The sequence below is a fragment of the Oryctolagus cuniculus genome, chromosome 7, assembly GCF_964237555.1.
Source record: "Oryctolagus cuniculus chromosome 7, mOryCun1.1, whole genome shotgun sequence".
NCBI lineage: Eukaryota > Metazoa > Chordata > Mammalia > Lagomorpha > Leporidae > Oryctolagus > Oryctolagus cuniculus.
Window position 1 is genome coordinate 14,722,226 of NC_091438.1, and position 72,089 is coordinate 14,794,314.

At 44.3% G+C, this 72,089-nt stretch overlaps 2 long non-coding RNA genes and 3 pseudogenes across 3 annotated transcripts; 4 read left to right on the forward strand and 1 right to left on the reverse strand.

Moving 5' to 3' along the window:
• Positions 1-10,402: 10,402 nt before the first annotated feature.
• Positions 10,403-12,463, forward strand: LOC100340363 (ADP-ribosylation factor GTPase-activating protein 2 pseudogene; annotated as a pseudogene).
• Positions 12,464-16,200: 3,737 nt separating this feature from the next.
• Positions 16,201-21,310, forward strand: LOC127488713 (syntaxin-18 pseudogene; annotated as a pseudogene).
• Positions 21,311-28,383: 7,073 nt separating this feature from the next.
• LOC138850479 (uncharacterized) lies at positions 28,384-40,751 on the forward strand. Its single transcript, XR_011390284.1, has 2 exons — positions 28,384-29,584; positions 40,443-40,751. It is a non-coding gene; the product is annotated as an uncharacterized lncRNA (long non-coding RNA).
• Positions 40,752-46,945: 6,194 nt separating this feature from the next.
• LOC138850337 (forkhead box protein K1 pseudogene) lies at positions 46,946-51,166 on the reverse strand (annotated as a pseudogene).
• Positions 51,167-54,940: 3,774 nt separating this feature from the next.
• Positions 54,941-63,767, forward strand: LOC103345897 (uncharacterized). 2 transcript variants are annotated; one of them, XR_011390285.1, is made up of 4 exons: positions 54,941-55,198; positions 55,886-55,932; positions 56,175-56,293; positions 61,798-63,767. It is a non-coding gene; the product is annotated as an uncharacterized lncRNA (long non-coding RNA). The 2 variants fall into 2 exon arrangements; XR_001792602.3 differs by having other exon boundaries at positions 54,945-55,198; positions 56,198-56,293.
• The last annotated feature ends 8,322 nt before the right edge of the window (positions 63,768-72,089 follow it).

Consider the following 72,089-nt stretch of genomic DNA (forward strand, 5'->3'; position numbering starts at 1 on the left):
CAGGAGCTGTGTCTTTTACATTTGCTTTCCCCTTTCACTTAATAAACTACTTCTACTTTACACATACTTTCTTGTACCTGTTCTTATTGCTTCATGGTCAAAAGACAGGATGCCCAGTGATTAGAACTGCAGACTTCTGCAGCATTTCTTGAGGGCTCACCTGGAATTGTCATAAGGGTAATTGTGGGGAGCAACTCGGACTAGACTGTTACTGGAATTAAGACTTATTCTATGCATCTGCTCTCCCACAATATGGCGCTGAGAAGGGAGAAACAGCTTCTACACAGCTGCCTCCAGTTCAACTAATAAACTGTAGGACCTGCTCCTGATTGGAGGAGAGCAGTGTACTCAGCGTGTGGGTAGCAGAGTTGGGATTGGTGGAAGAGGACTATAAAGGAGGAGAGAGACAACATGCACCAGGAACATCTGAGGGAACATCTGTGCAGCCCCCGAGAGAGCCGGCCGGCGGTGTGCTGCTCCCCCACGGAAGTGGGGAAAGTGGCCAGGGGGAACTGCCCTTCCACGGAGGTGGAAGGGTCGGTAGCCAACCCGGGAAGAACCAGCAGCAAACCCGGGGAGGGCCGAGCAGACAAAGAACAGCGCAGGGTCCTGTGTCGTTCCTCCACGAAGAGGGGGAGTGACATAATGGTGCCGTGACTCAGATATGAAGCCTAGGCAGGGTTTAGTGTCATTCCTCCATGAAGAGGGGCAGCAACAGGTAATTGAAGTGATCCACTTTCAACTTTTTTTCCAGAGACTTTCTGAACTCCACCATAGTCCTTTATCAATCAAAAATTCCAAAACTCAGTTAAAAAGTATCTAGTGTGGCTGTCAGTATTAAAGGCTAGGAGGGGAGGCTTGTTGAGGTATATCTGATTAACCTCTCTCTCCTTTTGGTGCTGGGAAAGCTGGTCTTCCTTTTTTTGTAAATTCATCCAGTGGGTGATACTGGAGTATGGTCTTGGAGTAACTGAAATTTCCTAGGGAGGCTCCCTAGTAGGAGCCAGACTCCAACAGCCCCTTAAGGTATTGGACTAAAATCTACACTCCTCATTCTCTCTTTCTCCTTCCTACCCCTACTCATTCAACGTCAAATGTCAGGAGGGGAGAGGGGAGGCCTCTAGCTACAACAGGACAGACAGGTTTCTTCACCAAATTTAGCAACAGAGAAAACTCAATCCTTTGATCCTTTTCTAACCTGATGTTTTCATATCCTTTCTCTGCAGTTTGTGTTTTGTAGTGACTTTCTTCTTCATCTCTTGACAATAGGAGCATATGATTCTCTATTGCTTGGTAAAACTGAGTCTTAAAGGGGTTGGCATTATCTGCCAATTTTTAACTGTTTGATTACCATAACTCTGATTAGATCAGGCCGACAATTTTGTTATTCTTTCTATTCCTGCTGCAGCAAGTGTCCCAATTAGAATCCTGGATCACCGTTCTCAAATGAAATCCTGAGTTTCTGAACCAACTTCAATCTTGGAAGATGACCTCAACATATCAAAGGAAAATGAATATTCCTGCAAAGTTACCAAAGGATTTGAACTCTGGTATAAAAAAGAGTAATTAAAATGTTACACACACTCTTCCCCAGCTTCATCCCTCAATTTTGTCATCCTTTAATTCTATCATCAAGATGGGGGATACCATTGCTACTCAGATTGCTAATTTTTTTTTCATCTTATTCTTCACCTGCTTATTTCCACTAATGGTTTGATGCCATGTTTTTAATGCTGTTGACAATGGAATACACTGAAGGATGACAGAATTTCCCTGCATTTCAAGCACAATGCCCTTGACAATCCACTCTTAGAAAGCCCTGGAGTGAGATACTATACATACAGAAGCCTCTTTTGGTTTGCCAGTTTTCCCTCCTTGTAGAGATCTGTCTTAAATCTCACTCTTTTAGTTCAAAAGGGATGGGGGGGCCACAATTATACCCATCAAGGCTGAACAAACTTCTTTAACTTATTAAGTTCTATGGTCTTGTAGTAAAATAGTAGGCGTTAGACATCCTCATGTCCCAACAAAGTGGGGCATGTAGATTATTAAATGAGACATACTGACTTTGGATTAATACCTCTCATCTGTTATAAGAAAGTACATAAGTTCTAAATGGCAGTATCAGGCTCATAAGACAATTAGACAGGTTTAAGTCCAAACTAGCTGAGTCCTTCTTGTCCTATTTAGGACTCTAACATACGGACATGGATTTTTCCTTTTGTAGCTCCTCTTTGCAGTTTTGTAATACCGCTTTTGTTTGGCCCTGTATGTTCAACTTTCTTATAAAGCTTGCCTCTTCCTGTCTAGAGGTTACCAAATGCTTGCAGATGGAACAACAGATACAGACCTTTGATCTGAGAACCCTAGACAGACCTTTGGAGGAGGAACACTTATTGTCTCCAACATCACCCATCTCCAGCTTGAAGTAGCCAGAGCAGTCATCATCCCTCCTCTCTAACAGCAGTTAGGGTACCTCTTAAGAGGGGGATTGATAGACTTCTGACTAGGTAGACAGGGACTGGGGGAGTGGGGGACTCTCGCCATCATTTGGAGATGAGTCTCAGAGGACATGAGAAAAGTCAAGCAACAGACTTCTGTGAATGATGTTGATGTCATGTGCCAATCATTTTATTCAAGGTTTTCCAATGTAGTTGTTACTGATCTAGGTAATGAGAGTTTTATAGAGTTTGGGGGAAAGTTTCATTTGTGTCTCAACTGTAGAATTAACTTTCACCCAATTTAACAACCAAAACTATCATTTCATAATTTGTTTCTTAGACCAATCATGAGAACCTCCTGTCTTACTGCTTGTAAAATCTAGACAATCAGTCCTCAATGGTTCTCTCCTTCAGAAACCCCTCTCAGTGTGGCTGAGAGCTTTCTATTTTGTTTACATTTTATCTTTTCACTTAACAACTACTTCAGTTTTGCACACTCTTCCTTGTACATGATTCTAAATCTGTGGTCACGTAACACAAACTGGGCATTTAGAATCACAAACTCCTGCAACAATATTAGAAAGGTGGACCTAATGGAAGTTCCTTAAATCATAAGGGCTCTGCCTTCATGAGTGGATTAATGGCATTATAGAAAAAATTGTCAAGCAAGAATTTACTGCTTACCATCTTCCACCACCTGAGAATGTAATGACAAACTTTCACTAATGCCAGTGTCTTAAACTCGGACTTCATTGCCTTCAGAACTGTGAGAGACAAATATTTGTTTTTAATTAAATTACTCAGTCTCAGAGTTATTCTGTTGTAGAAAAGTGAAAAAGACTGAGGTACTTACTAATGCATGTATTAAAATGTCAAGGCTTTAAATAGTCATACATATGTAATAAATTTTAATGTCATCAGACAAGCAAAGGGAAAATAGAATTTAACAAAAGTAAAGTGGTCATATTTAAGATTATAATTTAAGAGATGCTTATGAAACTGAAGGGTTCAATCACTAAATGAATCCTAAACATTTATGGAAAAAATATCACCCTGATTTCTCTAGCATTGTTAGGTCTTTTTTCCTCTCTACATGTGTTTTAGATATGATTTGTCCACTCAGAAGTCATGCTAGAATGTATTCTACATTGTGAGATATTACAGAGTGGAAACCTATTCCAACTATGGTGTTTAAAATTTGTTCCTAGGGCAAGCATTGTGGCACAGCAGTTTTAGCCACTGTCTGGGATGCCAGCATCCCATATTGGTGTTGGTTCATGTCTTGAGTGAGTGTCCCGCTTCCAATCCAGCTCCCTGATAATGTACCTAGGAAAGCAGCAGAAGGCAGTTCAAGTGCTTGGGTCCCTACATCCACATTCCTGATCTGGATGAAGCCCCTGCATCCTCATGTTGGCCTGGCCCAGCCCTGACCATGGTAGCCATCTGGGTACTGAACCAATGGCTGATTTTGTAGGTGTATAGAATGCAAAAATTATGGAATCTTTGCTGAGATTTCTGTGGAATGCCTGGGAGACCAGCAAGAAACCTGGTGAAGAACTAGAATTTTTGCAAAGAACACCAGTGGATTAAATGTCTGGTAGAGCTATGGGAGTAAATCCACAATGATGATGCCATAAATGGAAAACAACCACCAACATCCCATGCCTTTCTGTGAATGCTGCTGATAAGAGTGTGCAGCCACCAGCGGCAGTCACTTGAGGCAAGTCTTGGGACAGTGCTGCCTAAAGCCTTGAGGAGTCCATATCTTGCTACAGTACACACAAAATGCCAGACTTGCTACTTTAAGATTTAATACTTTTTTTTCCTGGGTTTCCAACAGTTTTTGGACCTATTATTCCTTTCTACTTGACTATTCTTCCTTTTTGGAATAGAAATGTGTAGAGGAGATGGACTTGGAAAGTGAGAATATCAAATCCCCATGCCTTTATTTATTTATGAAAGGAGTGGCCAAGAGCCGCCATAAAAATGGCCTTAATAAAACAGTCCTGGGAAATGGGGAGTAAACTAAGTTCACAGAGAAAGCAGACAGCTACTACCCAGAGATAAGGGCGACAGAACATCCTGGTACGCACATAAGCCCCCTCCCCTGTGCTTGTTCAAGCTTAACAAAAAAAACGTGAGGCACGTGTAGGGCACGTAGCCACCCCTTTCTGCTCTTCAAGGACTCCCTCCCCTTGTCCAAGCTTAGACACGTAGGGCACGTAGCCCCCCGTTTCTCCTCCTCCTCTACGACATCCTCCCCTTGTAGTTGCCCAATAAACTTACGCCACCCTATGGTATGTTAATTTTGTGGTTTTGCCCCTTAAAAGCTGTGTGAGATAGCTGCTCGGGGCTCCTCTCTCTTTCTCGCTGCTTGCGGCAGCAGAGGGCCCATTTGCGCAAATGAAATAAAACTGCCTCCTGTTCTTTTGCATCGTCTGGTCTGGAGTCTGTGTTTCTGGGGTCGTCACAAAAGGACACCGCTTTTGGGGTCCTACAATTTATTTATTTATTTTGGTGTTCACATCTCTCTTTCTCTCTGTGGTAACTGGTATCATAATAACTAACAGGTCCACTTTCTCAGCTAGCTGTCCACAATCTGTTAGATAACATCTTGCCTTTGATCTAATTTTGTCTGTAAATGTATATAAGCAACTGCAGGGGGCATGGCACACATGATTGCCTATGGATGGGTATGGACAGGTATGTGATTGCTTGTGAGTGGGACTAATGATTGATGTGGCTATGTTTGGCTGTCTGTGGGCTGTATGTGGAAGTCTCTCTCTCTCTCTCTCTCTCTCTCTCTCTCTCTCTGTGTGTGTGTGTGTGTGTCTTACTGCAACTGTGTACGCAACACCAGATAGCTCCTATGGTCCCACCACCATAGGGGCATGTGGCTGTCCTCACTGCCACTGTAAATAAAGGGCATATAAACTCACAAATGACTCCAAGTTGCTCCATGATCTGTTGAAATCTGGATTTGCTTGTCCTGGGCCTTAAGCCCTAGGCAAACAAGATGTGTACCTTCTGCATGTTTCATTATTGGATGTAGATAATTTCTTCTTATATTACAGGATTACAGAGCAAAGGATTTTGCCTTATGACTCAGAAGAGATTTTACATTTTAACCTTTTGAATTAGTGCTGGCCTCTGGATATTTGGCCTATCAGTTAAGCCACCAGATGGGAATGCTTGGATTTGAATCCATATCAAATTGATTTGATTTGATTCCATATCAGAGTGCTTGGATTTCAGTCCTGGATCTTCTCCTATTTAAATTTCCTGCTAATGCCTGCCCTGGGAGAAGCAGGTCATGATTGAAGTAGTTGTATTTTTGCCACCCATGTGGGAGTCCTGAAGCCTGTCCCAGCTGTGGGCATTCCAGTCATTTGGAAATTGAACAGTGAGTGTAAGTGCCACTCCTCCTTCTCTCTGTCTCCTTCTCCCACTCCATCTTTTGAATATCAAATTATTTTTTAAAAAATAAAATAATTACATTAATTCTGGAATTAGGACTTTGGAATTATTATCATTTGCAAACTGAGAAAGTCATGCGTTTGGGCAGCCAGGCATGAAATGTTATGACTTGACTATGGCTTGTCCCCCGGAACTGATGTCTGAGTTGAATATTCATTGTGAGTATTAATAGGATGCAAACACCACTCAATTGTAATATTGAAAGTTGACATCTTTGGGAAACAAGGTTTAGATTAGGTCCATTGTGAAGAGTCCCCAAGATAAAACTCAAATGGATTTACAAAAATTCACAAACACAAAAACATGGATATATCTGTGCTCTCAGTCTCTTGTCATATGATGCTCTACACTGTTTTGGGACCCTGTCATCAAGCAGGCCATCACAGGATAACTCCCATAAGCCTTACACTTCCAGGACCATGAGCCACATTAATTTCAGTTTATAAAGAAAGAATTAAAGAAAGGGAAAATATAAGTATCCTACTTCAATTATTTGGCTATAATAATGTGCATCGAATATTATGAAAGGTAGCCATAGTTCCATGTAACTGACATTTTTTCTCTATTGTTTAAATAATAAACTTACAATTTAAATAAAAAGGAAACACTATTTCATTGAGATAGAGCTCAGAAATCTGCAAATTACATGCAACTGGGAAGGTAATTATGATATTTAGCCACATTTTTTCCTAGTAAAGGCGAAATGATTCAGACAATAGTGTATTTCCAAAAGTTTAAGTGTCAAAATATCTGTATTGTGTAAGCATGCATGAGTGTGTGTGTGTGTGTGTGTGTGTGTGTGTGTGTGGTGTATAAATTTATCTGGGAGAACTCAATGAGATGGGAATGGAAATGACTTTTTCTTGCAAAGCAATCAGTGTTTGATTGATTATGCCTGTGCATACACACATCGGGTGTTAAAGTGATAGTATCTTTAATTGCAAATTCAACACTTAATTAATGCTGATCTGAAGTTTGGTAACCTTTTAAAAGAGAAAAGTATTTCACATCAATCCTGTATTGTTACTCACCTGATTTCCCATTTTCATTCATTTGAATACAACTTGCAATTGGACTATATGTCATTAGTCCTTAACAGCTAGGGGTAAACTGCTAAATTGCTTTCATAAAGAAAAAAAAAAAAGAACTAGAGGTAAACTGTCTGGACTCTCCAGATTCACAGTATTCATTAGAAGCAGAATATTATTTTGGTTGAAAGAAATTTGAGTATGGCAGTCTATAATAGCTTTGAGTTCATGGTTAGCTACAATCTGCTAAAGACCTTAGCAACACATCTAGATAAGATAAACTTCACATTTACATTAGTGACAGGCACATAGTATGAATTCATTAACAATTGTGCATATACATCTATAATACTGATGTTTTATGCAACATACAAGTTTATGCAGTAGTGTCAGAATAACAGAGCTAAATTATACAGGTAAACACTTAACTACAATGATTAGTATACAATTTCAGGCATTTAGGTTATTTTTAAGTAAATGTTATGCAAATATGTTTCAGTCAAGAATTAACAGCAAAGCAAACACGCTAAAATTTCAAACTGCTAACATAAATGCTAATCTGACACACAACTTTTTTGTTATTTTTGCTTTGCTTGTCATAAACTCTGATGTATGCTAGGTAGATGTCACTAATATCCTTGTATATTACAAAGAAAAAGGATCAATACATTTTAGTTAACATTTTTAAATAATTATATTTAAATATATTTAAATAAGTCACATATTGAAATTATTTTTTTCTAAAATTTTACTTGTATAACTCTGAGTCATAGTGGACATGCAGTAAATAGCATCATATAAAATATGGAATCTGATTTTTCACATTTTTACACCTTAGACATCCATTAATTCATCAAGATAATATTAAACACACCAAAATTCGCATCTTTTCTTCTTTTTTATAAGCTTTATTTATATACTTGAGAGTCAGAGTGACACAGAGAGAGAAGGAGAGGCAGAGAGAGTGAGAGGTCTTCCATCCACTGGGTCACTCCCCAATTGGCCACAAAGGCCAGAGATATACAGATCTGAAGCCAGGAGCCAGGAACCTCCTCCAGGTCTCCCACATGGGTGCAGGGACTCAAGGACCTGGGCCATCTTCCACTGCTTTCCCAGGCCATAGCAGAGAGCTGGATTGGAAGTGGAGCAGCCAGGACTCGAATTGGTGCCTATATGGGATGCTGGCACTGCAGGCTGTGACTTTACCCACTACGCCACAGTGTTGGCCCCGTCTTTTCTTCTCAGTCCAACTTTTCTGCTTTTCCTCATACTACCTCAAACTTTACATTCCTAAAAAAAATCTAGTTTATTGTCACTATTAATTTTTATTATATGGAATTTCAGATAAATAGTACCATACAGGATGTCACCACTTTCTGTTTCTCAATTTCCCCCTTACTTACTTATTTTATACTCTTTGTAATTATTTTGAGATAGAATCATGTTTTCTCATACATCAATAGTATTTTACTTTTCGGGGATGGCACGGTGACATAGTAGGTTAAGGGATGGCTTTCAGGGCTGGCATTTCATATGGGTACCAGTTTAAGTCCCAGGCACTCCACTTCTGATCCAGCTGTCTGCTGATGGCCTGGGAAAGCAACAGAAAATGGCCCAAGTGCTTGAGCTTCTGCACCCACATGGGAGACCTGGAAGAAGTGCTTGGCTCCTGGCTTCTGCCTGGCACAGCCCTAGCTATTGCAAACCTTTGGGGAGTAAAGCAGCAGATGCAAGATCTCTCTCTGTCTCTCCTCTCTCTGTAACTCTACCTTTCAAATGCATAAATAAATCTTTCAAATAATAGTGAAATACTTTTTTATTACTTCAATTGAATTGATTTTACAGAATTTATTTATCTATTCACCTATTGATGGATATTTTATCTACTTCAGTTTTAGAAACAAATATGACATAAACAGTTGTGTAAAATCTTTTTTATGGCCAAATGTTTCCTTTTCTTCAGATAAATAGCTACTAGTGAAGGAATTCAGACTGCATTATGCTGGAGCGAGTTACACTGCCATTTGTGATCTGGCATCATAAGCAGGCCCTAGTGCCACCTGTGAGGCCAGCATCCTATATGAGTGCCAGTTTGAGTATCGACTGCTGCACTTCTGACCCAGCTCCTTGCTAAGATGCCTGGGAAATGGTGAAAAATGGCACAAGAGTTTGGGCCCCTGCCACCCTCAGAGAAGATCTGGATGGAGGTCTGGACTTCTGGCTTTGGAATGGGCTTATGAAGGTATACAAGCACTACATGCTAATCAAACTTTTATATTTAAAAATATAATAAGATACTCAGTGGAAAACCAAAATGTCATTTGTATCAAACATTTTAATGGATTCATCTCAGTTATGTAGAAAATATTGATTAGGTTCATTTTCTAAGAAATAGTTAAACTTGGGGCAGTTTCTGTGGCAAAGTAGATTAAGCCACTTTCTGCAGCACCAGCATCCCATATGGGCATCAGCTCGAATCTTGACTGCTCAACTTCCCCTTCAACTCCCTGCTAATGCACCTGGGAAAGCAGCAGTAGATAGTCCAAGTGCTTGGACCCCTGCACCCATGTGGGAGACCTGGAAGAAGCTTCTGGCTCCTGGCTGCTGGCTTTGGGCTGGCCCAACCCAGCTGTTGTGGCCATTATGTGAGTGGACGAGTGGATGGAATCTCTCTCTCTCTCTCTCTCTCTGCAACTCTGCCTTTCAAATAAATAAAAATAATATCTTAAAAAAATTAGTCAAAATAAAATGTATCTAATACTTTTACAAAGGATAGCTTAAAAGATTGATAAAGTATTCTATATAGTTACTGATTTTCCACCTGTTTCTTCTATTCGTTATTGAAGGTTATTGAAATGTCTTTTATAATTAAAGATTTTTAATTTATATATACTATACTTTTGCTTCATATATTTTAAGCTTTTATTAGATACATGTTCAATCACTAGAACTCTTTGTTAATAGGCCTATTTATTCATGTGTATTGTCTAAGTTTATCTTTGTTAATATTCTTGCCCTGAATTTTTTGTTATCTTATATTGATCTATCATTGCTCATAATTTTTAGTAAAAACTGTTGTAATGGTATGTTTTTTACTGCATTTATCCTTTGTATCTTTATATTTAATGTGAATGTATTGATTGGCAGGTTACAGTTGTGTGTTACTTTCTTTTTTAATACAATCTCAGTTTGTTTATTTCACATAGACATTTAGGTCATTTATATTTGGAATGTTTATTGAATAATTTACATTAAGTTTTTTAATTTGTTCTTTTTTCTTTCTATTTATCTGTTCTTATACATTTCACTTTACCTCTTTTTCACCTTGTTTAAATTAGCTAAGCATGCTCTAGGATTCTGATTTATTTTATTTATTGGCTTATTAGACAATCTTTTGCTTTGTGTTGTAGTTGCTTTAGGAAATATAATATATAAAGATAATTTACAGGAGAGAAAATGGCAGCGGAACCGAGCAAGACCAAAATCCAGACTCTTTAAGAGGCTTCGAGCAATTCCCACCAACAAGGCCTGTTTCCACTGCGGCGCCAGGAATCCGAGAAGGGCCAGCATCACGTTTGGTGTTTCTTGTGCATTGACTGCTGCGGGGTCCAGCGCTCCCTGGGCGTCCATCTCAGCTTCATCAGGCCCACAGAGCTGGATTCCAACTGGAGCTGGTTCCAGCTGAGGTGTATGCAGACGGCCTTTTTCCACCAGCACAGCTGCACAGCCAGTGATGCCAACAGCAAGTGCAACAGCCGAGCAGCCCAGATGTACCGGGAGAAGATCCGGCAGCTGGGGAGTGTGGCCCTGGCCTGGCGTGGCACTGACCTCTGGATAGACAACGTGAGCAGTGCTCCTAGCCACTCCCCAGAGAAGAAGGACTCGGATTTCTTCACGGAGCACACTCAGCCCCTGCCTGGGATGTGCCAGCCGCTGAGCCTGCAGGGATCCAGCAGCCAGCCCCGTCCGCAGAGAGCAGTGGCCTGGCCCAGCCGGAGCACGGTCCCAACACCGACCTGCTTGGCACCTCGCCCAAGGCACCTCTGGAACTGAAAAGCTCCATCATTGGCAAGAAGAAGCCAGCAGCAGCTAAGAAAGGCCTGGGTGCCCAGAAGGTGAGCGGCCCCAGCTTCAGCGAGATCGAGCGGCAGGCCCAGGTGGCAGAGCAGCTCCGTGAGCAGCAGGCAGCGCGTGCTAAGAAGCAGGCCGAGGAGTCCATGGTCGCCTCCAGGCGTCTGGCCTACCAGGAGTTCCAGCTTGATCGGAAGGAGGAGGAGAAGCAGCTCCAGAATCTGGAGGGGAAGACGCGAGAGCAGGCGGAGCGGCTGGGCGTGGGCTTGGTGAGCCGGAGCTCCGTGTCCCGCTCGGTGCTGTCCGAGATGCAGGTGATCGAGCAGGAGATCCCAGTGACCGCCAAGTCCTCCCGCTCGCAACTGGACCTGTTTGACAACATTTGGACGTTCACCTCTGGACCCCCAACGTACAAGGACACCCCCTTTTCCTTGGGGGAAATTTTGGTTCCCGCTGGGATACGGATACCACCTGGGGCATGGACAGGGTAGAGGAGAAGGAGGCAGAAGTGACCATCTCGAGCATCCGGCCCATTTCAGAAAGAGCCACAAGCCAGAAGGATGTGGAGAGCCGGAGCTCAGGCCTCGAGTCCAGCGAAGCACGCAAGAAGTTTGCAGGTGCAAAAGCCATCTCATCCGACATGTTCTTTGGGCGGGAGGTGGACGTTGAGTATGAAGCCAGGTCTTGGCTGCAGCAGCTCATGGGCAGCAGTGCCATCAGCTCTTCAGACCTCTTTGGGGATGTGCATGGAGCCCATGGAGCAGGAAGCGTGTCTCTGGGCAATGTGCTACCCTCAGCGGACATCGCCCAGTTTAAGCAGGGTGTCACGTCTGTGGCAGACAAGTTGGCTGTGTTGGCCAATGGCGTGATGAATTCTTTGCAGGATCGCTATAGTTCCTACTGATAGCCCCGTGGCTCAGGCATCACTGGGGAGAGCAGCAAGAAACCCATGGTTCTCAGGGCATGGGTGCCTCCTGTGGAAGCTGGGTGGCTTGGTTACCTAAGTGTGTGCTGTGCAGGGGGGTGGCCCTAGAGGACCCTGGGGGGGGACTCCTGTGGATTGAGCCCCTCCCCTGTGTGCCCTCAGCCTCTCCTCTGTGCAGTGTCCTTCCACTCCTGCCCCCAGAGCTGCTGCTCACTTGTCCTGCACACTGGAGGGATTTCTCTTGGGGTGGGAGGCCCAGCCCTTCCCCATGCAAGGAAAGGGAAAAGTGTACACCTTCTGCTGGCTCCAGGATCCTTCTAGGTGGTCTGAGGGCTCGGGCCTCTGCCCTCTGGCACCAGGGAGACACCCAGCAAGAGGGGAGCTGCCGAAAGCCCCCCAGGGAGGGGTTCTGGGCTTGCTGCTGCCTCTGCTGCTGCTGCCAGTGCCTCTTCTGGGTATCAGGAGAAGGCAGAGGAGAGGAAGGACCTTGGTCTGGGCCTTACTAAGGGCTAGAACCTTCACCTGGTACCTAAAGGCTTCATTTGGGATCAGGCCTTAGTGATCCCATGTCCCCTTCCTCCTCCTCCCCTGTGACTGTAATTGCTTGGAGAACTTTCTGGGCCTCTCTGAAGCCTGGCACACCATCTACTGTGGGCCATCGGCCCTCCGTTTTCTGAGATGTTTGGCCCTTCCCCTGGCCCGTGGCCACAGTGGGTCCCATCTGGCCTGTGTCCTGACTCTGGTTGCTGTGAGCCTCACACCGGCCAAGAAAGCAGAAGACATGAGGGAGAGAAGCAGGCTCAGAGGGACCTGGCCTGGCATGCCCCTGAGAGCTCGAGGGGCTGCGTGGGGGCCTCTCTCTGGCAGCCGGGCCATGCACTGTGTCATCTTTGGTGCCATCCTCCCCTGCCATGCTGGCACTCTGGGCCCCTCCGCCACCTCCGGGTTGCAGGTTGGGCTCCAAGCAACACAGACCACTCCCTCCGCACTCGCCCAGAGTGACGGGACTCTTTCTGGACTGTTTGTATTGAAACAAAGTGGTGTCAAAATAAAGCCCCCACGGGGCTGGGGCCCTGCCCAAAAAAAAAAAAAAAAGAAAAAGAGAGAGAGAGATAATTTACAATGTTTTAACATGATGCTATATTAAACTTCATGTACTACAATATTATATTTTTGTTTCTCTTTTCCTGGCTTTCATAATAGTGGTTAGTTTTTAAAATTCTATATATTTTTATCTTCTATGCAATATTTCTATTTTTGCTTAAACAACTTATATTTAAAATAGATTTAATTCCCTAAAAATGTCCATCTATATTCAGTATTTTTAGTGGTTTTTGTACATTTTTTGGATGCCCAGATTTCTATGTGGTATTATTTTCCTTCTAATTAAAGAGTTTCATTTACCATTGAATTCCTAGGGGCCAACACTGTGGCATGGAGGGCTAAGCCTCCATCTGCAGCGTCAGCATCCCATATGGGCATTGGTTCTGGTCCCAGCTGCTCCTCCTCTGAACCAGCTCTCTGCTATGGCCTGGGAAAGCAGATGATGACCCCCAGTGCTTGGGCCCCTCCACCTGCATGGGAGCCTGGATGAAGCTCTCCTGGCTTAAGATCACTCAGCTCCAGCCATTTTGGCCATTTGTGCAGTGAAACAGTGAATGGGAGACCTATTTCTCTGTCTCTCCCTCTCTGTGTCTGTAATTCCACCTCTCAAATAAGTAACATCTTAAAAAAGGAAAAGGTTGAGTTCCTAATTCATTAACCTGGCACATTTCTGGCAGTTGTGGTCATTTGAGGAGTGAACCAGTGGATGGGGGAGCTCATTTTCTTTCCTATTAAAATAAATATTTTTTAAAAAACCTAAAAGCAATAAATTATTTAATTGAATGGTTTAGAGTCAAGAGCAAATTGATTCTAGCTGAAAAATCTTTAATAATTTTATTTTATTTTATTTGAAAGGGGGAGCGGTGGGGGATGGAGATCTCCTATCTACTAGTTCAGTTTCCAAAGGCCTGCAATTAGCATCTGGGAAATCAATTCACATCTCTCAAAGGGATGGCAGGGCTCCAACTGCTCGAGGCAGTATTTGCTGCCTTCCTGGGTGCACATTAGCAGGGAGCTGGAATCAGCAGCAGAACTGGGTTTCAAACACAGACACTGATATAGAATGTGGGCATCCCAACTGGCTGCACAGCTGCTCCACCAAAGCCTGCCCAGTTTCCATTGTAGCAAAAGCACATTGGTATTTAACAATGTCAACTATTTTTTTAAAAAATTCTCAGTTTAATGATGCAAAAATAGTTTTAGAACTGGAAAGAACTGCACATTAGTGGGGCTGGCGCTGTGAAGTAGAGGGTGAAGCTGCTACCTGTAGTGCCAGCATCCCACATGGGCACCGGTTCAAGTCCCGGCTGCTCCACTTCCAATCCAGCTCTCTGCTATGGCCTGAGAAAGCAGCAGAAGATGGCTCAAGTGCTTGAGACCCTGCATCCACAGGGAGATCTGGAAGAAGCTCCTGGCTCCTGGCTTCAGAATGGCGCAGCTCTGGCCATTGCAATTATCTCGGGAATGAACCGGTGGATGGAAGACCTCTCTCTCTGCCTCTTCTTCTCTTTCTGTGTAATTCTGACTTTCAAATAAATAAATAAATCTTTAAAAAAAAGAATTGTTAAGTAATCATACATTATTTACTCTTTAAAAAAGATCAGAAGGATGACTAGATAAAACACTACCCCAAATATCCATTTCTTTTAAAAAGACAGAAACTTAAATCATACAAATATTTTTGTAAGACCAATCGTATAGTATGCATACAATACAATAAACATGATTTTTAGGAGTACTGAAAAGATTCTAAAGCAGTCATAACTTTGTTTTTTTTTTAAAGATTAATTTATTTATTTGAAAGTCAGAATTACACAGAGAGAGGAGAGTCAGAGAGAGAGAGAGAGAGAGAGAGGTCTTCCATCCAATGGTTCACTCCCCAAGTGGCCGCAACAGCCAGAGCTGCACCGATCCAAAGCCAGGAGCCATGAGCTTCTTCCTGGTCTCCCATGCGGGTGCAGGGGCCCAAGGACTTGGGCCATCTTCTACTGCTTTCCCAGGCCATAGCAGAGAGTTGGGCCGGAAGAGGAGCAGCTGGGACTAGAACTGGTGCCCATATGGGATGCCAGTGCTTCAGGGCAGGGTGTTAACCCACTGTGCCACAGTGCCAGCCCCTAAAATAGTCATAACTTTGGATATTAACATTCTATGGAGAAAATAATTGCAGAAAAATGAGAACATCAGGGCTTTTTTTTTTTTTTTACTCTTGAGGCATTCTTAAAACCATCATGCTAAGAAATTGAGTAGAAGGTGATTGTCAAACAACATTTTTATTCAGAAGTTTCACTAAATAAAAAAAAAAAACCTACAAAATTTGCTGTCAAAATCCACTGAAAAAATAGCACAGAAAAACATGAGCTCTTCAGAATTAAGAATTGTTGCAGGGTTATAATTAGAAATAGGAGGAAAAGTACCTAGCACACAATGTTCTCGATCATGTCTAGGGGATCTTCCTGGAACTTAGCTTCCTGAGAGGAAGCACATTTTACTGTTTCTCATAGTGGAATGAGTCTGATAATTTTTTGTGCTTTATTATCACTATAAAACTATAGATAGTTATGGCAGAGCTGTCCTTTTGTGCCTTATAAGACTTTCATCTGAACTATTCATACTGTAATTACCTCAATTGAATCATATGCATTGTCAGAATTCTACAGGTCAAGTTTGATTACTAGTCAAGATGTCTTTTATAATGTTCAGGTATGTTTTAGCTTTGGAACACAAAATGTTATTGTGTGTGCAGAGGTACAGAAGTAGAATCCAGGGCATAAATAGAACATTTGTGCATCAAATATTCTTTGAAGAAGGAATGACTGCAATTGCAAAAATTTTTTTGAAAGCAAGAAACAATGGCTTAATGGGATGTAAGAAGCCACTGCCAAGTAGGGGAGATATGCTATTTTATTATCCTGCAATAGCCAGAAGGATTTTGGAACACTGGAAATGGGAAAGAATTAAGCAGAGGAAATTGTCAGATTTCTAATAATATAAGAGGAACAAAGAAAGAGGGGGGGAAGCATAGGGGAGAAGGAGAGAGAGAGAGACAGAACCCAAAACAATTTGCATATTGCTTAGGTTATAAGTTTCTTTGAATCTCCCAGGTACTTTTTATGGAAATAGCTTAAATTCTAGGAATTGGGGCTGACATTGTGACATGGCAGGTAAAGCCACCACTTGCAGTGCCCGGATCCTATATTGGCACCAGTTTGAGTCCCAGCTGTTCCTTTCCAATCCAGCTCTGTGCTATGGCCTGGGAAAGCAATAGAAAATGGCCCAAGTCCTTGGGCCCCTGCACTCACATGGGAGACCCAGAAGAAGCTCCTAGCTCCTGGCTTTGGATCAGCACAGCTCTGGCCATTGTGGCCATTTGGGGAATAAACCAGCAGATGGAAGACCTCTCTCTCTCTCCCTCTCTCTCTCTCTCCCACTCCCTCTTCCTCTCCCTCTCGCTTCTGCCTCTCTGCTGCAACTCTGCCTTTAAATAAATAAATAAATCTAAAAAAAACCCTCTAAGAACAACTAACTACCTTGAGGGAAATAAATCACAATAAGAATCCAGTGAAATAAGATATACTGATGTAACATCAACATCAAAACTTGAAAAATGGATTGCATTGGCTTGGAAGAAAGTTCTGGACATAATAATTAAGCATTTGTCTATAACAGTGCTGTATAACCAATATTCTATTGTGTGCTGGTATAAGAAACTGCCTACGATGAAAGAAAAATATTTTCAAATGTTTAGGCTATGAAGGAGTTTTTGAGATTCTTCATTTACTTTTCATACTGTCCAACATCGATATAAAATAAAAATCCAAGAAATCCAAAAAATCCAAAACAGCTATTGCAAAAAATGTAAAAATTCAGTTCATACACAAAAGTTTAGAAAATAGAAATACTCATCTGGCTTGATAATCATTTACATCTGAAAATTCACAGAATTTATAGGAATCTGGATTCCTATGACCTTACTGCATTTTAAGGATTATGTAGTCATTTAGGAAAATTAGAGAGCTGAAGCTTCCTAAAGACTATCCTGTGGCCACTGTGGAAAGATAAACATTGTATTGCTCTGGGAGAGTGAGAAATAAGAGAATATCAGGATTAGGGTGTGACTAAGGAATACACAACAAATCTGCCATTAAAGTTTGCAGAAAAAAAAATCTAGGTAATAACAGTGACTTCAGATAAATTTATTTCATCAGTTCATAAGATAATGTTAGACATGGTACAGGCTACAACAATAATGTTTTTAGATATTGATGACAGTTGAAATAACCATGTGAAAATAATCAAATATACAATTCATATTTTTATTTCCAGATAGCACTAATGGCATGCTTGATCACTGAATTAGCCACATAATTTTAGAGCAAACTAAATTTCCCATTAAAAATTAAAAGCATAGAGAATGATGTTTTCAAAATATGATATTAAATTAAGATTTTTGAGAAAGTCAAAGAAATGAATATTATTCCTTTACAATGAGAAAGCTATCTTCTGTATAAATGAATAACTGTGCTGTCACAGAAAGCTCCAATTTAGAAATAAAAGCTAATAACTAATAGGAATAACTAATATCTAATAGCTCTAGGAACAGACACTCTGCAGCTTGAGACACACACAGCCCCAATCTGAGAGTGGTTATGTCTCAGCCACTCTGCTTCCTGTTGAGCTCCTTGCTAACACATCTGCAAGGCAGTAGCATGACAGCACCAGTGCTTGGGACCCTGACACTTATATGGGAGACTTGGATGGATCCTGGCTTCAGCCTTGCCCAGCCCTGGGTGTTATGGCCATTTGGGGTGTTAATCAGCAGATGAATGACCAGCCTCTTGTCTCCCCTCCCCTCCCCTCCTATCCTCTTCCCTCTCTTCCCCTCCCCTCCCCTCCTCTCTTTTTCCCTCCTCTCCCCACCCCTCTCCTCTCCTCTCTTTTTTTCCTCTCTCTTTCAAGTAAGAAAATCTTTAAAAAATAATAACTTTAGATTAAATTGCAGATTTTCTTTTTTTAAAGACTTTTTTTATTTGAAAGGCAGAGTTACAGAGAAGCAGAGGCATAGAAAGAGAGAGAGATGTTGTCCATCTGCTGGTTCTCTCCCTGGATGGCCACAATGGCAGGAGCTGCATGGCTCCAAAGCCAGGGGTCAGGAGCTTCTTCTGGGTCTCCCACATGGGTGCAGAGGCCCAAGAACTGGGGCCTACTTCTACTGATTTCCCAGGCCATAGCAGAGAACTGGATCTGAAGTGGAGCAGCCAGGATTTGAACCAGCACCCATATGGGATGCCGACACTGCAGGTGACAGCTTTACTTGCTATGCCACAGTGCTGGCCCAAAATTTTTTTAATTTATTTTTTATTTAGTAAATATAAATTTCCAAAGTACAGTTAATGGATTACAATGGATTCCGCCCCCATAATTTCCCTCCCACTCACACCCCTCCCATCTCCCGCTGCCTCTCCCATTCCATTCACATCAAGATTTATTTTCAATTATCTTTATATACAGAAGATCGATTCAGTACATATTAAGTAAAGATTTCATCAGTTTGCATCCACACAGAAACACAAAGTGTAAAATACTGTTTCAGTACTAGTTATAGCATTACTTCACATTGGACAACACACTAAGGACAGATCCCGCATGAGAAGTAAGTACACAGTGACTCCTGTTGTTGACTTAACAATTTGACACTCTTGTTTATGGCGTCAGTAATCTCCCTAGGCTCTAGTCATGAGTTCTGGCCCGAAATTACAAATTTCCAAAGAAACACTATTTGTCAACTGCTAATGTAGCCATTAGTTATTAGAAATACCAGTGATTGGCTGGCACCACGGCTCAATAGGCTAATCCTCTGCCTGCAGCGCCAGCACACCAGGTTCTAGTCCTGGTCGGGGTGCAGGATTCTGTCCCAGTCGCTCCTCTTCCTGTCCAGCTCTCTGCTGTGGCCCGGGAGTGCAGTGGAGGATGGCCCAGGTCCTTGGGCCCTGCACCCATATGGGAGACCAGGAGAAGCACCTGACTCCTGGCTTCGGATTAGCGCTGTGCGCCGGCTGCAATGCCTGGCCGCAGCAGCCATTGGGGGGTGAACCAACGGAAAAAAGGAAGACCTTTCTCTCTATCTCTGTCTCTCTCTCACTGTCCACTCTGCCTGTCAAAAAATAAATAAATACAAAATAAAAAAAGAAATACCAGTGATCAACAGATAATGGCAATTATCTTAAGAGTAATTGAATATCTGTTTAATGATAAGGTATGGTTTTGCAACTAGAAGAAAAATAATACATAAAAAGGAAGCAAATTTTCACAATTTTAATCTGCTGGCCAGTCTCAACACCACTCATATCAGGAGACAGGTGACTAAGTTCTATGCAACATTTTATGCAAACTTAACCATTAAATACCATGTATAATGCAATTTTTGCTGGGAAAGTTTAATTTGAGTCTAATAGTTCTTTACTTTTGAGTTCTCCATTTAAAATAATTAGAGGGAATTGAAATGATTGAATCATCACCAAAATAGGGAATAGGGATATATGTCTACTCATCAATAAATCAGAATATTATTAACAAAAGGACTGTTGAAAATTAAAAAGTCAGGGTACATAACAACCACCTACAACTGGTTCTGAATAGATCCTGTTGTGGAAAATAAGCTGTCATGATGATTTTGAGGAAAAATATTAAACTGGAATAGTTGATGAGCAATTTTAAATTTGTGATATGTCATCTTTACAATGTAAGATAATTTTATCTGAAATATGCAAGAATTAAAAATTGAATTATTTATATTTTTTGAAATGTTAATATTAACTGTACTTATTTAGAGATGCAAATCAATTTTATGTATACCATAAATAGATAGCTCAGATTTGAAGGAGCTTTACAGATTTGTGTGTGTGTGTGTGCATGTGTATACGTAGATACATGAAGCTTCTTCAAATCTCAGCACACACACACACACACACACACACACACACACGTGGTAACCTAATACTAAAATAGTTGAGCTAGGGGCTCACTTTTCTCTCTGATCATCGGTATAAAGATTTCTTCTTTAGCACAGCAGAGAATTGTTTTTCCTGCTTAAGTGTTATTCAAAGTATTTTGTTGGAGGTAAATGCTGTTCAAGCATCCTTAGTGTCCATGAATAGTATTTATATAAAAATCAGTAGCTGACCCTTCAGATTCACAGGTTAGACAGTGACAGAGAGAGACAAAAAGGTTTTCCTTCCATTGGTTCACTCCTTAAATGGCTGCTACAGCCGGAGCTGCGCCAATCTGAAGCCAGGAGCCAGGCTTCCTCCTAGTCTCCCATGCAGGTGCAAGGCCATCTTCCACTGCCTGCCCAGGCCACAGCAAACTGAGAGATTTTCTTCTGGAGCATAGGAAAGATTATATTAATGCTTACAGCCACGTTCTGTCTGACTGTGGCAGGATGACAGACACAGAGGAGACCAGATAGACCAGGACGCACAGATCTTCATGAGGACCTGCTCGGAAGCAATTCAGCAGCTCAGGACAGATGCGCACAGGGAGGTCCACTCCCAGCAGCTGAAGGAGCACAGCACTGCCGTTCTGGATTTCATCGAGGCTTACTTAAAAAGAGTGTGTGAACTTTACTCAGAACAGAGCCATCCGAGTTAAACGAGTGGTGGATAGGAAGAGATTATCTAAGCTGGAACCAGAACCAAATGCAAAAACAAGAGAATCCATCTCTTCTGAGAAAGCGTCACAGAATCCTTCAAAAGACTCTGAAGAGAAACCTGCCTCTGAAGAGTTCCCAGAAAAGACTGTCTGAAGAGCAGCCTGACTGGAGTGCCCGGGGAGACGGCAAAGGAGAAGACGAGTTATCCCCAGAAGAAATGCAAATGTTTGAACAAGAAAATCAGCGGCTCGTTGGGGAGATGAACAGCTTGTTTGACAAAGTGAGGCAAATCGAAGGGAAAGTAGTTGAAATTTCCAGACTCCAAGAGATATTCACGGAAAAGGTGTTGCAACAGGAAGCGGAGGTTGACAACATTCACCAGTTGGTGGTTGGAGCGACTGAAAACATCAAGGAGGGCATCGAAGACCTTAGAGAGGCCATCAAGAACAACGCCGGCTTCTGCGTGTGGATCCTCTTCTTCCTCGTGATGTGCTCCTTCTCCCTGCTCTTCCTCGACTGGTAGGACAGCGAGCCGGCCTCGGGCAGCGGCGCCGGCAGTCTGCACGGGCAGCCTGGCAAGCGTGCGCCTCTGCATGTCTCTGGCACTGGGGCGTGACTGTCACCAGGGTGTCAAAGAGCTGCTTCAGGGGAGAGGGGCCTGAGCAACACCTGCGGATTCCCATGCGAAGCGACACCCAGACCTGAGTCCTTAGCTGAGCACCTGGGAAAGAACATGCCGAGCACACGGAAGTGGTCTGTGCAGCAGTCACTGGGCAGGGTGGGCTCGGGGAGGGGCGTTAACCACCTGACCGCGAGGCTGCCGGCCAGGCGGCAGCTCCTCACTCAGCAGAGTCTGACCCTGCCTGTCCCCGGAGCTCCAGGGAAGAACGCGTCTAATGACGGCTCTCACAAATGCTCGTTCCCTTGTCTTTGCACGGCTTCCTGTCTGCCCGAGTCAGCGGATGCGCGGTCCGAGAAAATTCCCACCTGCCGTGTTCATCCAATAAATCTGATGACGGCCCTCTGTTGTGTTGTCGGTGAGTTAACAGCCCGGGCCCTCGGCCAGAGGCTGCCTGGCCCGACTCAGCCCAGAACCACTCACGGCAGGTGCAGGCTAGGGTACCTGTGGCCTGCTTTCCCATCACTGGGTCTATGGAAGGGGCCACGGTAGCTCGGGCCTACTGTCCCAACCCCCGGAAATGTCAGCAGGGCAGCAGCCGGTTACAGCCAGAAACAAGGCCCGAGTCGGCTGTGTGTGCGGGGTGTGTATACAGGGTCAGCGGCAGCAGCACCGGCGGCCTAGCATCCCTGCACAGAGTGGGCGTGGCGAGTGTGCTGCCTCTGCTCCTGAGCTCCCTGTGCCTGCGCCCAGGGCAGCACTCGCCCACCTGCTGAGGGCATGGGTGTCAATCATCCTTGATGTCGCTAAGCATATTCCGGGGAGCAGCAGTGGGGCTGACCGTGGCCACCGTGCCAGTCTCATTATTTGTGATTTATTTCTGACCTCAGCTGTGTGATTTTTGGCGCGCCAGCCAGAGACAGCACAAACAACATGGAGAAAATGGCTGCGAATATCTTTTTTTCTATTTAATTGTCTTACACATTTAGTTTATCTAAATGGTGGTTTTTGTAAACATTTTAATGTCGAGATTCAAATTGAAACGTGATTTTCTTACAAAAATAATCCTCTGGAAGAGGAGCAACCGGGACAAAACTGGCACCCCAACCCCTAACTGGCACTAGAACCTGCGGTGCTGGGGGTGTAGGCATTAGCCTAGTGAGCTGCGGTGCCAGCAGCAATGTGCCTTCTTCAAGGCTTTTGGCATAACTGACAATCTGCACAAGAGCGGCCAGCACTCTGTCCTCTGGTGAGCCATATTTCTGTTTCTGTGTTGCTCTTCCTGTTTGTGTGATCCTCAGAGCAGAGAAATTCTACCCAGGCAGGCTCTGCGGGAAGCAGGAAGAGGGGTGCTTCTTTGTAACAGTTCTTTGTGGAACTGCTACAAACACGGTATCATGCATGTCTCCCTTGGTTTCATCCTCACTACAGCTCTGTGAGCTAGATTGTCCTCATTTCGTGTAGAAGGAAACCAAGGCTCAGAGAGCTCAGCCAAGGTGCCTGAGGTCGCACAGCCAATAAACAGGATGCCAGAATACAAGGAGTCCCCACCTGTGCCCTTCCCACTCTGCCAGTCAGGGGCTGTGAGCCTAGGTAGGTGCAGACCAGCAGCTCCTCTCAGTGTCAGATGCAGAGAAGTCACCAATTGCATCGCTGCTCTAGCGCCTCCTTCACTGATGGGTCTCAAAGCCCCAGTTGCTTTATATTAATCAGTGCAATTCCGAAAATATGACAACTCCAAAATGTAATTAACAGTTCATCTTTTTTTTTAATCAGCAAAGTGAATGATCCTTATTTTCTTTTTCTTTTTTCATTTTCGTTATTTATTTGACAAGCAGAGTTAGACAGTGAGAGAGAGAGAGAGACGGAGAGAAAGGTCTTCCTTCCATTGGTTCACTCCCCAAATGACCTCTTAAGGGCAGCGCACTGCGCTGATCCGAAGCCAGGAGCCAGGTGCTTCCTCCTGGTCTCCCATGCAGGTGCAAGGCTCAAGCACTTGGGCCATCCTCCACTGCCTTCCCAGGCCACAGCAGGGAGCTGGACTGGAAGAGAAGCAACTGGGACAGAACCAGCACCCCAACTGGGACTAGACCCTGGAGTACCGGCACTGCATGTAGAGCATTAGCCTAGTGAGCCGCGGCACCAGCCTAGCCCAACTTTTAATCAATAAGATTATGTCACTTGCCCAGAAAAAAAAAATATAAACAGAAGTGTTACTCTAGGATAATGTCACAATGCTCTCTAATAAATCTTTCATTCAAGGTTCTTTGCACAGGGTGAAGTCACACAACTGAGTGTTTTCAAAAGTGTAAGCTACTTGAGTTTATGCCTATTTGCTAATGTGTGCTTGTGTGTTAAAGTCTCTCACTTGACAACAGGTTTGGGTAGAGGGGAAAAGGAAAGAACTTTAATCCTCAATTGTTTCAAATTTTACTTACATCTAATGAAAGGAAGTAATGTATATGATTACCAAAACTGGTTTAACTGTTTACAGTATGCTTAGGCCACAAACATCCTTTATTCCCTTTGTTATTATCTCTTTCACATTAAAAAGCTCAATTTTTTCCAACTTTCTGTGTTAGGCAAACTTGCTCCACTATTATCTTAGTTATGATAACAACAGTTATAATTTTAGTTAAAGAAAATTTCTGTAAATGATCCAATGACAGCTTATCGTTTTATTTATCTTGAAAATACTTGCTTCCCTAAATATTTCAGACCATATATAATATAGGAGTACACAACATAGTGAAAATGTTATTTCCATGTTACCCATGAAATATATTTCAATTTACTGCTTAGAAGCTATCAGTACCCATGAAAACCATGCAACACAAGGTAGGAACATAGTATTAAATTTAATGGAAATCATGGAATGTGGGCTTTCTAATTACCAGTAGTTATCATTTTGATTGGTATGTATTAGCTAGAAAACCTACAGGAGAAAAAACAACACAAAGGATATTAATGAAATAAATTTTTATATATACTAGCCCATTTCCCTTAAAGGAAAAAAGATTCAAACAGAAACAAGAGTCAGTTACATTTAAATCAGTATTCTTAGAAAATTTGATCCCATCTGTTAGTATAAACATGGACATGTAAGTAAATCAATTTCAAATCAGTTCATCCTTTTTGCTTTAGATAACTACAGCACTTGTAAGTGAATGTCATGAGGACATTTAAAATGTCTTGCCAATGAGGTAAAGTCAGCTCAGTTAGTGGAAGGCTAATCCTGATAGTAATTCCATCATCACCAGGAAAACGAATCCTACTTCTGGGAATCACATCTCACTCTCAGCCAATGGTGAGGGGATAATAAGGTTGTGTATCATTTTTTCAGATTGAGAAAAATTTTCTTAATATTTAATCATCTGAATGAATGCCCAGGTTTCTTCACCTTCAGTTATAAGCATGAATCATTTTCAAGCAGAACTTTAAGGAGAAAGAGAACAAGTGAAATTTTGCCTTGGAAAGAAGTGATGTGCAAAGGGTCAAAGTACTCCATCAGTGTTGTCCTTAGTAGAGCCATTTGAACGAATGAGGACTAAAAACTTTAAAATAGAAGTAGAATTGTGTTATTCCATCCATTAGCCTATGTGCTTTGTGAATTCTAATTACTAATAGTTCATTTATTCAGATGCAGAGACAGTTATGTCTCCTAGACTTATTTCTGATCTGTGTCGTTCAATCATAGGGATACTTGTATTTGAGTACAATAAATGACCTTGTTTTTACTTATATATTTTTGGAAACCATAAAATTAATAATCTTTCTTCATTAATAAAACTCATGAATCCCAGTATTTGATCAAAAGACATGTCTAATGATAGGACTCGTTGCCATTCCAAAATTGATTTAGTTGAATAATTACCATGGGAAAGGGTTAAAGATCCAAGTAATTTTACCTTAATGTTGGTTTTCAATTCATATCTTCTATTAATATTTTATAATCCATTCCACCCTCTTGGACGTAAGTGTGTAATTGCTATTCTGAAAATTTTTGATGAGGAAGATGGAATTAGACTGGTTACAGCTTATCTATATGATCACTTGATTCATTGATGACACTGCAAAGACCTCAACTTCATTTGTAATGCTTTGTCTGTCTCGTTCACTGTAAGTTCCAAATAATGTCTTAAGCAATGCATTTCTCTTTGAGAATCACCTTTACATTACACCTAAAGAATTCTAGTGAAAACTGTCAATATTGAGCATTACTAAGGCCACATATTCAATAATCATGTTTCATCTAAACAAATATCATGCAAATTTCTAATCCAATCAAAATTTATAGCTGCAATATATATTCATCTCTCAAAACAGTCTACCAAATATTCTTACTTAAATGATACAACAACACTATGATAAACAACGATTTGAAAATGGGAAAGCTAAGATTTACAAAAGCTGTGACTACACGTTATAGACCTGCAACCTTAACTGGGCTTTTGATTTGGAACTTATGCTTACAAAAGTGATGTTGATGCGTGTATGATAATTCAATGAATGTAACACCTGTGAGAAAATGATGTGAATGCTATTGAAATAATAATAATGATTGTAATTAGGAGAATTTAAACTTTTATCAGGAAGGTGATATTTGCAAGAATACTACTTTTTAGGTATATTTTGATTGTGAAAGACACATTTACATTTTGTCATGACATTACAGACTTGCTTCCTCTCCGATACTGAAGGAATTACTTGAACTCTAATAGCCTGATTTGCAACATGGACACATTGATGTTCAGTGCTGCATAAGGAGGTTGTTATCAGAATTCGCATAGGGTATCTCATGTAATCCTCACCACCTTACAATGAGGTGATTTTTCAGATGGTTGAAGAACTAAATCTGGGGAGATTTAGTTAATAAATCTCTTCATTCTTACATAGGAATGAATTCTGATTCATATCCAGATTTCTCTGGCACAAAAGTTCATGCTTTTTTCACTATGCCATGTAGTTTACCTAATAGCATTATTTAATAAGACACAATATCACTGATGATGTATTTGTAGAATCTTTGAATGGAATTGGAATGCTGATCATTTTTAGGCAGCTATAGAAATACAGAAATTACTCTGCCAGAAAGCAATGTGTAACCAATTCAAGTGATACCAATGAGTTTTTAGAAATTGTACGCAAAGCCTTTTAACAAAATGGTTGATTTTTCCCAATACACACATCTGGCTATTCATAGCCTTTTTAAATGGAGAAATATAATTTTCAGAAATATGGGTTTACAAAACATGGTGGTCATGAACTCTTTTCTATATTTCCAAATTGGACAGCCAGACACAAAGTTCCTCTGGGTGGTTGGCCCAGTGAATCATGTCACAAAGATAGTACTGGTTGAAAGAACTGAGTGCCAAACTCAACTCTAAATGTTCTATTTCAATCCAGCGGATTCTATTGTGGCTGCTTTTGGAAAAATGGCAGGCTGGCTTACTGCCGTATTTCTCATTCACCCCTGTATTGGAGGGAAAGAACCAAAAATTTAGAGAGATATATGGATTTTTTAAAAATTCCTTTCAGCTATATAATTTAATATCATTTTAATTGAGCACCACTGATAGCTAATAAATAATTCAAAAAGGGGTCTTCCTAACTTATGTTTAGACAGGATGAAAACTGATTCACATTTGGAATAATTGCTTTATGACTAGTTGAATTAATCATGTGTGCAGAATATAATAGGTGGTAATTGATTCCTTAAATTTAAGAAGTTTGCAACATAACTAAATGCAATGGTATTGAATTGCTTTCAAAGTATTCTATAGCATGACCAGACACACTGAGAATTAGGAGTAATAAAAAGATTACTTGCTTACAGTCTTCAGGTCTAAGTAGGTATGCAGTCTAAACTGAAGGAATTTCAAGTAGTCCACAGCATAATCAAACAGAAGAGAAACTTAATGAGAAAACACAAATACCTGTGTTGTAAGCACAGGCATAATAATAAAACAACTTCACGCCCCTTGGTGAGATCAAGGACCACGACAGCCCCATCAAGGCCATCTGCACCAACGCCAAGCACATGTTCACGGCTTCCAGTGACCTGACAGTGAAGTTCTGGAGTGTGTGGAGGGTGCCCGGAGGCGCATCCTAGGAACAAGGCCTGAGGGATGCCCGACCCTCGGCCCAGCCGCCCCGCCACCATGGAGGGGAAGCTGTGGCTGGGGGTGGAGGCTGCGGCCCCCTCCCGCCCTGCTTGCTCTGGGCCTTCCCACCGAGTGCTGCCCCTCAGAGAGAGGTTGGGGAGACTGAGCCGCGAAAGCAAGGGGCGTCATCCCTCTTCCTCCCCCTTCCGCCGTGGTCTTTGCTGAGCCTCTGGGTTTTTCCCTGGGGCTCAGAGGGGAACTGAAGCAGCCCAGCCCAGCCCAGCCCCATGGCGCCCCCCAGCGAGCGGGCCTTCCCCTGTGACCCAGCCCGGCCTCCGGGCCACTGCACCTGCCTCTGAGCTAGAGTCCTCAGGTAGCCCCGGGAGCCAGGTGCAGGCAGCTGGCCCTGTGCCCTGGGGACGCCAGCAGTGGCTTGGGCCAGGGTGGAGCTGCTTGGGGAGATGGTCAGAAATACTCCCGCTGTTTAATTTATTATGTTTTTTGTTTTTGTTTTTTTGCTGTTGCCTCCTGGAAATGGACTTGAAGTTTCTTCCCACGTGTTCTCTCCAGGAATCCCCAGGGCCACAGCCTCCATGTACTGCGCACAGGAGGGTAGTGCCCCCTCCCACTCTGCAGCTGGGGCCTGTCCCTGCCCCTGCGCCCGGGGACCCTCCAGGCTGTCCAACAGTACAGTGCCTTCTCCTGTCCTGGGGCCTGGCACCGGTGCGGGGCAGCCTCACACCAGCCACACCCGCCGCGCCACACGTGTCTTCTACCCCAGGAGCTCGTGCCCGCCACCCCCAGAAAGGTAGGGCCTGCGAGGTCACACAGAGAGCAGCAGCTCAGTGGACGGCCCCCCGGCAAGTTTGGCGGGGGGTGAGGGTCCCCGGGCTTCCCCACCCGCCCCGGGGGGCTTACGCTATCTCAGGGCTCCCCGTGCTTCTTCCACCCTGGTTTTGTCAGCAGCGCTTTCTAGCGTTAAAACCGGCCTGGGCGTGGGCCCCACCACTGAGGAGCTCAGTGAGCAGCTTCCTCCTTCCCCTGGGACTGTGGCCTCCCAGCTCCAGAGTCCCGGCGCCCCCTGGTGGGGCAACTGTGGATTTGCAGGAACGCTCCACATGGGCGGGCCCAGGCCCCTCCCCGCCCACACCAGCCCTGGGCTCCTTCCCCAGGGCACGGTGACTTTGAGACTGCCTAGCTGGGGCTAGGGTGGCTGCCGTGGCCCAAGGAAAGCTGGGGGGCTGTCCTCCTTCCACGGCTGCTCGCGTGTGGCCCTCAGGGACATGCTGCTTGATTCTGGCTGTGCTGACCTGCGAGGAGCGCCTGAACCCTGCCCCTGGACACCTGGACAGTCTCCCGGCGAGGCCTTCCTTTCCCCTGGGTGCCGGGCCCCTCAGCACTCAGAAGTGGCCTCAAGTCTCTTCCTGCCCACGTGCACCCCTCCCCAGCCACCTGCCACAGAAACTTGCCACCTGTAGGGAGGATGCATCACACGGCCATTTACCTACAGGCTGCCGGAGCTGGAAGACCCGCACCCGGGCTGACCGTGCCTGGGGCGCTCTTGCAGTCCCTGGAGAGGTGCTGGGCGCCATGTCCGTGTCCTGCTGTTTCTGCTGGGTCAGTTACCTCACGCGGGGCCGGCTCTGCTATCGTGGAGAGCGTCACTGACTTATGTCCCCGGAAGTCCTGGGCCGCTCTGAGCTGTGCTCCGCGGGCGCTGTCCCTGCTGTTCTCTCAGGGAGCCTGAGGCCCAGGGCCGGGGCAGGCCCCAGCTCTGCTCAGCGCTCAAGACCCCACGTGTCGGAAGCACAGTATGGTTGCCATGGAGCACAACGGTGGGCCTGGGCCGCAGTTAGACCGCAGGGGCCCAGCTGGTCCTGATCCTGAGACCGATCCTGTTACTTCCTGTCCCTCCGTGCTAGTCTGAAGACTCGAGACGAAGCCGCGTGTGTGTGCCGGGGGCCCTGTCCAGACCCCGGATCTTCACACACCTGGGCACAGCCAGGGTCCCCACCCTATTGAGCCTGCAGAGCTTGGACCCCAGAGTGCCCACGTCTGGGGCCGAGACCCAGTCCACACCTTTGAAGCTGACTGCAAGCTCCCGGGCAGAAGGTGGCTCCCATCCCCGTGGCAGTTGGGACCAGGCCCCGGTTTCGGTGTGAACCAGGTCAGTGTTTGCTTTCCTGTGAGTGACTGACCCCTCCGAGGCTCCACCTGGTTGCTTCCGGAGCCTGCTGTGGACGGGGGAATAGGCCAGGCGGAGGCTGGTGCACCTGTGGCCCGGCTGCAGCTCGGGAAACACCCAGTCCTCGGTGATGGCCCTGCTGCCCACGCTGGGGCTGTGTGGTGGGCGCAGGTCACTTAAGAGCACAAGCCGCTGTGGGGAGGGAGGACGCTGAGTCGCTGGGACCCCTCGTGCTGCCTGGTGTGGGGGCTGTGGTCGGCACCCAGCCCCCCACTGATCCTGCTGGGCTCCCCAATGTCATCTGGGGCCGTGTGGGCCCAGACCCTGCCCTAGCCGGTGTCCGCCCTGCAGGAGTGATGAGCGCCTTCCCTTGCTGGGCCAAAGCCTCCTCAGGCCTTCCAGGGCCTGCCCCCCCACCCCCCCCGCTGGCTCCCAGACCCTCTGCTGCCCTCTTAAGTGCAAGGACAAAATCTGCAGGGAGGTTCTGGGTCATCATCTGGCCCCTGCCCATCCCCAGCCCCCTCCTTGCCTGGCTCTGTCCTTTGAAGCTGTGCCCCCAGGGCCTAGCATCATAGTGCGGGGGCTCGAAGTTGTGGGTGGGGCCGATGGTGCTGGTCACACACTCGCCCAGCTTGAACATCTTGACATAGTATTGGTCCTTGGAGCCGGTCACCACGAGGTCGTGCTGGCTGGCAGTCTGGGTGACCATCAGACACGTCATGGGGCCGATGTGGCGGCCATTGGAGGGTGAACCAACGGCAAAAGGAAGACCTTTCTCTCTGTCTCTCTCTCTCACTGTCCACTCTACCTGTCCAAAAAAAAAAAAAATTACCTTAAAATTATAAAAGCCACTCATGAAAAACCTACCATGAATGTCACAATTAATGATGAAATATTGAAAGCTTTTCCTCTGAGATCAGTAAAAAGACAAGGGTTAGATTTACCACATGATCCAGCAATTCCAAGTCTGAGTAGACACACAAAAGAATTGAAAGCTGGGTTTCAAAGATATATTTGTACACTCAGTCATTGAAACATTATTCACCACAGCAAGGACGTTGAAGTAACCTAAATGTGCATTAGTGGATGAAAAGATAAAAAAAATATATGACATACAATAGAACATTGTTGAACCCTGAAAATGTAAGAAATGTTGACACATGTTTAAACATGGCTGAATTTTGAGGATACTATGCTAGATGAATTAAGACAAATACTAGAGAACTTTAAAAATAGATATGAAATTAAAATAAAATGTAAACTTTATTTCTAGCATTAAAATCCATCAAGCTCAAGACACTTATTTAAACCTAGAAATCTTTTATTTAATTTGTTCAAATTTCATTAATTGCATATATACAAATTTAGGAACGTAGTGATTCTTCCCACTCAACCTTCCCTCCTGTCCTCACTTCCACCCCTCTTCCTCCTCCCTGTCTTATTCTTATCTTATTTTCTACAAAAATATTTTCAGCAACTTTATACTAATGAGATATCTTTGTTTTCATACCTTACATTAAGTAAAGAGTTCAACAAATAGCATGAAAAAACAAAAAGTCCCCAACAGTGAAGATAAGGGCTGTTCAAAATCATCACATTTCAAAGTGTCAATTCTACTCTATAGATCACCTTTTAGGTAATCTATTAGTTACCACAGATCAGGGAGAACACGTGGTATTTGTCAAGACAGTTTTGTAAGTGATGGCATCAGCCATTTAGTGCTTCCCTAAAGAATTAAGTTTTTGGGACTTTAACTATGTAAATGCAACCTTTCTTATATTGTTAGTTGGGAAAAAATGGGTGATGGGTGTTCCGTAAAGACTTTTTAAGACTAGGAAGCAAAAATAAGTTTAAAGGAACCGAGTCAGTATTGTAAGATGGGTTTATAACAATTTCCCTGTGAAACTCTCACCAAATTGCCATTGCTTGATGAGAGGAATGAGCAGGAGCATTGTCACTGTGGAGAGGGACTCCCTGGTGGGGGTTTTTGGGTGTTATTCTTCTGAAGCTTTGACTACTTTCTCAAAACAATTCTTTTCAAAAATCCTTCAGGATTCCACTTGCTGACATTTTCCATTGGGATGCTGTGTTCTTGTCTGTGACTTATCTGGGCACAACAGTTTTGGTATGTGTGGAGCAGAAAGCACTCCACTTTAATTTTTCAGTCCAAGCTGAATCAATTGTGATGTCTATGGTCTTGACTTATTTGTTCTTTTAATCATTGTCCACATCAGTTAGAGCAGGAAAGTATTATGTTGTTTTCCTTGAAAATGGATGTGGATGGTCTGGCACTGTGGGCTTCATTTTCAGCATTGTCTCATTTCATCTTAAAACGAGCTACTCTTTTTCAAACTGATGATTTCTCTGGAGCATTGTTCCCATAAAATTTTATAAAGCATCAATGATTTCACCATTCTCCCACCCAAGCTTCATTATCAATTTGAGGTTCGTCCTTGCCTCAAGTTTTCAATAGATTAATTTATGTATTTTACAGAATGAGAGAGAGAGAGAATCTTCCATTTGTTGGCTCAGTCCCCAAATGGCCACAACCCCTGGGACTAGTCCAATCCAGATGGGTCCAGGAACAACATCCTGATCTCTCACGTGGTGCCAGGGGACCAAGCACTTGAGCCATCCTCCTATGCTTTCCCAGGCATATTAGCAGGGAGGTGTATAGGAAGCTGAGTAGCCGGGACTGGAACTGGCACTCCTATATGTGATCCCAGTGTTGCAGGTGATGGCTTAATCTGGTATGCCACACTGCCAGCCCCCTCTTACTTCAATTTTAGTAGCATTCATGTTGCTATTAAAGAGGATTTTTTCTTTTTTTTCTTTTTAACGATTTATTATTTTATTTGAAAGTCAGAGTTACACAGAGGGAGGATAGGCAGCGAGAAAGAGAGAGGTCTTCCATCCACTGGTTCATTCCCCAGTTGGCCACAACAGTTGGAGCTACACTGATCTGAAGCCAGGAGCCCAGAGCTTCTTCTGGGTCTCCCACATGGGTGCAGGGGCCCAAGGACTTGGGCCATCTTCCACTGCTTTCTCAGGCCATAGCAGAGGGCTGGATTGGAAGTGGAGCAGCCAGGACTTGAACCAGTGCCCATAAGGGATGCTGGCACTACAGGCAGAGGCTTTACCTGCAACACACAGCACTGACCCCAAAGGAGCTTTTTTCAAACTGATGTCTCATCCTTCTTAGTGACTCAAGCTATTTCATGTTCTACTGTGGTGTGGATACTTTCGATGTTGTCTGTTTCACAAAGTTCAGTATTTTAAGACAGCAGGTGAAAGCTCAGGAGACTGGGTCCTTGTCATTCATGTGGGAGACCTGGCTCCCGGGGCTTTATGGCTTCTCTTTGGGACATCTGAATTGGCAGCATTATTACTCTTGTACTTTGGGTCCATTATTATGTATACTGGAGGTTACTTGAACACAAACACAGAGATGTCATGAGAGTTAATCTGATAACTGAGATGACTGAGTGACTCATGGGAGGTTAATGTATACAATGTGGATATGCTGGATGAGGAATAATTCACATTCCAGGTGAGAGATTGCAATATGGGTCAAAATTTTCTCATGTTACTCAGAATGACACACAATTTAAAAATACACATTATTCATTTCTGAAAATTTTCACTTAATATTTAAGATCACAGGCAGTTAAAACTGCAGAAAATGAAACCACAGATACTGTACTTCTTTGAAGGAAGAGATCTACCTATGCTTTGCACTATCTAGTGTTATTCTCTTGAGAATTCTAGTTTCCAGGGACCTTCCAGTTAACTTGTGTTGAACCAGTTGCCAGGACACACTCAGGTGTGGCAGGTACTTTTAGTTGTTACTCTTTCCGAGTGCCCTCACACATAATGAGCAGGAAATCCTCTGGCCTGCTTGACTGTAAGCTCAAGTCTCATTTTTGTTCATCTGTAATGATTGCTGGATGTCAATTAGTCTCCAAACACAATTTAATCATAGGCAGAAGAAGGGCCAACATAGATGATCTCCAAGGATAATGCTGCAAGTGCACCAGTGGCAGGGAAAGATTACCTCAGTTCTTTGTCTCTGAAAGAAGAATTTGCATGTGGACAAGGCAGAGAATAAAGCAAGATTTATTTATCAGAAACCTCCTCCCAAAGCAGCCAGAAGGGGGTTCCAAGAGAGCCAGAAACCCACCGAACTGTGAGGGTCTGAGTCTTTTAAACAATTACTGGGGAAAAGAAAAAAAAAAAAAACTGAGTAGTAGCTAACAATGTTAGAAGGCAGGGACAAAACCCATCAAGAGTGCAGATTTGTGATCTGGTCTGTCCTCTCTAGCTTGCAAATGATGAGACGAAAACCACCAGAATAGTGGAATCACCACTCCTTTGCTACTTTCATAAGACTGAAAGCTCCCAAGGAGTGGGATGGCACTTTGATCTTAGTAAATGTAACTTTTGGGGAAGGCAGGCATTTCGTGCCCTCTTAGAGGGAGTCTCCTGTCCTCATTTTCACCAGGACCAATTCAACTGCCTATTGACTCTTCTGACTCCTCATAGTATCAAAGCATAAGAACTAGGTCAAGAACTTTTAAGGCCTCATTAGAATATTTTATATTTTCTGAGCAACACTGAACACCAGAAAGTTGATTGTTTTCTCCCCAAATCTCTGTGTTTTCTTCTGTTTCATAAAGAAACTAAGACTTAGTCTTCTTGCTATTACCAACAGATTGGAGAACCCCCATTTAGAATCCTTCTGAATTTTTAAATAAATAATCTCATGAAGTAGGACTTTTAGAGCAAATGCTATATTCCTCTATGAGAAGGTCATATGCTGTCATAATCTTTGAAATTCTTCCTAGTGAATTAATTTGGGGGAATATTGCTGGATGACATTTCTCCTTCTCACCCTTCCTAAGAGCATCCCAAATAACAGATTGAGTGGGCTAACCTCTTTGCATTGTAAATGATGTTAACCCAAATCAAGCTAACTTAAGCCCCAAAGGGAATTAAATGACTCAGTTTATAAAGCGCAGGATTCATTGTGGCACTGGCTTATTCCTGTGATACAATACTTCCACATCATTAATTTCAAGCTATCAATGTGACATTACTGAACATGGAGGTGAGAGGTGCATAAGTGGCTTTTGTAAAACAGTACGAACTGACACTGACTATATACAAGGTGTCAAATTATAGAGTTGAGTAAAGCACAGTCCCTATTTTGGCAGAATGAGAAGAGGTCACTTAGTATTTCTTATAGCATTCATATGGAACCTGTCAGTTGCCAGGTACTCAATTTCATTGTCTATTTGTTATAAAACATTAGACTATGAATCCAGAATGGTTAGGATTAGACACCAGATCCACAGTTTGTTAACTGTCTGATCCTGAACAAGGCATTTAACCCCTTTGTGTGAAGTCCCTAATCTATAGAGGATAGTAGCAATACCTGCCTCATAGAGTTCCTTTATGAATGAAATGGATTGATACATATAAGATATTTAGGGTAATTTCTCACTCATGTTGAGTATTAATCAAGGATTTGCTTCCATACATTATTTTTAAGCTCTTCCTAATTGTCATAAAATTCCTTAGATTCGTATGTGTTATTATCTGCTGTGAAAAAGCTGACAGGTTAAGTGGGTTGACCAAAGAGGTATATAATTCATAACATGTTTAAGCTAATGTTTGACCCTGGGTCTGTATAACTACAAGTCTCATGCTGGTTCTACATGTTATAGTAACAGCAGCATCATTACATTTTAGCCACCTACCATACTAGAAACTTTAAATAGATTTTCTAATGTATTCTTTACAAAAATACAATGGTGGGTGGGTGTGGTGGCGCAGTGGGTTAAGCCACCACTTGGGATGCTCACATTGATATCAGAGTGCCTGGGATCAAGTTCTAATTCCATATCCAATCCACCTCTTTTTTGTGCTCCTGTTTCAAGCCCTGTTTCCTCATTTACCATGAGACAGGACGCGGAGCTTGGGTAACACGAAGATGCCCAATGGGAGGGAGGGAAGTAATGCTTATTAGCAACAAAAGGAGGGGAGAGAGATTTCATTTTCCTTTTTCTCAGTGCAAGGTCAGAGAATACTTCATGGAGAAGGTAGCATTTTCACAAGGTCTCGTTAGGTGAATTATAAGCAGTTGATATACATGGGGAGTACATTTCTTGTAAAGGAAACAGCCTGAACAAAGGTACAGAGGCTGGGTAGCAGGCCTATGTTTGGGGAGGGCAGTAGACTAGGAATGCATGCATGGAAAGGCTGGCCTGGATTGTGGAGATCTCCCCAGCACCACACTGTGGAACTGGGACTGAATTCTATGGCCTTAGGAAACCACTCAAGGTTTTTGAAAAGGGGATCTACACAATCTGACCTGTGTTTCAGAAAATAAGATTTGTCGCAGTATGTAGGCTAGACTGGGGAGGAGGAGGCCTGGAGCTGTGAAGATGAGTTATGTGTTATTGCAATAGTTTGAGCAAGAGATTACAAAAGTCAGAATTAGAGTGGGGGTGGAGAGCAACAGAAGACTTTGAGAAATGCATTGCTCTAAAATATCATCAACAGAATACTCCCTGCTAATGAAAACACTAACTCAGTCTACGTAAGCTACTGGTGGTACATCAGTAACACATTTTTTTTTTTTTGATAGGCAGAGTGGACAGTGAGAGAGAGATACAGAGAGAAAGGTCTTCCTTTGCCGTTGGTTCACCTTCCAATGGCTTCCACGGCTGGCACGCTGCAGACGGCACACCGCGCTGATCCGAAGGCAGGAGCCAGGTGCTTCTCCTGGTTTCCCATGTGGGTGCAGGGCCCAAGCACTTGGGCCATCCTCCACTGCACTCCCGGGCCACAGCAGAGAGCTGGCCTGGAAGAGGGGCAACCGGGACAGAATCTGGCGCCCCGACCGGGACTAGAACCCGCTGTGCCGGCGCCGCTAGGCGGAGGATTAGCCTATTGAGCCACGCGCTGGCCATCAGTAACACATTTCAATTCAACATATCTTTATTGACCAGCTACCAGAAGACAGATGTTGTGTTAGGCCCTGAAAGGAATACAAAAATAAATAGAAAACAGTTTCTCCACAACTATTTTTTTTTACATAATTTTGCTGTGTATTATTCCAAGCCTTTTTACATACTAAACTAATCCTCAGGACAACCCCACATAGTAACTTATTTTCTCCATTTTATAGGTGAGAACATAGAAGATTAGGGGGATAAAACCATTTGCTAAAGGTCAAACAGGGAGTTTAAAGGTCACACTGTTTTCCTAGTACTCCCTCATACACAAACACATTGGGTTAGGCACAGATACCCTCCCCCCCCCCGCCCCAAGCTGGGCTGTGTAGAGCTTCTTAGCTGACATCCATGCTTCCACTCCTCCCTTACCTGCATCTTCACTCAGAAGCTAACATCATATTTTTAAGAACCTAAAACTGGCCAGTGCCGTGGCTCAGTAGGCTAATCCTCCACCTAGCGGCGCCGGCACACCGGGTTCTAGTCCCGGTCGGGGCACCGGATTTTGTCCCGGTTGCCCCTCTTCCAGGCCAGCTCTCTGCTGTGGCCCGGGAGTGCAGTGGAGGATGGCCCAAGTGCTTGGGCCCTGCACCCCATGGGAGACCAGGAGAAGCACCTGGCTCCTGGCTTCGGATCAGTGCGGTGTGCAGGCCGCAGTGCGCCAGCCGTGGTGGCCATTGGAGGGTGAACCAACGGCAAAAGGAAGACCTTTCTCTCTGTCTCTCTCTCTCTCACTATCCACTCTGCCTGTCAAAAAAAAAAAAAAGAACCTAAAACTAAACACACAAGCTACTGCTCCGATTTCTCTGATTTACATCTTTCCATGATTTCCCACAACACTTTTTTTTTTTTTTTGAAAGAACTTCGGAGGATTTGGTGTAGATTTTAGCCCATAGAACTACCTTTCAGGACAACATATGCTTTTTTGTTTTAAAAGATTTGTTTTTATTTATTGGAAAGACAGAGTTATAGAGAGAGGTAGAGACAGAAAGCAGCAGAAGAAGGCCCGAGTCCCTGGGACCCTGCACCCTTATGGGAGACCTGGAAAAAGCTCCTGGCTTACCTGGCTTCAGGTCAGCTCAGCTCTGGCTATGGCAGCCATTTGGGGAATGAACCAGTGCATGGAAGACCTCTCTCTCTGTTTCTACTCTCTCTGTAACTCTCATATAAATAAAATAAACCTTTAAAAAATTTTAAAGAAAAAATTCAGTCCGTGATCTTGGGGGATGAACATAACTTGGTGAACTCAGTTTTTTAATTTGCAAAGTGGGACTAATGCTATCCATCAAAATGGCTCATGTTGAGCATTCAATAAGATAACATGTATAGGTTGCCTAAAGCAATATTTGCTGCCTTGTAGGTACTGAATGTCAGTTATTAATTTTAATGATAAGGATAAAAAACACTTAGATGAGTTTGAGAGTGAAATCATTTGTCCATTCCTTGCTTCCATCATGCCATTTCGGCACTGACAAGAAGAGAAATAGACTTTCTTCCTGACTTGTCTTCCTGATGGGAGGAAGCCATGCAATCTTTTTCTGAAGCTGAGAGTCGCAAGGCTCTGAAAGTAATTTCCAACAGCTCCTGATTCTCACCTAACATTATCATCTTCTTATTTATTTTTAAAGATTTTATTTATTTATTTGAAAGAGTTACACATAAAGAGATAAAGAGAGGCAGAGAAAGAGAGAGAGAGAGAGAGAAAGTCTTCCATCCACTGGTTCACTCTCCAATTGACCACAGTTGGGGAAGCTGTACTGATCCAAAGCCAGGATCCAGGAGCTTCTGTTGGGTCTCCCTCATGGGTGCAGGGGCCCAAGCACTTGGGCCATCTTCTACTGCATTCCCAGGCCACAGTAGAGAGCTGGATTAGAAGAGGAGCAGCCAGGAAAAGAACCAGTACTCATATGGGATGCCAGCACTGCAGGTGGTGGCTTTACCCACTATGCCACAGCACCAGCCCCCTGCCTCCTTGCTTTTAAAGTGGAACTAATTTCTAGTAGATGCCAACCAAATTCTTTTTCCTGGTTTTTCTCTTCGAGCTAGCCAGATGGCCTGGTGCTAGAGAGGGGTAGGGAGGAGGCTTCAGTTCTGCCTGCAAGAGCTGTATCACCTCTAAAACAACTCCACATGGAGAGCGAGGAGAGGAGTGGTGCTTCATCTCCTGACCCTGAAGTCACAGCAAGTGTTTCACAGGGGAGGGATGGTTTCAATCAGCCGAGCTTGCATGTGGAGGCCTCCTGGCTCCTCTTCTCCACCTTCTCTTGTGCCAGAATCTTACTCCAGAAAGACTGAACCAGGCCACTGATAGAATTACATCCAGTGCAGTCCTCACCCTGGGGTGAGCTTCATGACCCTGAGCATGATGTGAGTCTCAAAGCAGGCACCCAATAAACACACGTTGAGTGACTGATAAATTATAAGTGTATAATGGACAACTTTACATACATACAAATTTACAGGCCTTGCTATGAGGCATCTGTCTCCAAACACTTTCTCCTTTGTGTTCCCTTTCGTGTTTTTTTCTTTTGCTCCTTAGGTTCACTTGTTATGCCTCCTCCCATCCCCATATACACTTGCACATGTGTGTGCACACACACAGTCCTTAGATCAAAAAGATATGGATATGTAATAGGTCAGTTTTGATTATACTAAAAACAACATGCCCACTGAAATTGTAATAGACCTCAGCAAAATTTCTGTTCTGCTGCTAGTTTAATCACATTGAAAATGTAAGCAAAGAGTGATGGAGTTTATTCCACTATTAGGAAAATGTGATATCCTGTACACTCATAAAATTATAGTTATTTATTTACTTCCTTTTTTATTTGTTTGAAAGGGAGAGGGAGAGAGAAAGAGAGAGCAAGAGTGATCTGGGTGAGGCCAAAGCCAGGAGTTAGAAACAGTCCAGGTCTCGCACATGGGTGGCAGGGTCGCAACTACTTGAGCCATTACCTGCTGCCTCTCAGTATGCACATTAGCAGGAACATGGGATTTAAAGTTGAGCCAGAACTAAAATCCAGTCACTCTGATATGGGATGCAGGCATCACAAGAGGAATCTTAACTGCTGTACAAAATACCTGACTCATATCATATTTAGGATGAGTTGGTGAGACCTAACTGGCTTTTTAAGCCTGGATAATACCCACAAAGGAAGACATTCTAGACTAGAAAGTAAGCAGAAAAGTGTGACAATATGTATTGACAAAGAGTGGCCAAACAAATAAAGGAAAGAAGGCTGCAAAGGTAGTATATAAAGAACAGGAAAGAGAGGGGTATTTGCCCATCTGCCATTGCTAAAAGCACTGTGATATATCGGTCAGGTAACAATAAAACCATTCACTGTGCATTTTATGTTTCAGTGGATACAAGAACCCATTAGAATGCATTGGAGGACATTTAACCTAATATGGAAGAATAACTATCAGGTGGTCAACACAGGTATGAGTAGAGCAGTGTGTGTATACTAGGGTGAGCAGAGAGCAGTAACTTGGAGATATGCCAGTGAATATGGAGCTCTTGAAATGGAGCTGTTGTGGAAGATCAAGGTATATCCGAATCTTGGTAGGAAGGGCACTGTAGTTGATAATAAGAAGTGACCACAAATTCTTCTCATCCAAATTCTCATTCCTATACTCATGCCTTTATGTAATGTACACTTTTCGACTCATTCTATCCAGAGGTATAATCTCTTTTCCATCCATTCATTTAAGATTTCGCTGTTTGACTTGTTTTCTATGTTTAATGTGTTGTAACTAAGTGCTTGAAAATGACATATTTTTGGGTTTTTGTCTTCTTCTCTCCGTCCTTGAAAATCCTGCAGTTACCACCATGTAAAGATTCCTGGGCAAGCCTGCTGAGTGGTGAGAGATATTCCCATCACCCTCTTTGCTCAAGCTGAAAAACATCAACAGGCTATCAGTCGTGAAGTCATCAAGCAAACCAGGAAGTTGCCTACAGCACATGAGTGAGCCTGGCCAAGATCCACAGAAGAACCACCCCCAGAAAGCCAAGTCCATATTGCCAACACAGGGAATTGTAAGATAAATGAATGGTTGTGATTATAAGGCACTAAGTTTGGGAGTGGTCTGTTCTGTTATACAGCAAAAAAAAATTAAAAACTGAAATACCAGATGAGTCACTAGTTGAGTTTCTCAGCAATTAGAATTGAGCAAAGAGATGCTCTAAATCTTGAGAACAAATTAGGAGGCCAGTGACAAAACTGTACAAACAGGAAAATGGGACTTCATGTGAGGTAGATAAGGAGAAGCAAATCTGTCAGATTTGGGGTCATTACATTAAGGCTGGGAAGACTTTCAAAAGAAATTTTATTAAAGATTTATTTATTTGATTTGAAAGTCAGAGTTACAGAAAGAGAGACACAAGGAAATCTTCCATCCTCTTGTTCACTCTCCTGATGGTTACAATGTCCAGGACAGGGCCAAACTGAAGACAGGTGCCTGGAACTCCTTCTGTTTCTCCCATGTGGGTGCACACGTCCAAGGACGTGGGCCATTTTATTTTGCTTTCCCAGAGGCATTAGCAGGGTGCTGGATCAGAAGTGGAGCAGCCCCTACTTGAACCTGCACCCAAATGAGATACTGGCACTGAAGATGGTGGCCTTACCAGTTACTTTGCAATGCTGGCCCCTCAAAAGAACATATTCATATTTAATGTGCCATTGCAGACACAAACTTCCCAAGTGCTTCCTGTGTCATTCAGTGTGGTTTCTAGGAAGCTTGACTTTTAAATTTCCCTACCCATCTTTTCTATCCATTTCCATAGAAACTAGTTTGAGTCTTTTCCTAACTCTTCAAATAGCTGACCACACTTTTTCTTCCTGTCTCAACTGAAGATCTTACCTACTATGTCATAGAGAAAGTAGAAGAAACAACATAAGAACTGAGTCAATTCTCTGTGACAAGAGGTTCATACTCAAGCACCCCAACCCAGACTTGCCTCCTCCCCAACATGGAAAAATTGCCACACACCTGAGGCTAATCCTGCTGTCTAGGACGTGTCTATCATCTCTCTGTACTTTCTTCTGTAACTCCAGTGTCTTTTCTTTTACTCCTTACTTCCCATCAGAATGGAAATATCCCAGTAATTTCCATTTCTGAAAGCTCCCCGTATCACTTTGTTCTTAAGTGGCAATCCTATTTTTGTCTTCCCTTCATTTTCAAATTTTTGGGATAAAATGGTGCATGCTTATTGCTACTGTGTTCTGCTGCCCATTTGTCTTCCAACTTTGTTTGATTTTGCTTCTGCCCTCAACATTCCATGAAACTGCTTTCTTCTTAGCTGTGGACCAGCCTGGGCCTGACAAATGCATTTACATCGATCTTGCTCTTCTTAATTAAATGTGAAATGTTATGAAAATCCATCAGGTGCCCTTAGGATATTGTTTTAGATATTTTCTACAACTTCTCCAAGCTAGAGGATGTCTGATCAATTATTTATTAGGAAGTGTCAGCCTCTTGAAAAAGACAGACTGCAAAGTTAAGAGCTGAATTCTAGTTAATCCTGATGGATCTGTGTGATGCTAAGGTTCTTTATGTGTGAGAAGCATAGTGTTGGGGTCACCTGCTTGCAGGAAAGCCACACCAGTACCATTAGTGTAACAACTGTGTGCTGGTCCAGAGTCTAGGATGTGACTACAGATGGTAGGAGAAAGAGACAGCCAGAGCCTACATTATGTGCGGGAAGTTAGTCCTGTCTACAAATGGCCATGTGATGGACTTTTACACTGAAACTTGGAGCCTACCCGGTGCAACCAAACCAACTTGATTCTCTGCTGGAGACTCCATTCCCTGCTTACACAAGTTCTTTTCAGTGGTCCCTTGGTTTATTCTGGAGAAAACTAACTTGCAGTCAGAAACCTAGTAGCAAGAGTGATGACGTGAAAACTGAGGTTTTTTGGATTGTGTGTTTTCAGCTTCTGCAATTCAGGAAAATAAGAAAGTGAAGATTGGTAATGGACATAGAGGGCTAATGCACAATATTCAGAAAAAAGACTTCTTTTTTATTTTATATTAATTAAAAAGTTCAGTTTACTTTGAAAGGCAGAGTTACAGAGAGAGGGGGAGAGACAAAGATGGGTCCTCCATTTGTTGGGTCACCTCCCATATGGCTGCAATAGCCAGGGCTGGGCCAGGCTGAAGCCAGGAACCACGAACCAAGGGCCAAGAGTTTCATCCACATCTCCCACATGAAGGTAGGGGCCCAAGTACGTGGGCCATGTTCTGTTGTTTTTCCCAGGACATTAGCAGGGAGGTACATCAAAAGTGGAGCAGTCAGGACTCAAACCAGCACCCATATGGGAAGCCAGAATCATAGGCTGATGATTAACACACTGTACCACAATGCAGGCCCCCAAAAACTTACTAAATATTAAAGGAAGCACCTTGAATAAAGCAAATATGCAAGAGCCTTTAAAAACTATAGTCTTTAAAAACCTTAAAATGGGAGAACTTCCAGAAATTCACCATCATAATTAAAGCTAAAAATACATTTAGGTGTGTCAGTGTACTACTTAACATTTAAATAAAATTTTAAAATTTTATTTATTTTCATTTTTTTATTTGAAAGAGGGAGAAAGGAAGATATGTGTATGTGTGTGTGTGTGTGTAGAGAGAGAGAGAGAGCGAGAGCGAATATGAATCTCCTGTCCTGTCTGTTGGTTCAGTACTCCAAATGCCTGCAGTAGCTGATGCTAGGCCACGCCAAAGCCAGGAGCCAAACTTCAGTTGGGTATCCCACATGGGTAGCAGGAGCTCAAGTATGTGAACTACCACCTGCTGCTTCCTAAGATGAGTGCAAGCAGGACGTTTTACTCAGAGTGGAGCCAGGAATCAAACCCAGACGCTCCAATATGGGATAGGTTTGAGTCCTGGCTGCTCCACTTCTGATTCAACTCTCTGCTATGGCCTGGGAAGGCAGTAGAAGATGGCCCAAGTCCTTGGGTCCCTGAACCCACATGGGAGACCTGAAGGAAGCTCCTGGCTCCTGGCTTTGGATTGGCGCAACTTGGGCTGTTGTGGACATCTGGGGAGTGAACCATTAGATGGAAGACCTCACTCTCTGTGTCTCTACCTCTGCCTCTCTGTAACGACACCTTTCAAATAAATAAATAAATCTTTAAAAACTATATGCTATAAAACAATATTAACCAAAACAGCAGAAAACATGTGTGTAATTGATACATAGATCAATGGAGTAGAATAGAGCATGCAGAAATACATTTATAAATTAAAAGCCAATAGATCTCTGAATGAAGCACAATGAATACACACTGGGGGAAGGAAAAAAAAAACAAAAATTAAAACTTCTTGCATGGCAGAGAATAATTGGAGCAAAAAGGATCAGAAACCAATTTTTTTTAAATATTGCATTTGTTTATTTGAGAAATAGAATTACAGACAGAGAGAGGGAGATAGAGAAAAGGTCTTCCACCTGCTGGTTCACTCCCCAAATGGCTGCAATGGCCAGAGCTGGGCTGATCCAAAACCAGGAGCTAGAGCTTCTTCCAGGCCTCCCACGCAGATGCAGGGACCCAAGCACTTGTGCCATCTTCAACTTCTTTCCCAAGCCACAGCAGAGAGCTGGATAGGAAGAGGAGTAGCCAGAACACAAACCAGCACCAAATGGGACACTAGTGCTGCAGGTGGAGGCTTGGCTGACTGTGACACAGCACTGAACCCCAAACCCATATTCCTACCCAAGGAAAATATTCTCAACAACTATCATAGAAATAAGAATAATTTCATTAATGTATAAAACACTTCTATAACAGATTATAAAAAATGAAAAGATCCAATAGAGAGTGGTAAAATATTAGTATGCAAATTACAGAAAAGGAATTACAAAGCTCTTATGTAAATATTTACTAATAGCAAGAAAAATATTAGGTAGATTAATTACTATATTGTTCTTAATAATAGCTGTGCAAAAAAGCTCTGTTTGATAGCACAACTTGTTGACAAATCTGTGGAAAAATAGATATTTTCTCACATTGCCTTTAGAAATATAATTTTTTTTTTACTTATTTAACAGGTAGAGTTAGATAGTGAGAGAGAGAGACATAGAGAAAGGTCTTCCTTCTGTTGGTTCACCCTTCAAATGGCCGCTATGGATCGAACTGCAGCTATCTGAAGCCAGGAACTAGGTGCTTCTTCCTGGTCTCCCACGTGGGTGCAGGTGCCCAATCACATGGGCCATCCTCCACTGCCTTTCCAGGCCACAGCAGAGAGCTGGACTGGAAGAGGAGCAGCCAGGACTAGAACCCGCAGCCCACATGGGATGCCGGTGCCACAGGTGGAGGATTATCCAAGTGTGCCATGGCAATGGCCCCTAGAAATATTATTTTTTAAAGGTTTTATTTATTTACTTGACAGGCAGAGTTACAGACAATGAGAGAGAGAGACAGAGAGAAAGGCCTTCACTCCATTGGTTCACTCCCTAAGTGGCCGCAACAGCCGGCGGTGCGCCAATATGAAGCCAGGAGCCAGGTGCTTCTCCTGGTCTCCCACGTGGGTGCAGGGCCCAAGCACTTGGACCATCCTCCACTGCCTTCCTGGGCCACAGCAGAGAGCTGGACTGGAAGAGGAGCAACTGGGACTAGAACCAGTGCCCATATGGGATGCTGGTGCTGCAGGCGGGGGATTAACCTAGTGCGCAACTGTGCCGGCCCCAGAAATATAATTTTTAATTAATTTATTTATTTTCAAGAAATACAAGTTTCATATGTACAACTTTAGGAATGTAGCTATTCTTCCCAGCATACCTGCCCTCCCACCCACACTCCACCCCTCCTTCTCCTTCCTCTCCCCTTTCCAGTCTCATCTCATTCTCCATGAAGATTCATTTTCTTTCTTTTTGTCTTTTCTTTTTTTTTTTTTTTTTGACAGGCAGAGTTAGACAGTGAGAGAGACAGAGAGAAAGATCTTCCTTTTTCTGTTGGTTCACCCCCCACATATGGCCGCTATGGCTGGTGCGTTGTGGCCAGCCCACTGCGCTGATCTGAAGCCAGGAGCCAGGTGCTTCCTCCTGATCTCCCATGGAGGTGCAGGGCCCAAGGACCTGGTCCATCCTCCACTGCCCTCCCGGGCCACAGCAGAGAGCTGGACTGGAAAGGAGCAACTTGGACAGAATGCGGCACCCTGACCGGAACTAGAAACCCGGGTGCCAGCGCCACAGGCGGATTAGCCTAGTGAGCCATGGCGCTGGCCAAGATTTATTTTCAATTAACTTTGTACACAGAAGACTAACTATAATAAGTAAAGATTTCAACAATTTACACACACACACACAAAAACTGAGAACAAGTACCACATTTAATTCTCATAATACAACTCAATTTACACAGAGGTCCTGCATGAGGAGTTAGTGCACAGTGACTCCTGTTGCTAATTTAACAGTAAACACTTTTATGATATATGATGTCAGTGACCATGTGAGGCTCTTGACATGAGCTGCCTAGGCAATGGAAGCCTTTTGAATCCACAGACTCCATCAGTATTTAGACAAGACCATTAGTAAACTGAAAGTTCTCTCCTCCCTTCAGTGAGAAGTACCTCGTTTGATGGCTATTTCTTTCTGTTGGGATCTCACTTACAGAGATCCTTCACGTAGAATATTTTTTTGCCACAGTTGTTGGCACTTGGCACAGGCTTTTCAGAAATATAATTTCTTTTTTTTCTTTCATAGATAATTTTATTTCTGGTTATAGAAACAAATGCTAAGAGGATAAACAAAACTTCCTCATCCACATCCAACAATTTAATAGATAAAAACACTTAAAATAAATTTAAAAGGTAGAAATTTTAAACTTTGTTATAGCTTTAAAACATTAACGTCTGATACAATTAGAAATCACATTCAGATCTTGAATTTTTTTTTTAAAGTATGGCTCCTTATTAAAAAAAAAAAACAACAAAAAACAAAAAACACTGTACCCTACTTAAGAGAGACGGCACCGGCGTGGGCCTGTCGGCTTTCTGTCCCCGAGTGCCAGTGTGGGCGGCCATGGGTGTGGGACGGGCACTGTGCCTGGACAGGACCTGCATGGCCTGAGTTCTGGAACTGAGGTGCCCACCTGATAGGACACCACTGCTTTTTAAAGCTCTGATTATTAGACATATTGTGAAAAATACTCAGTCACTGTAAAAAAAAAAAAAAAACACATTCACACACACTCCCACACTCTCGTACACACACCCTGAACACCCGCCCCTTCCCCTGAAATTATTTTTACAGTGGAATCATCATTCAGGTAAGAAAAAAAAAAAATCTCCCTCCCACACATGGGCCTGTGGGACACAGCTCAGTCTAAGGACAGACCCAGAACACAGCTCCTGCCTCCCTTCCCGAAACAGAAGTGAAACCACCTAAGGTGTCCAAACGTCTTCCGTGAAAGGAAGTCACGAAGGAGGGCAGAGAGGGCCCGATGGTCACGGGGGCAGCCAGCTGCAGGATGGTGACCGTGTGTTCAGGGACTGCGTGGGCCATCTGGCTGGCCATGGTCTGAATGACCCGGCTGGCCGCAGGGATTGTGGCAAATGCAATGGTGGGTTTCTCTTCCAATCCTCTGGCTTCAGTGCCCAGGTCCAGCACGGCCGAGCCCACTGCATCGTGGGGGCCTCTGGCCGAGACCTGGCTGGCGAGGATGTATCCGTTGGTGGAGCTGGCAGCGGTGGTGACACTGGGACCATGGTGACGGTGGGGGCCTGCTGCAGCAAGTGGATCGCGTGGTCCGAGGGCTGCTGCGAGGTCACAAGGGAGGCCGGCATGTAGGCCACCGGCTTGGCCATGAGGCTGGACAGCCGAGGGGGCACAGCCATGACCACTGGCTGGGCGCTCACGGGGGAGCCTGGCGCACTCTGGGAATATCAGTACTCAGGAAGGGAGGCTGACTTTGACCCAAGGTCAGGTTCATGTGAGACGGAGGAGCCCTCCCGGAACAGACACTCTGGTGACCGCAGGCCACTGGAATGAGGGGACATGAGCCCGGGGTGGGGGGGTGAAGCAGGAGCACTCCTGGAGGACAGGGGCCCAAAGCAGGTGCGGAAGCAGGACACGCCCTGCTGCCGACGCTTCCGGAACTCCTGCTCCACCAGCTTGGCCTTGGAGGCCGGGTCGATCTGCCAGAAAGACCTCTTCCCCGGCTCCTCCTGGGAGCGGGGGACTTTGATGAAGTAGGGGTTCAGAGAGATGTTGTGGAGGATGGAGTTCTGCCAGCCCTTGTCGGCGGTAGGGTGGTGGGGGTAATGCTTGGTGATGTGTGCACAGATGCCGCTGAGTGTGAGCTGTCTGTCCTGGGCCGAGGAGATGGCCTGCATGATCAGCTGCGCGCATGAGTACCGCGGCTTCGACTCGTCCTTAGGGCTGTCGCCTCCGGAAGCGTCTGCCTGCTGCTCCGAGGCGGCCTTTGCGGCAAACTCGGCGGCCAGCTGCAGTCCGAGGGCACGTTCTGGACGAAGCGGTAGTCGGAGGACCCAGCTCCATGTGGACTGGCCGGGCAGCAGTTAGGGACGCTGATCGTGCCGGTCAGGGAAGGGTCGGGGCTGACCATGCCCCGGAGATTCGGCTCCGGGATGTGGATTTTGAGCGGGGAGATCTGGGGGTACTGAGGCCGGAGCGGGGACTCCGGAGCCTCCTCTTTGTGGTACAGAGACATGAACTGGATCTATGGCCGTGCTGGGGAACCGGAAGGTGCACTGCTTGGGCAGCTGCAGGGCGGGCGCGCCGCGCCGCTGGAAAGCGCCGTCCACGAAGACGCGGTCCTTGCCGAGGCAGTGCAGGTAGAAGTGCGGCTCCTGGAAGCTGAGCTGCAGGTGGCACCGCGAGATGAAGCTGGGCAGGCGCCTGCTCTGGTCCACGGAGCCCTGCGAGGAGCTGCGGCCGATGGTGACGCTCGGCTGCCGCATGAGGAACTCGAACTCACGGCCCTGGAGCCACGCAGGCCCCAGGCTCTGCCGCACCGAGGCGGCCTCCAGGGCCACCAGCGCCGGCGCCGCGCCCGCGCCCCCGCCCGCGCCGGGCCCCGGGCCGGCGATCGCGCCTGGCGACGGCGGTGGCGGCGGCCGCGAGGCACAGCACGGGGCTGCAGGGCGCGGGCGCCGCTGTCCTCGCCGACTTCGGCTATGTTCGCCCAGAAATAAAATTTCTAAAGGGAGATTGGGGGTTTTAGATTATTATTTGAAAGAAAGAGAGCAGAAAAAGGAGAGGGCGAGGCAGAGAGAAACAGAAATATCTCCCATCTGCTGGTTCCCTCTCTGAATACCTGCACTACCCAAGGCTGGGCCGGGGTAAAACCAAAGATTGGAACTCCACCTGGATCTTTCATGTGGGAGGCAGGCACCTAACCACTTTAGCCATCACTTGCTGCCTTCCAGGTGCATATTATCAGGAAGATGGAAGCTTGAGTAGAGTTGGGACTCAAAGACAGACTCTTTGGTATGGGACACAGGTGTCCCAAACAGCATCTTAACCATTAAACAAATGCTTGTAAGTTCATGGTAATATCCCTAAGAAGTATTTTATAAGTTTTATTTATTTAAATGCACATGGAATTTTATTTCTGAGGATTTATCTTCTACAGAAATATTTTCATGTATGTGAAATATTCCTTAAAAGTTAATAATTTTAGCATTATCTTACTGCAAAATAAGGGAAAATGCAGATAAGTTCCTCCAGTACATATTTTTTTTCATTCTGTTTTCTGTTGCAATAACAGAATAGTTGAGACTACTTTAATTGGTGAAGAAAATAGGTTTATTTTGACCTCTGGTTCTGGAAATCCAAGAGTGTTGTGCTATATCTGCTTGACTTCCTATAAGGGCCATGTACTATATCAACTCAGGGCCAAAATATGTAAGCCAAGCATGTGCATATGGGCTAGAGGCAGGAGACAAAGGAGTTGACCTGCTCTACACAGCCTGCTTTCATGAGAATTGATCCAGCCTTGCAAGAAATAATCAAATCCTCTTAAAGTCCTAACCACCTCTTAAAGATCCCACTATGTCTTAGCACTGTTACATTGGGAATCAGATTTCAACATGAGTTTTGGTAGGGAAAACACATTTCCAAATGATAGCACTAGGTGATTGAGAAAATAAATTATGGTATATTCTTAAAATGGAATATTTTAAGCCATAGAAAAGGAAACATTTTATGTACTAATAAAGAAGATACATAAGGTTTTATTACAGATAAAGCAAAATATAAAACATTCTGCAACAATATGTATAGCCATGACAAAAGTGGAAGAAGAGACTACATACATACTCATGACTCATGGTTGATGTGGCTAAAACACTCTGGGTGTCCCTGGAGGGATACTGAAGAAATTAGTTGCAGCTGTATATGTAGAAGGGTACTCGACGGAGAGACAGAAGCTGGAGGATGAATCATCACAGGGTGCTCTCTTGCATCTATCATTGTGAACCATGTGAATATATTACTATGCAAAAATTAAAGAAAATGTGGAGAGCAGAGAGAGAAAGTCAATGAGAACAAAAACAAAAATGCTTCTGTAAAAGAATGATAGGGTAGGTGGAGGAATTCGTTTTCTCCATGCCTGGAGTTTTAGAAAGATAAAATAATCAAGACTGTATCACATGAATAAGCACAAATGGATATATGGACTAGAATAAAGAACCCAGACCAAAACCCACATAGGCGATGATACCTGGACTATGAAAGAAGCAGTATTGTAGTTCAGTGATACTGCAATATTTGGCTTTCCTTGTAGTCACACCTTGAAAATGCATTCTTACCTCCTACTATACTAAAACTCAATGAAGATAAATTAGGAATTTACATGAGAAAGACAAACATTTAAAAGTTTTAAAAGAAGCCATAGCAGAAGACTTTCATAACCTGGAGATAGAAGATGTTTTTAAAAAACAACAAAAATGCAATTCAAAGGGGAAGAAATTAGGTAAAACCATGAGGCAGCACAAGATCAGCAGTTGTCAGTGTCTGGGACGGGAAAGGAAGGAACAGGAGGAACACAGAAATTTCTTTTTTTCCCAGCTGCTGTGAAAATACTGTGTCTGATGCTATAAGTGCATATTCATGTTATTACACATTGGCCACACCCATGGAATACATAAACACCAAGAGTGAACCCTGCTGTAAACCATGCTCTTTGAGTGACAGTGATGTGTCAGTGTTGGTTCCTCACTGTAACAAATGCCTCACTCTGGTGAGGAATACTGATAACAGTGGAAGCTGTGTGTGTGGGGGGCATAGTACATGGGAAATCTCTGTACTTTCTTCTCAATTTCATTGTGAACCTAAAGCTTCTCTAAAACAGGCCTTTAAAACATGAAAGATCTCCATAAATTTGATTACATTAAAATGAAGAAACTAAGGTGCTTCTCACAAGGGGTTGCTTGTAGAAGCCTGAGTGGGGTTAGGCCCCTCCCTCTCCTCCTTATCTCCCCTCCTCTCCCTCACTCTCCCTTCCCCTTTACTCCCCCCTCTCCAGCCCTCCCCCCCACTTCCTGGCTCCCAGTGACCCTTCACCTTCATGCACGCTGCCATGGCGGCATCTGCCACCCCCACCAGATGCCTGAACCACGGAGACCGCCTGACCTTGAACCTACAAACCTATGCTTCCTGCCATTGTACCTGGGCAGGCAGTGGAAGGTGGCCCAAGTCCTTGAGTGGGAAGGAGTACTTGAGAGATGCTCAAGCCAGGTAAAATCACCAGTTCTTTCCTTTCATTTATTTATTTGAAAGGCAGAGAGAGAGAGAGATCTTCCATTCACTGGTTCACTCCCCAGATTCCTGCCACAGCTGGGGCCAGGTTGGGGCTGATTGAAGATGGAAGCACCAAGATCCAGGTCTCCCAAGGACTGAACTTGAGACGTCACCGGTGCCTCGCAGGGTCTGCATTAGCAGAAAGTGGAGTCAGGAGCTGGAGCTGGGAGTGGAACCCAGCTGTGGGCATCTCCACCACCAGGCTGAATTTTCGCCCCTCCTCTGGCTTTTTCAAGCAAAGTCAGTTCCTGGTATTTCCTTGCCTTGGGTATTTTTGGGGATCAGAACATAGAAGCAACTGGAAGCCAGTGGATTGTCCTGTTCTTTGTGATAACCTTGACTCTTTATAGAGATCCTGAGCGGTGTCCTGGAGGGGGAAGGAAAAGAGGATGGACCTTTGACAGCAACAAGAAGGAAGAGGGAGAGATTTTCACCCTAGAAGGGGAAGGGACAGAGTGTAATGAGAGCTGGCAGGAGTGGGGAGAGGTCCCACCCCCCAATGCTAGGCAGTGTCTGGAGGTGACAAGGCCTGGGACCCTCAGGGAGGGTGGATCTTGAGTTGAGAGCTTGTACTCCTCCCCTAAGAGTCCCACATCCCAGAAGGAGCCCCAGATCAGCACAGCCACCAGGCCCAAGGTGCACAAGGCCCCGGGCCCTGATGGGTATTGCCACAGCCGCTGCTGAGACAGCAGCTTCCCCGAGGCCCTGACACTGCTTAAGGCCCTGGGACCTTGACAAGAGGTGGAGGTTGGGGGAGGGAGGCTCAGTAGTGTGCCTGGGATTGCACTTCTGGCCAGCTCATTGGGATAGTGGCTTGAAGTCAAATTTGAATCAACTTTGGAAAAATAAAGAAATGTGCCAAATGCAAAAAAAAAAAAAAAAAAGAAGAAGAAGAAGAAGAAGAAACTAAGTGCATCGAAATTCAAAGCACGAGTGTAAAAAGCCAGGTCAGAAATATTATATACATACACACAATCTAGGAATCGATAAAGAAAAGACAATAAATGCACTCTTGTCATTAACAAACATTTCACGGAAGAGGAAAGACAGCACAAATGGCAATGGGGGCAGATGTTTGGCCTAGCCGGTAAGTTGCCTATGTCCCACATCGGAGTACTGGGTTCTATACCTGCCTCTGCCTCCTCACTCTAGTTTCCTGCTATGGGGACCCAGGGAGACAACAGTGCAGGCTCAGATGAGTGGGTCAGAATAAATTGTGGAGCAGTACATAGCAGTAAAAATGATTAAATTACCAAACACATCTCAACGTGGATGAATCTCACAATGTTGCCCTAAAAACAAAATTTTTTGAAGATTTAATTTATTTATTTGAGAGAGAGAATTATAGACAGAGAAGGGGAGAGACAGAGAGAGAAGTCTTCCACCTGCTGATTCACTCTTTAAGTGGCTGCAATGGCCAGAGCTGTGCTGGTCCAAAGCCAGGAGCCAGGAGCTTCTTTTGGGTCTCCCATGTGGGTACAGGGGCCCATGCACTTTGGCCGTCTTCTGTGGCTTTCCTAGGCCATAGTAGAGAGCTGCGCTGCCACAGCACTGGCTCCCAGTAAACATATGTTCAGGTTAGTAATTACTACCGCGGGCAAAGAACATTGATGTGATTTGGGAAGAGAGCAGAGGAAGCTTCAAAAGAATTGTTAACTTTTCTTTTGTAAGTTGAGCACAAGGTACACGGTTGTTTTTTAAAAATTATTATTCTTTAAGCCACCAATAGATGCATCATCACAAACATTTTTTCAATTAAAAAAGGAATTAAGGACAAAACAACCCCCAAATTTGGAAACTATTAAAATTGTGCAATGATTATGTATAGGACTTAAGATAAATCAAGGCAACTAAACTGTAAACATCTGTATTTAAGACTGAGTGGGAAACGGTAAATAAATAGCAAATTTTATCACAAGTGTGTAACTGTTCTTTCGGTGTACAAAGATACTTTAAAAAGTTCATAGGAAATATATATTTTGAAAAAAGACTGCCTGGATTTCAAAATGTTTTTGTATCAAAATAAACTTATCTTTCAATTCAATTTTTCAACAAACTTTTTGAAGTACCATCACATAATTCTGATTTGATAAATGTCTTTGGTGGATAAATGGATGAATACAAAGCAGGGATTGAAAACTCTTTGCTGGGACTTGAAAACTGTAGGCTTCATTGTACTGCTAATGGGAGATAAGGAATTACCAGCCAATGGTGAAATGCTTTGAAAATGTGTTCTGTGGAACTGAAGCTATTAAAAATGCAGAATAATCATATACTTAGGATTAAAGGGAACCACGGACATAATGAAGACAACTTGTCAACTCATTTAATCGGCAGACTCACAGTCCCAACTCAGACACAGTTTAACAATTTCTTACATATGGCAGACTAATTTGGGGAGTATCCTGTGGGAAAATTCGATCTTCATGAGAAAACAATTCTTAAAAAGACAGTTCTCTTATGTCATATTTCATATTTTATATGTGCAAAATGCTGTCAACTACAGTGTATTGACTACTTACAAGATTTTTATGATCCTATACATATTTCATAATTGAGGAAATCCAAACCAGAAAGGTAATATTTCACCTTGTCACACAACTAATTACAGAAATATTCAGCTGAGAATAGACACTGAACAGAGACGCCACTGTCCAATGCTCAGAATTAAGTGATATGTTGTCCAGGACACAAATTTGTGACCTGCCTGCCTACATTAGCTTCAGATTGAATGTCCAAGATATTTTTTTTTTTTTGGACAGGCAGAGTGGACAGTAAGAGAGAGCGACAGAGAGAAAGGTCTTCCTTTGCCGTTGGTTCACTCTCCAATGGCCGCCGCGGCCAGTGTGCTGCAGCCGGCGCACCACGCTGATCTGAAGCCAGAAGCCAGGTGCTTCTCCTGGTCTCCCATGGGGTGCAGGGCCCAAGCACTTGGGCCACGCTCAGTCCACTGCCAGGGCCGGCCTGGGGAGTGCTGTGCCCAGGGTCCAGAGCAGGCAACGGCTCACACGGGGCTCGGTCAGCCTAGGCTGGGCCACTCTGTCTGCCTGGACAACGCAGTGAAGAGCTGGAACACCCAAACGCCGCCCACGGGCCACGCGGGATGCGGGCGCTTGCCCTATGTGCGGGCCCCCAGGAGCCCCTGTGCTCAGAGGCTGGGCGCACGGTTCCCAGATGTCACTGATGTCCCTGTGCTCACGGGAGCCCGCCCACGGCCATGCACAGCTGTGGTCCAGGCACTGGAGACAACCAGGGGCGGGCGCAAGTCCCAGAGCCCGTGCCCAGCCTACGCTTGTACCACCACGGACAGCGGCTGTGAAGCCCCGGGCCGGAGAAGCGCCAGGCTCCCGTCTCACGCAGAAACCCGGCTCGTGGCCTCAGTGGTCTCTGCAGGCAATGGGCGGTAGGAGACTCCGCCTCTGCCCCTCTGCAGCGCCCCGCCTCCCCTTCCCGACCGGCCCCGCCCCCGGGTCGCGTGACGCGCAGGGGTTCTCCCGTTCCCCTGCCGTGATGTCACCGCGGCGAGCGGGCCAATGGGCGCGCAGACCGGCGGCGCCTGGGAATTCCGCCGCCCCGCCCCCAGCCCCGCCTGACAACCCGGCCCGGCGCCCCAAGCAGTCCCGGGCGCCGCGCGTCCTGTCCCGCCTGCGGCCCCAGCCCCTGCGCCGCTCGTCCGGGCCGCGATCCTCCGCGGGACAGCTCGCGTGCGCGCTTGGGTCTGGGCCGGCCTCCGAGCCGCGCGTCCCTGCTGGCTGGGCCATGTCGAGTAGCCAGGTCGCCAGACAGCCCGCTGCGCGGGAGCTGGGGCCCTGGGTAAGCGGAGCCCGGGATGGAAGAGGGCTGGGGGGAGGGGGTCCGGGGCTCCCGCGGGACGCTGGGGGCGGTGCGGGGGCTGCGGCGACTCAAGGACGCTGCGCTCGGGGGAGGAAGCGGCAGAGGACGGGGAAGGCTTCCGCACGAGGTGCCCACGAGGCGTCCCAGGAGCAGTGAGAAAGGGGCGGGGCCTGACCATGAGGCTGACGAGGGGGCGGGGCTCTCCTGGCAAGCGCGAGTGGGAGGGGCCTGACCCGCGGGGGCGGGGCCCAGCGCAAAGAATGAAACATGGCTTAGAGGGCCTAGGGGGCGCGGGCTGCAGTCGGGAACGCCCCGCGGTGAGGCCACCTCCCTGACCATGTAGCCAGGCCCTGTGTGACCCTGGGAGCAGGAAAGGGCTGGAGACTCCTGTAATGAGGGTAGGGGGGCTTCCAGGCCCGACCTTAGCGGGGAGACGGAGGGGGCCTGAGCACGAGGGAGGCTGGGGTGCGTGACAGGAGCTGAGGAGCGGGCTCCAGGGAGAGTCAGGGAAGAAGACAGTGGCAGGGGGGGTGGGGCGGGCCTTGGATCCAAGGGGCGGGGCTTAGGCCCGAGGGGCAGGGCTTGGAGCCCAGGGACAGGGCATGGGGTGCTCAGGTCCTGGGGCCACCCCACATCCTCCCCTGAGTCCAGCCTCCCTCTCTGCAGGGTCTGCTGATCTCTCCTCACTCGCTCTCATGGTCTCCAGGACACAGGTGATCAGCGCTCCACGGTCCCCGCACGCCCGCAGTGCGAGTGGGGCTGGGGGAGGCCTGGGGGGCTCCTTTTAGGGGGGATTCTCGCCTGACGGGCGGTTGAGGTGGGCCCCGAGGGGTCCCCCCCGAGACAGGAAAACCAGTCGCCTGCTCAGAGAGCCACACAGTGGGAGAGCAGGGGTGGGGCTTGGACTTGGGGTCTACAGGCTGTGTGAGCTTCTGCAAACCTTATCCCCGCCAAGGCCTCAGTGTTCCTCATCTGCAGGATGGGCATGATTGAGAACGCAGGGACCTGAGTAACTGTTCAAAGCAGTGTCCTGCGCACAGAGAGCCTCAGCGACCGTGAAGTGTTATTGGCACAGTAAGTGATTGCTAGTCTAAAACAGCTATTTTTCTTAAGAGTTAAGTTTGTTTTCTTATTTGAAAAGCCAAGAGATAGAGCTCTTCCATGCGCTCATTCAGTCTCCAAATGTTCATGACAGCCAGGGCTGGGCTGGGTCAAACCTGCTTGGAGCTTCCACGTGGGTGGCAGAGACTCAGGGACTTGGGCCATCCACTACTGCTTTCCCAGGCCACAGCAGAGAGCTGCATCAGAAGTGGAGCAGCCAGGACTCGAAACGGTGCCCATATGGGATGCCGGCACTGCAGGTGGTGGCTTCATCTGCTGCGCCACAGCGCCAGCCCCACAAGTTTACAGTTTTAGCAAGTTTTCAAGAGGAGCTGAGAGCTGCTAGTCTGTGAGTTCCCTCAGCCTGTGCCGTCCAAGGCTGCCCAGGGAAATGCAGAACCTTGGCCGGATCGTGACGTCCTGTCTCATAAATTCGCTGGGCCTCAGAGGGCAGCGGGGGCCCTGTCGTCACGAGTGGCCAGTGGCCCCACGTGGATGGGTCCCGGCTGGACTCAGAGTGCTGACTCTGTGAGCTGATGTCTTATCTTTTGAAAGGCAGAGCAATAGGGGGAGAGAGAAAGAGAAAGGGAGAGAGGGAGGGAGAGAGAGAGGGGGAGAGAGAGGGAGAGACAGACAGGGAGAGGGGGAGAGAGAGAGACAGAGACAGGGAGAGGGAGAGAGAGATAGAGAGGTAGAGGGAGAGACAGAAAGAGGGAGGAGAGAGAGAGACAGCCAGAGAGAGGGAGAGGGAGAGACAGAGAGAGGGAGAGAGACAGAGAGAGGCAAAGAGACAGAGAGAGGGAGTGGGAGAGGGAGATGGAGAAGGAGAGGGAGATAGTGAGAGGTCTTCCATCCACTTCCCAAATGGCTGCAACAGCCAGGGCTGGGCCAGGCCAAAGCCCAGAGCCAGGAGCTCCATCTTGGTCTCCCATGTGGGTGCTTGGGCCGTCTTCCACTGCCTTCCCAGGTGTTTTCACAGGGAGCTGGATCAGAGTGGAGTGGCTGGGACTCCACCAGTACCGGGATATAGGGTGCTGTGCACCGGCCGTGGCTGAAGACGCTGGGCCATGGGGCCAGCTCCTAGCGATGCAGCCCGGAACCTTCTGCAGGGCCTTGGGTTTCCAGGTTCCCCCAGCACAGGTGCCCAGGAAGGATTTTCTAGGTCGAAGTGACCTGACCTGGACCGTGCCAGTGACCTCACGCAAGCCCAGCCTCAGGTTCCCCAAATGCCGGAGGGGGCTTGGCACCCCTCCTGACTGCACCGATGGCCCAAGATAAGGGTGCAGGGAAGCTGCCTCCCCCAGAGCAAAGGTCCGGCTGCCAGGAGCCACACCCCGGGCGCAGGCAGGCTGGGGAAGGTGTGTTTTAGTCTTCCTCTTCTCCTCCTCCCTCTCCTCCTCCCCTCCTCCTCTTCCCCCTGCAGTACATTCAATAATTTGAAGCACAGTCAATAATTAATAAAACATATTTCTGGCTATTGCAAAATCAACATAGGTTTATTGAGGAAATTGATAAGGGAGAATGTGATTGGACAGAGTTCTCCATCCTGAGCTTGCTGTGAGGAATGATGAGAGTTGTCCATGGTAGTGTCAGGCTAGGTTGGAAAGGTAGGCCAACAGGTTGGAGGTCAAAGGAAAGGAGAATTTGTAGAAAATGTAGAATTGGTGGGACTTGAGTTTACAATGAGATTAAAAGAGGAGATGGTGGAAAGAGTAAAATATTGTGGAACTTAATGCTTTATAAAATGCTTCTTATAAAATATTTCATTCTTATGAAAAGAAATGGAATTGGTGTAATGAATCCCTAAATACCTAGCCCCCAGCTTGAGGAACAAATTAAACCCATGGATTTAAAGACACTGTGAAAAACTCCCTTTCTCAATTTTCTGCCAAAGGAAACCACTGCTCTCCACTTAGTGTTCATCATTCCCTTACTCTTATTTAAAGCTTTAGCATATATGAACTTAAATAACACATTGTTTTTTCATAAACATTTTGTATTCTTCTGCGAATTTTCTATTCAACCTTGTTTATGAGTTTCACTGATGCTAAAAACAACTATTTTGCTTTATCTTATTTTTTTCTCCTTCAATCTTGCCAAAACCATTTCTACTTAATTAGATTCTCAAAGAAACATATTCCTTGGCTAACTGATGTATCTGCATTTTCTGTATGTTCCTATAATGGTTTCCGTGTTTGTATTTCCTACTATTAGTTCTAGTCTTTAGCTAACTTACACATTCTGTGTTCAACTCGTTTGTAAAGACTGAGAATTTCCCTCTATAACTTTAGCTGCATCTCTCAGTTTTCTTACTTGTTGCTAACTGGTTTGTGATTTCTGTTCTGATTTATATTTCTCTTAGTTCATGAATTACTTAGAAGTGTCATTTTAAGTTAGCAAACACATGAGGTAATTTTTCTTCATTTTGTTATTGTCATGGGTGTCTCTATGATACTGAATTCTTTGGAGTTGACTGAGTTGCTTTATCTGTGGTACTTAGTTTTCTTTTTTTTTCTTTTTTTTTTAACTTTTATTTAATGAATATAAATTTCCAAAGTACGGCTTATGGATTACAATGGCTTCTCCCCCATAACGTCCCTCCCACCCGCAATCCTCCCCTTTCCCATTCCCTCTCCCCTTCCATTCACATCAAGATTCATTTTCGATTCTCTTTATATACAGAAGATCAGTTTAGCATACATTAAGTAAAGATTTCAACAGTTTGCTCCCACACAGAAACTTAAAGTGAAAAATAATAGATGATTTTTTAAATGATGATGAAATCAGACCAGACCTATTGTCATGTTTAATCCCAGTGAGAGTCAAGTTGGGAATTGATAATTTCTTTTTTTTCTTTTTTTTTTTTTTTTTACAGAAGATCAGTTTAGTATGCATTAAGTAAAGATTTCAACAGTTTGCACCCCCATAGAAACACAAAGTGAAATATATTGTTTGAGTACTCGTTATAGCATTAAATCTCAATGTACAGCACATTAAGGACAGAGATCCTACATGAGGATTAAGTGCACAGTGACTCCTGTTGTTGACTTTACAAATTGACACTCCTGTCTATGGCATCAGTAATCTCCCTATGCTCCAGTCATGAGTTTCCAAGGCTATGGAAGCCCTCTGAGTTCTCCGACTCTTATCTTGTTTAGACAAGGTCATAGTCAAAGCGGAGCTTCTCTCCTCCCTTCAGAGAAAGGTACCTCCTTCTTTGAAGACCTGTTCTTTCCACTGGGATCTCACTCACAGAGATCTTTCATTTAGGTGTTTTTTTTTTTTCTTTTTTTGCCAGAGTGTCTTGGCTTTCCATGCCTGAAATACTCTCATGGGCTTTTCAGCCAGATTGGAATGCCTTTAGGGCTGACTCTGAGGCCAGAGTGATGTTTAGGACATCCGCCATTCTATGAGTCTGCTGAGTATCTCGCTTCCCATGTTGGATCACTCTCCCCTTTATTTATTCTATCGGTTAGTATTAGCAGGTACTAGACTTGTTTATGTGCTCCCTTTGACTCTTAGTCCTTTCATTATGATCAATTGTGAACTGAAATTGATCACTTGGACTAGTGAGATGGCATTGGTACATGCCACCTTGATGGGATTGAATTGGAGTCCCCTGGTATGTTTCTAACTCTACCATTTGGGGCAAGTCAGCTTGAGCATGTCCCAAATAGTACATCTCTTCCCTCTCTTATCCCCACTCTTATGTTTAACAGGGATCACATTTCAGTTAAATTTCAACACTTAAGAATAACTGTGTATTAATTACAGAATTAAACCATATTAAGTATAGCAGACAAAAAAAAAACTACTAAGAGGGATAATGTATTAAGTTGTTCATTAACAGTCAGGGCTATGCTGATCATGTCACCGTTTCTCATAGTGTCCATTTCACTTCAGGAGGTTTCCTTTTTGGTGTTCAGTCAGTTGTCACCAATCAGGGAGAACATATGGTATTTGTCCCTTTGGGACTGGCTTATTTCACTCAGCATGATGTGTTCCAGATTCCTCCATTTTGTTGCAAATGACTGGATTTCGTTGTTTCTTACTGCGGTATAGTATTCTAAAGAGTACATATCCCATAATTTCTTTATCCAGTCTACCGTTGATGGGCATTTAGGTTGGTTCCAGGTCTTGGCTATTGTGAATTGTGCTGCAATAAACATTAGGGTGCAGACCGCTTTTTTGTTTGCCAATTTCATTTCCTTTGGGTAAATTCCAAGGAGTGGGATGGCTGGGTCGAACGGTAGGGTTATATTCAGGTTTCTGAGGAATCTCCAGACTGACTTCCATAGTGGCTTGACCAGTTTGCATTCCCACCAACAGTGGGTTAGTGTCCCTTTTTCCCCACATCCTCGCCAGCATCTGTTGTTGGTAGATTTCTGTATGTGAGCCATTAGTTTTCAAAAACAAAAGTGTGTCCTTGAGAAAACTGTGTTCTTGAAATAAGTGTACTTCAAAAAATGCATGATGGGGCCAGAGTTGTGGAATAGTGGAAAAAACCACAGCCAGTGATGCTGGCATCCCATATGGGCACCTGTTCATGTCCTGGCTGCTCCACTTCCCATCCAGCTCCCTACTGATGGCCTGGGAAAAGCAGAGAAGATGGCCCAAGTGTTTGGGCCCCTGCCACCAACATGGGAGATCCAGAGGAAGCTTCTGGTTCCTGGCTTCAGCTTCGATAAGACCTATCTCATCCTGACCTCCACCCTGTACTCTGACTTTCAAATAAATAAATCTTTATATATATGTATATATATATATGTATATATATATAACTTACATAACAAAGTATATATGAATTTTTATGTATAAAATATAATTAAGAATTATAAGTTCATGAAAAATGGAACTAAAAGATAAGTTATTTTAATGCAAAAATTAAAGCTCATGCATTTTTTTCATACAATGCATTTTCCATGAACTTTGTGAAATAATCTCACGTGTTCACTGTATTAGAATCCAAAGCCAGGAGCCAGGAACTTCTTCCAGGTCTCCTATGTGGGTGCAGGAGCCCAAGCAACTTGAGCCATCTTCCATTGCTTTCCCAGGCCATAGCATAGAGCTAGATTGTAAGAGGAACAGCCAGGACTAGAACTGGTGTCCATGTGGGATGCCGGCACCATAGGCAGAGGATCAACCTACTGTGGCACAATGCTGGCTCCTATGTTTCTTCATTCTGTTTTTCTCCTCATTTTTAGAAACTGTTTATTTTTTCTATTATGCCAGAAGAAATCTTTGAAATTTTAACTTGTGGATTAAACAATAATATAAAACATCAATATACTTATCTTTTTCCTAAGCAACATAACAGTATAGTACACTCTAATCACCACCTGCTATATTCAACAGTATTTTAAATCTATCTTTAATGGTCCTTCATATTGTTATTTTAGTTCTCTCCAGTTTTTGCTACTTACTTGTGTTTTTGAAGTCTGGCAATTTCTTCATCACAGTTTCCTTTTATATTTCAGATGTTCCTCCTGAGATCATGTTCCCTCTTCATGAACAGCATTCATTAAAATTCACTGGTTGTAAATATCCTCACTTACTTGTTATTTAAAAGTGTTTTTATGTTTGGCTATTGTTTTGCATTAATTCACTGGGAGTGTAATTCTAGGTCAACAATTATCCACTTTCAGCACTTCCTGGGTATTATTCCATGGTCCCCTTGGGTTCTGCCGATCCCTTTGAGAAGCCAGTGGCAAGTCTAGTTGTGATTTTATGGTAAGAAATGTGTTTCTCTCTGGTAAGCTTAAAACTCTTTGTTTGATTTGGCAGTCTGCCATGTTACTCAGTTCAGGAGTAGCTGTGTTTTGATATATTCTGCCTGTAATATGCTATGATTTTTTGAGGCTACAGAGCCAAAACTGCCAGCAATTCAGGACTCTTGAAGGTTCCATCCCAGGACTATGGAATGTATTTCTATTAGGCTGCATTCCTCTGATTCTTCTCAGCATTATTTTGTACTTTTCCATAGCCTTCCATGTGTCTCAATAAACATAATCCATGTGTAAGTTTTTTATGTTTGTCATTTTCTAACTGCTTTTTTTGTTACTAAATGAAACTGTAAATTAAATTTTATTTATTTTTTTAATGATTTACTTATTTATTTGAAAGACAGACTTACAGAGAAAGGGAGAAACAGAGACAGACAGATCTTCCATCCACTGGCTCACTCCCCAAAGGGCCACAATTGCCAGAGCTAGGCCAAGCCAAAGCCAGGAGCTACATCCACATGGGTGCTCCAGGGCCTGGGGCATGGTCTGCTGCTTTCCCAGATTCATGGGCAGGGAGCTGCATCAGGCGTGGAGCAGATGGGGCACGGATCAGCACCTGTATAAGATGTGGGCATTACAGGCCGTGGCGTCACCACTGTACTAGGATGCCAGTCCTGTAAAGTGCATTTTATAAACTGAACTTGGAACCAACAACCTTATTGAACTCATTTATTAATCCTAATAATTTAATTATAGATGCCTTTGAACTTCCCTTTGCTTTTATTTCTTTGTCTCTGTCTTCTTTCTCTCTTTTTTTGAGAGAGAAAGCTTCTGAGGGTGATATTGTGGCTCAGCTGGTTAAGTAAGCTGTGACGTGCAATGCCAGAATCCCATAATAGTGCTCCAGTGTGAGTCCTTGCTGCACTGCTGCTGATCTAGCTCCTGGCTATTGCACCTGGGAAAGCAACAGAAGATGTATCAGTGCTTGGGACCCTGCCACCCATGCGGGGACACAGGATGGAGTTCTCAGCTCCTGACTTTGGGTGAACCAACCTTTGCCATTGTGACCATTTGGGAAACAAATCAGTAGATCTCTGTCTCTCTGTCTCTGTCTCTCTCTCTCTCTCCATCGCTACTTTTAAAATAAATAAAGCAAATTTTTTTCGTACAGGCAGAGTGGACAATGAGAGAGAGACAGAGAGAAAAATCTTCCTTTTGCCATTGGTTTGCCCTCTGATGGCCGCCGCGGCTGGTGTGCTGCGGCCGGAGCACCGCACTGAGCCGATGGCAGAAGCCAGGTGCTTCCTCCTCGTCTCCCATGGGGTGCAGGGCCCAAGGACTTAGGCCATCCTCCACTGCACTCCCAGGCCACAGCAGAGAACTGGCTTGGAAGAGGAGCAACCGGGACAGAATCCGGTGCCCGGACAGGAACTAGAACCCGGTGTGCCAGTGCCACAAGGCGGAGGATTAGCCTATTGAGCTGTGGCACCGGCAATAAAGCAAATTTTTAAAGATCCATGTATTTATTTGAAAGGTAGAGTTACAGAGAGGCAGAGGCAGAGAGAGAGGTCTCCCACCTGCTGGTTCACACCCCAAATGGCCTCAATGGCTGGAGCTAGGCTGATCTAAATCTAGGAGCCAGGAACCAGGAGCTTCTTCCAGGTCTCCCATGTGGGTGCAAGGACCCAAGCACTTGGGTCATCTTCTACTGCTTTCCCAAGCCATAGCAGAGAGCTGTATTGGAAGTGGGCTAGCCAAGTCTCAAACCAATGTCCATATGGGATGCCAGCACTGTAGACGGCAGCTTTACCTGTTATGCCACAGCACTGGCCCCCAAATCTTTTTTTTTTAAATGCACAACTTCTTTTCACTTGTTCACTCCCCAAATACAATAGCCAAATGTGGGCCAAGTAGAAATCAGGATCCAGGAAGTCCATGCTGGTCTCCCACATGAGTGGCAAGAGCCCAAGTACTTGGGCAGCTTGCTGGTGCTTTCCCAGGTTCATTGGCAGGAAGCTAGATCAAAATTAGAGCAGCTGGGCCCAGAACTGACACTCCACGTTGGGATGCCAGTATTGCCAGGAGTGGCTTAAGCTGTTGCACCGCAACACAGGTCCCTGTTTTGGATTTTCTAAGTACAGAAGTATATGTCTACAAAAAATAGCAATGCAATTTCTCCCCTTAAGATATGGATGAAGACTGTATGCCATCATCAAATTTCTAGAACTCCTTCTTCCTATGTACAAAGGGGTATAAATAATACACCCTCTGCAAGTTCAAGTACCTGAACTTTAGGGCATAAATCACAAGATCAGTCAAAATATTATTTTTTTCAGGTTTCTGACTTTTCTTCACAAATGTTTAGTTCAACACCTCAGATTTTCCTCATAATTTCCAAAACCTCTACAAGATTTAGAGAGTAGATTTCAACCTGAACTGAGTTTTCTGGAAATTCATCAGCATGGATTTTCATGCAAGTTATACCTCTCAAATGTAAGTGCAAAGTTGTTGTTGGTAGTACTAATGTATAAAATTATCTATGAGTTCCTACAGCCCACACAACCCTTGATTATTTCTTACACACCACATGCTCACATATCAGGTTGATTGCTAATAACAAAGGAAAAGAAATGAGTTGAGGGATAGTCCTTGTAAATAAATTGTTATCTTACTGAATTTGAGCCTATATAATGTTTAAAAATTCATTTTCATTAGTTTTGTTTTGGCAAAGCTCAAAATGGATTAAAATTTCCCAGTTTGATTCATATACTAGTGAAGAACTTTAGAGACTGGGAAAAAGCAAGGAAATGAGATTAAACTTGGATATGGAATGCTTGTTTTTACATTCTACTATTTCACATATCACAGGACACAAGGTATGTTGGATACAGAAAGACAAATATTGCATGTTCTCTATTTGTAGGAGTTCACTTTTTAAAAAAATTTGAAACAACAAGAAATGCCTTTTTTTGCAAATCTAGTTTTGTCAAACTTTGTTTTATACCTTTGATAAACTAATTGTTAACAATGTTATACCACTATAGTTTTAATGATCTGTGAATACTTGACTCTTTTATTTTTATTAATATAAAGAGAACATATGTTATGCTCACCATAGATAAAATTCCAAGAAGACAACCACACTTCCCTCACTCCCCAACTCCACCCCAATTTCCCTCCCTCCCTCATTTCTCATAGTTTTTGCAAAACCATAATTTTAATACACTCTAAATTGACAGGCTTAATTCACCACTAGTCACAGTATTCAACAAGTTAAGATAGGAGTACTACAGAGTATAAACAAGGCTAAAAATGACAATCATTTCCCCAAATGACCATTTCATTCCTATACATTTTTGGTACTCTATATTAACTACCACATATCAAAGAAAACATGATATTTATGTTTTTGAGACTGGCTTATTTCACTAAGCCTAATGATATCCAGCTGCATCTACTTTATTGCAAAACACAGAGCTTCATTCTTCATTATGGATGAGTAGTATTCCATAGTGTAGATACGCCACATTTTCTTTATACAGAAATCAGTTAATGGTCATCTGGGTTGACATTATTTCTTAGTTATTTTTCATTCAACTGCAATTTAAATAGGGGTACAAATAACTCTATCATATACTGAATAATTTGGATAAATTACCAACAGTGTGATGGCCAGGTTATATGATAGATCTATTCTCAGATCTCAGAGAAATCTACATATTGTCTTCCACAATTGCTGTCCTAGTTTATATTAAAGCCAAAAGTGTATTAGGGTACCTTTTTCTCCATATCCTCAGCAGAATTTATTGTTTTTTTTTTTTATTTTTGGATGATAGAAATTCTTTTTTTTTTTTGGCAGGCAGAGTTAGTGAAAAAAAGAGAGAAAGCTCTTCCTTTTTCCATTGGTTCACCCTCAAGTGGCTGCTACAGCTTGCACATTGTGGCTGGCGTTCTGCACAGATCCGAAGCCAGGAGCCAGGTGCTTCCTCCTGGTCTCCCATGCAGGTGCAGGGCCCAAGGACCTGGCATCCTCCACTGCACTCCTGGGCCACAGCAGAGAGCTGGACTGGAAGAGGAGCAACTGGGATAGAATCCAGCACCTCAACCGGGACTAGAACCTGGGGTACCGGTGCCGCAGATGGAGGATTAGCCTAATGAGCCCAGCACTGGCGGATTATAGACATTCTAATTGGGGTGAGATGACACCTCATTGTGGTTTTTATTTGCATTCCCCTGGTGGCTAGCATTCTTTCATGTCCATTGGCCATTTGTATTTCATCCTTTGAAAATTGCATGTTCGTGTCCTTTTCTCATTTCTTAACTGTGTTGTTTTGTTGTTGAGTTTCTTCAGCTCTTTATCAATTTTGGTATTAAATGTATAGTTTGCAAATAGTTTCTCCCACTGTGTCAGTTGACTCTTCATTTTGGTGAGTGTTTCCTTTGCAGTGCAGAAGCTTCTTAGGTTGATGTAATCCCATTTGTCTCTTTTTGTTTTTATTGGATTACTTTGAAATTTACAGTGTATGGGTGAAATACACAGTTTCTCCTTGATAATTGTTTATAGCCCTTGTCTATATTTTTGCTAACCGAGGATCACTTTGCTTATTACTTATTGGATTCCCTATTTACTGGACCATTAAGCCCTTGAATACAGTATAAATGAAAGATATGTCATCTTAAAAGTGAAGGAGAGAAGGAGAGAACAAAAGAGGGAGATTGGGAAGGAGAGAAGGGAGGGGGAGGAAGGGAGAGAGAGAGGTGTATCATTACATTCTCAGAGTTGTATCTATGAACTACATGGAACCTGTTAAAAGTGAAAGAAAGAAGATACCAAGAATGTATATAGCTTAGGAAAACAGCAACATTACCACCTCTAGAACTTAACATGAGTTTTTTTACAAGCTTGAAGTATACTTATCCCCATTCTCTATAAGGACTATTCTAATTCTGGCTAAAATGTTGCTTCATTAGGCACTTTTACTCCCATAGGTCCCAATTTAAATTTTTCTACCTCATGTCATCCTATCATCTTTCAGGTTCTTTGTCATAAATTTTAAATCCATCAATTTGTTTTCAATATACTTAATCAATACCCAGAGAACTCATTAAAAAGTAGATTCCTGCATCTTACATCAGAAACTTCTATTTAGTAAATCTATGTTGGGGCCTCACTAATCCATATTTTTAATAAGATTATCCAAATAATCTTCATGTTGGTATCCCTAGGAGTGCACTCTGAGATATTCCCCACGATGGTAGCAACAATGTTTATTCCTACATTCCTACATTATAGCAATGGTAAATACATGTTGAGGGCATTGCAAATTGTTGCTCAAAAATATTCACTATATTATGGCAAGTAAACAGGTAGACTAATGTTGCTTTGGGATCATAGTTACCTTTAGATCCTGGGAAACCTTGAATATCTAAATGGTGAGTGGAAGTTAAAAAAAGGAGAGATGGAAGAACCTGAGACAGGGTTGGTGGGAGGGAAGAAGCTGAGTTCTGCTGTCTCAGCAACAAGTCAAAGTTGATGAGCTGTCAGCAGCCAGTATTTATCCTGATGAGTCAAGGACTGCATACAGCCCTCCCCTCCCCCACTCTAGGGTATCCAGGTCAGAATTTCAGCTGGATAAGGGCATTATCTTCCTTTCAACACAAGGCTGCTTTCAACACATCAGGAAACACCATGTCACTCCTTGACAGAGGCTGGCAATTTGAATGAGGGAGATAATCTGATGCCTTTAAAACTGGCTGAGACAGCTCTCTGCTGTGGCCAGGGAGTGCAGTGGAGGATGGCCCAAGTACTTGGGCCCTGCACCCCATGGGAGACCAGGATAAGTACCTGGCTCCTGCCATCGGATCAGTGTGGTGCGCTGGCCGTGGTGGCCATTGGAGGGTGAACCAATGGCAAAGGAAGACCTTTCTCTCTGTCTCTCTCTCACTGTCCACTCTGCCTGTCAAAAAAAAAAAAAAACTGGCTGAGATTTTCATTTGTGATTCCACATGACAGTGCTCCCCCCTTTCTCTACTTTGCACCCTGCAGTGAGGTTTGGCAGTCTACATTTTAAGGAAGGGTTGGTGGTGTGCTGCTACAAGGGAAATGCAATGCCAGCATTTCTGAGATCTGATATGGGTACTATTAGGGACACTGCTTCACAGGGGAGTGGCTCCTGTGGGGACTACAAAAGTGAAATGGGCCAGAGGAACTTGAGAGCTAAACCTTGGGGTTAACCTCTGGAGCTATAGGTAAGCAAAAGTAGATTGTGTTCACTGTTTTTGAATGTAGAAAAATATTTAGAATTTTGTTATTCAACTTTACTTTCTAAGCATAAGCTGAGGTTACAGCAACTTTAAAGGAAGAGGCAAATCTCAACAAAATCTGGAAATCAATACTGAGAAAAATCATTTCAGTATCAAATGGTAAGGACAGAGCTGGAAGAAAAAGCAATTGCTGCAAGGGACTCAATAGCTATATGAATCCTTTCTGTGTTTTCATGAGAAACAAACTTTGCTAGTGACTTTTTATCTGCTATTCTATCTTTTTATAAATATCTGTCTTTAGATGTTCCTTTCTACAGAACTGGCATATAGATAAGCTTTGAGGAGGCAAAATCTTTTTAATAGATCCTCTTTGGGTAAGATCTATGGCCTCTTCCAGTCTTTCATCACCTTTGATCAGTAAATCTCTTAGCTTTTTAAGATGACTTTTAAAATGAGGTTGACATAAACAGCAGTATCAGCCAGAAAGCCCCAGGAGTACTTGACTGCAACATTCTGTGGTGAGAAATGTGGCAGCAGAGTTCAGAGGGGATTCATGTCCCTCTGGCTTTTGGTTTGCACTCAAGTGCTGTGCTGAGAGGAACCAGAGGCCAAAGTAAGAGCAAAGCTTCATTAATCTGTATCTACCATCATCTTACCCATCTGGCATGAAGACTGGCCTCTTCTGTTTTCAGTTACTCCCGGTTAATATTTCAAACAGCATTTTTATTTCTGTGGTCTCAGATTATAATCAGACTCCTGCCAATCTCTAAAAGCCCTGTGCGTCTACTATCGCTGGTCTATTTTCTTGACTTAATCTGAATTACTTGAATCATCATGCTGACACTTGGCCTCTAATCTGAATTTAATCACAATAAATATGAATTTCAGATGATGTTGTTTCCCCAATCCTCTTTCCCCAAGCATGACACTATATGAAGAGGGAAGGCTACTTAAAAGAGGATTCTTGGGTCCCCACACAAACGTATTTCATAAGTTTCTTTGTATGTGATATTTGCTAATTTATATTTTATTCAGCTTTTATGCAAGCAAGGATTTCCACTTCCAGCTATGGCAGAATGACTGCTATCTAATTACTACTCACTGTAAATAGCTATAAAAATGTTCAGACTGGATGAAAGAATACTTTTCAGGTATTAGAAATCATTCAGTGCAGGACTGTGATGCCTGAGGAAATAAATGAAGCAAACATCAAATCACAATCTTGTACTCAAATCACTTTCACCATGATGACCCAGAACAGGTTCCAAACAGAGCAAAGGTAGATTCTGGAGGCTATGTGATAAAGACAAGACCTAAGTGATGCTGCCACAGATGAAGTTTGCAGGGCAAATTATCAGCAAGGAGGATGCCATGCAGGGAAGGAACTCCAGACATCTTGGAACTCTAGACATTTGGGCCAAATGCTGACTGCACAAGGAATGATTTTGTAAACTCTGGGAGGAATAACTACTTCTGAGTAGAATGGATATTCCAGAAACCACAAAGTGCTGAAATGAAACTACATCCATCCAGAGAGGAGAAAGATTATTAAATGTCTAAGGCATTCATTTGATATCCCCAGAAAGTCCACACAGTAGGAACAGGGTTACTGTAAGCCTTAAGTAAGGACAAATATAGACACAGAACCAAAGTCAAATCCCTTAAAGGAAGATAACAAGCATTTACAATGCCCAATATACAATTAAAATTTCTTGTTTTTTATTTTATTTATTTGAAAGACAGAGTTAGAGAGAGAGGTAGAGACAGAGAGAGGTCTTCATCTGCTGGTTCACTCCCCAGATGGCTGCAAAGGCTGGAGCTGCGCCTATGCAAAGCCAGGAGCCAGGAGCTTCTTCTGGGTCTCCCACAGAGGTGCAGGGGCCCAAGGACTTGGGCCATCTTCTACTGCTTTCCCAGGCCATAGCAGAAAGCTTGATTGGAAGAGCAGCAGCTGGGACTAGAACCAGCACCCATATGGGAAGCCAGTGCTTCAGGCCAGGGCTTTAACCTGCTGTACCACAGTGCTGGCCCCAATTAAGATTTCTTAGAAAAACTAAAACAAATAAGCAAGAAAATGTGACCAATAACCAAAAGTAAAATCAACCAATAGGAAAAAGCCCAAGAAATGACAGACATCTTGGAATTAACTGAAGAGAACTTTAAAAGAGTTATGGAGTTTTCACCTTTTTAAATATTTGTTTATTTGAAAGGCAGAGTTACAGAGAGGCAGAGAGAGAGAGAGAGAGACGTCTTCCATCTGCTGGTTCACCCCCCAGTTGGCCGCAATGGCCAGAGCTGCCCCCATCGAAAGCCAGGAGCCAGGAGCTTATTCTGGGTCTCCCACACAGGTGCAGGGGCCCAAGGACTTGGGCCATCTTCTACTGCTTTCCCAGGCCATAGCAGAAAGCTTGATTGGAAGAGCAGCAGCTGGGACTAGAACCAGCACCCATATGGGAAGCCAGTGCTTCAGGCCAGGGCTTTAACCTGCTGTACCACAGTGCTGGCCCCAATTAAGATTTCTTAGAAAAACTAAAACAAATAAGCAAGAAAATGTGACCAATAACCAAAAGTAAAATCAACCAATAGGAAAAAGCCCAAGAAATGACAGACATCTTGGAATTAACTGAAGAGAACTTTAAAAGAGTTATGGAGTTTTCACCTTTTTAAATATTTGTTTATTTGAAAGGCAGAGTTACAGAGAGGCAGAGAGAGAGAGAGAGAGAGAGAGAGAGAGAGAGAGAGAGAGACGTCTTCCATCTGCTGGTTCACTCCCCAAATGGACACTTTGGCCAGAGCTGAGCCAGTCTGAAGCAAGGATCCAGGAGCTTCCTCTGGGCCTCCCACAGGTGCAGGTGCCCAAGAATTTGAACCATCTTCTACTGCTCTCCCAGGCTATAGCGCAGAGCTGGATAGGAAGTGGAGAAGCCTAGACTAGAATCAGCGCCCATGTGGGGTGCTGGCACTGCAGGTGGTGGCTTTACCAAAGCATGTCCCAGTTTTCAATTTCTGATCCAACATTTGCAGATAAGAATTATAAACTTGAGACAAGTACACAAAAATACAAAGATCTGACAATGCTGAAATGAAAATAGCAAGCAGATTGTGGACAGGAGTTGACACTTATAAGAAGGAAAGTTGGAGACTGAGTTACACGCTTCTATACCTCTTACCTTTTTTTTTTTTTTAATCAGGCCGAGTGGACAGTGAGAGAGAGAGACAGAGAGGAAGATCTTCCTTTTCCATTGGTTCACCCCCCAGTGGCTGCTGCTGCCGGCACACCACGCTGATCCGAAGCCAGGAGCCAGGTGTTTCTCCTGGTCTCCCATGCGGGTGCAGGGCCCAAGGACTTGGGCCATCCTCCACTGCATTCCCGGGCCACAGCAGAGAGCTGGACTGGAAGAGGAACAACCAGGACAGAATCCAGTGCCCCCACCGGGACTAGAACCCAGTGTGCCGGTGCCGCAGAAGGAGGATTAGCCTATTGAGCCACTGTGCCGGCTTATACCTCTTACCTTAGGGTAAGTCATAGTTAACGTCCTGCAGAGTAGAAACGAGTCTAACAGAAAACTCAATCTTTCTGCATGGAAGAACCAGAATAAGAGTAATGAATTTGCTATGACCGAGCTATCAGGAAATGAGAATGGTATACAACAAAGAAGAGGGTCAGAGAGAGATAGCCCCAGATTGCATGTGTGTATACATTCTGCCTGCCACTCTGGATAACCCTGAATCAGACATGTGAGGTAAGACTCCAGATTACTGAGTCTGATTAAAGAAACAAA